At 35.0% G+C, this 68644-nt stretch overlaps 2 protein-coding genes and 1 long non-coding RNA gene across 4 annotated transcripts; all 3 read right to left on the reverse strand.

The window, feature by feature from the left end:
• Positions 1-6559: 6559 nt before the first annotated feature.
• LOC122314443 (PTI1-like tyrosine-protein kinase 1) lies at positions 6560-12760 on the reverse strand. 2 transcript variants are annotated; one of them, XM_043130065.1, is made up of 8 exons: positions 12504-12760; positions 10992-11172; positions 9621-9874; positions 8686-8812; positions 8298-8571; positions 7446-7578; positions 7229-7315; positions 6560-7092 (listed from the first exon to the last, which is right to left on the reverse strand). In XM_043130065.1, exons 2-8 carry the CDS (start codon positions 11086-11088, stop codon positions 6973-6975), a joined length of 1092 nt encoding a protein of 363 aa, XP_042985999.1. In that variant the 5' UTR covers positions 11089-11172; positions 12504-12760; the 3' UTR covers positions 6560-6972. The 2 variants fall into 2 exon arrangements, with proteins under 2 accessions (XP_042985999.1, XP_042985994.1); XM_043130060.1 differs by lacking the exon at positions 12504-12760 and adding an exon at positions 12084-12309.
• Positions 12761-30327: 17567 nt separating this feature from the next.
• Positions 30328-30888, reverse strand: LOC122303948. The gene is made up of 3 exons (XR_006240868.1): positions 30695-30888; positions 30528-30593; positions 30328-30416 (listed from the first exon to the last, which is right to left on the reverse strand). It is a non-coding gene; the product is annotated as an uncharacterized LOC122303948 (long non-coding RNA).
• A 7572-nt stretch (positions 30889-38460) lies between these two features.
• LOC122314457 (2-isopropylmalate synthase 1, chloroplastic-like) lies at positions 38461-57860 on the reverse strand. The gene is made up of 12 exons (XM_043130076.1): positions 57041-57860; positions 56190-56403; positions 56028-56108; positions 49014-49106; positions 48818-48904; positions 44094-44194; positions 43611-43644; positions 43444-43518; positions 39785-39868; positions 39554-39688; positions 39040-39185; positions 38461-38924 (listed from the first exon to the last, which is right to left on the reverse strand). Exons 1-12 carry the CDS (start codon positions 57763-57765, stop codon positions 38792-38794), a joined length of 1908 nt encoding a protein of 635 aa, XP_042986010.1. The 5' UTR covers positions 57766-57860; the 3' UTR covers positions 38461-38791.
• Between the last annotated feature and the right edge of the window lie 10784 nt (positions 57861-68644).

Raw genomic sequence — 68644 nt, forward strand, 5'->3', positions numbered from 1 at the left:
AATGAGATCAGTATTTCAAAAAAAAAAAAAAAGTTTCCTTTGAGTTTGTGTCGTGATTTAGAGGGTATGATGGCAAGATTTTGGTTGGAACAAAGAGAAAATGAGAGGAAAGTACATTGGATGAGTTGGCAAAGGATGTGCTTGTCTAAGTTTAGAGGGATGAGGTTAAGAATTTGCATTTTTTTCAATATGGCTTTGTTGGCCAAGCAAGGGTGGTGTATTTTGCAAAATGATGATTCTTTGCTACGCAAAATTTATAAGGCAAAATATTTTCCAAATACCTTTCTTTCAAACTAAATTAGGAGTTAATCCTTCCTATACATGGAGAGGGATTTTTGAGGAAAGGAAGTGGTTAGTGGAAAGGGGGCTGTTGGTGAGTTGGGAATGGGGAAAGTGTCAAAATTTGGCAAGATATTTGGGTACCAGGTCATAGAGTGCTCCAAGTTGGAATTCATGGAGCTGCTGTTATGAATCTCGCTGTACATGTGAGTGATATTGTGGATAATCTTATTAATCAGGATACAAGAACTTGGGATATTCTCAAATTAAGAAATCTCTTTAATCCAATAGTAGCTGATTATATTATTAAAATAAAGTTGTCCAGTAATGTTTATATGGATAAATGGATTTGGACAGGTGAATCTAATGGAACGTTCAATGTTAAGAATGCTTATCGTATGATCCAAAATTCAAGTGTTAGTTGTGAGGGAGAAAGCTCAACTTGTATGTTGGATAAGAGAGTATGGAAGAGATTATGGCAGATGAAGGTTCCAAAAAAGATGAAGATCTTTGATTGGAAATCATGCAAAGATATGCCTACTTTAAATAACTGAGAAAGAAAAGTGTGGAAGTTGAAAATGTTGATCAAGCTCTGTGGTTTGATCAAGCTGCTTTGTAATGTTTATCTTTAATGAAAGTTTGGTTAAAAAAAGAAAAAGATATAGATTTTATTATTTATTTTATATCTTAATACTCTCCCTCACGTGTGGGCTCAACATATGAAATATTTAATTAAATGAGAAAAGATGTAGAGTCAGAATTCGAATTGAAAACTTCTACTTTAATATCATGTGAAATAATCATTTATTCCAAAATATTAAGATGAAGAAAAGAGATAAATTGTATTATTTGTTTTTTTATCTTAATAGGTCCAACAAAGCTCCTGGATGGGATAACAACCATTTTCTGTACAAAATTTTCAAAGGGAGATTCCCAAAACGCAAAAATTCAATCACTGTATAGAATGGTGTTTTATCCTGACTGCAATGAAAATATTTTGCTATCTGATGGTATATTTGTTACCTTTTTTTTTATGTCTAATAATGGTGGATTTTGAAATTTGTTTAGATTGGGAGTTATAATGGATTAATTGTTGGTTACTTTTTAACTTGTTTTGTTTATATATATATATATATGAAAAGTGACAGAGTTACAACCCATCTTACTACCCATTTACTACTATTTTTGTATTTGATTTTTTTTTTTATTTTTTGTTTTACTTAATGATTAAAGAAGTGATTATTAATAAAATTATATATTTTTTAATTTTTTCTTAGTGATTAAGGATGTTAAAAAAATACTTAAAAGAAAATGATAAGAAAATAAAAAAACTTTCACTCCCCCTTATCCCCATTTTTCAAATGTTTTGTATAAATAAAAAAGAGTTAATCTTAGAACCGATCCAACTATTTTACTCCTAATAGCAGCCCTCCAATGGGTGACCTCCACATAGGCTCCTCACTTTATCATGTGCCCCCACTGTAGGAGATCATGCCCGCTGACCCTCTCCATTCTCTCCCACAGAACCTAGATGAAAAACAAACTCCTCCGTCTCTATGACTTTGTCCTCTCTCCCTCTCCGCCACGACCGATTATGGCCCAGAGATTTTTGGAGTGAGGCTTGAAGACAAAGAGAACCTTTCTCTGGTGCTCTGTATTTCTCAATTCTTCATCATTGTTCTTCGTCTCGGTGCATTGTGGGTATGGTGTTTCTTGATCCCCTTTCTCTTCTCTATGTGGGTTGGTTGTGAATCTAATGGCTACTCTCTCTCTCTCTCTCCTACCAAAAAGGCAAAATCCAAGTAGCCTCGCATTTCTACTGCCGTCTCTCTCTCTTGTTGCCGGCCTTGCATGCCACAGCCACCATGAGCTAATTATCTATTTTATTATTTTTATTTGTTTTATTTAATTACTTGTTTATTTATTATGTTATTTGCTTTATTTATTTATTTTAATTTGCTAGGGACCTTTTGGGGTTTCCAAATTGTAAACTCTATAAATAGGACCCTTAACTATTTCATTAGGATCTTTTGTAATTTGGAACATTGAGTGGCCGGCCATAGGGTTAGATTTATCTTTTGGTGCTTTTGCACTTAGGCTTCTTGGGGTGCAATTCGTGAATCCCCAAAGAGAAGAATCACACCTTGAATTCGTGAATAGGTGTGATTCTATTTATCATTTAATATATTTGAGGTTTCCTTTCAATTCTTTGTACAATTCGTGAATCAAAGTTTGATTGGATCCTTTGTTCTTTTTCATTTTTCTCTTTGTGCTTGTGTTGGAGTTTTGTTGATTGAACTGTTGTGGAGAGGCTGAATCCTTCATTGGGATTCTTGGCTTGTGTGTAGATCTCAAGATCTCTTGTGTTCATGTGATTTTCTCACATGTTCATAAGTTTTCCTTAAGGTTTCTTGAAGAATCCCACTTGCCAAACACAATTTGGCCACCCTAGCCTATTTACCTTTCACGTCACCTTCATTTGCCCATAACCACAAAACCTTAACCCCATCTCAAGCCTACACACCTCACCAAATTCCCACAACCAAACAAGCCACAAAAAAATAAATAAATAAATAAACCCTAGATCTCACCTTGAACCATTTGGCCATAGCCTCCCTGGCTTGGCCGAAACCCTAGATCATAGTTTCTCTCATTTCCATTTTTCATCTATAATTTGATTGGTCAATATTCCTTGATTGATTCAATCAAATTCTATTTCCCACCAAAACAAATCAGCCTCTTATCCATCCCATTCATTTTCAGCCAGCCTTGTCAAATCTAGATCTCAAATCTCAATTCCTACATTTTAGGAATTGCACAATTCCTACCTTTTAGGAGATCTACTTGCCACCTAATCCTAGCCATATTCCTCACTTCCCTTGGCCGAAATCTTCATCTCACCCTAGCCAAGATTGCCCATGTCACAACCCTAGCACACAAGTGGCGCCTAGCAACCCAAAAGGCACATTGTCGTGCACCACATCACCCAACCCGGGATCACCTAGCCCATACACCATCCAAACTTTCCACCATTGAACCCTAGCCTCATTTCACCCAAACTCCCTTTAGGCTACACGTGATCTACAACAAGCAAATGAGTCTTATCGGTCACTTGAGGAGCAACAATGAGAGGATAGAACCCTTAGTGTGTAAGGGCTTGACCGAGGTCTCCAAGGTTCTCCGTAGGCACATGAGTTGGCACTACTAAACAGTACAAGAACGGAAAGGGAGGGGAGGAGGTGGTCGGAGACAAGATTTCGAGCAACCTCCACCCATGTCAATAGCAATTCAAAGTGGCTTTCAGCTGGTTGAGGGAAAAGGGGAGAGAAAATGAGAGAGAAAGGTTTTTCCGTAGAAAATATAGATAGTTATATTTTGAAGGAAATAAGTTAAAAAGAAGTTTTGCTATATCAATTGATTTAAAATTTTGTATACCGCCAATGATTTGAATCTTTTTATATAGAGCGATATTTCATACCACAGTCTAAACTAATTTCATTTGAATTTTAATTTTATTGTAATTTTTATTTTATTATTGCATGTTTCCCAAACAATAACATTCAACATGGTTTAATTGGATTCGTTTGTTTCTCTCAACAACTCAACTGTCCATACTAGTTAATGGTTTCCTTTTGATATGTCCTGATATGATATATCAAATTGCAAAGTTACTCTTATTAAAAAATGTTATAGTTACGGAGAAATTTTACAAAATAAATTTACGAAAATATGACTTTGTGTAATATAGCGATATGGGTCCTCTCATTGAGAGAGCTATTCAAAAAAGAAAAATTGGGTTTGGCACTCACGGTAACTAGATCAAAAAAAGAAGATTTTGAAGAAATACTTACCAAAATCTAGACTAGAAAACAAGGGCTAGAAAGTAAAAAATTTTCCTAGGCATTACATGCTCAGCTCTAATAAGGTAAGTCTTCTTTGCAATCGTACTATATATATATAGTACTTTAAATAATTTCCATACCAAGATACAAGGCTAGCAAGCCAACAATTTGTCTTTGGCAAGACGCTCGACTCTAATAAGGTCAGTCTTCTTTGCTCTACCATCCTACTATACTACTATTTTACTCCAAAAGACAACTATCCAGACCAGCCATGATAATATATGGCTAGCTAGCAAACACTTTTAGCCAGCTTAGGCAGCATTCTCTGCTTTCATAATATCAATCTTCTCTACACTACCATCCTACTGTGTGTCTACCTTCTTACTTCCCAAAAATGTGTTTGAAAGCAATCGTACTTCATCCTTATTAATGTTAGGTGGGGATTTTAACGAAGAATTTACAAAACTAGATTCAATGGTACAAACAAAGCCTATATATTGAATAAATGTCTTTCCAAGAGAGAAGACTTCCGATGCTATGATTTGGTTCTACATTAATGGATCGATGGTCCACTTTTAGGTGCTGATCTTGCTTGTGTGAATTGACTGCCATGCATGATTTGTGCTTTTGTTTTATATAAGCTGGTTTTGCATGAGATAAAGCAGGGCTAGTTTGGGTATTGGATTATTCTGAAAATACTCTATTACTATTTATTATTTTATCATTATTTTTTACCTATTTTTCATTACTTTTGTACTACTATTTAGAGAATATCTTAGATCATCTTACTATCCAAATGCAACCGACGTAATACACCCCCATGAGACGGCGGAGGCTCCGTTGGAGACATCAGACATCAGTCTCAAATAGTCTAGTCTAGAACAACCACGGAAAAGATATAGGCACGGTTAAGATATCATCTAGTTTATCACAAGTGTTCACATGGGATATTGTTAGCAAGCCTTTGTTCAAATGGTCACAGACAAAGTGAAGATCAATAATAATATGTTTCATGTAGAAGTCAAGGGAAGGATCAACATTGAAATGAGTAACACCATTAATATTATTATCACAAATTAAGTTGGAGATGAGGTTTTTTTATGTTGGCACCAAGTTCAAAGGGGGGACTCATTCTAAGAAAGTTCAAATCTAACAGTGAAAACAGTGATAGATATTAGACTCCTATATAGGAATGGCAAGGGATCATTGTTTGTGAGAAGTCCAAGAAATGGGATTCTCACCGAGGAACACAGTATATGCAAAAGTAGAGGATCAGCCATCGAGGCCTAATCAATGTTATAAAAGGTTTGGGCCCTTAGGAAAGAGGCCATGATGGATGGTTTGCTTGAAATATCGAAAAAAGTCTCGTGGCAATGGCCAGGTGATTGGATGTGAATTTATGTATGAACTATGAAAGCTTGTTAATAGAAAAAGCAATATCGGGTCAAGTGAGAGCCAAGTATTAAATGCAAAAGCAATGTCGGTGCAGTAATATTTTATGCACCATCAAGACAACACTTTATCCAAAATATCTACTTTGCATCAATATTTTTATGTAGTTGGGGAGGAACAAGCTACAGTGTTTCTTTGCCAACGAGGGCATTGAACTCCCCTGACACGGCGTTGTGCCTAAGACAAAAGTTTGGCTCAATGGATGAAGTAGATGTTTGGTAAGTAGGTAAATGTGTTTCAGCTTGTAGATATTGTTCATGGATTGTGTGGTCTTGTTGTGGCTTCATGTAAGGGATGATAGTGTCTAGGGATAAGGATTTGATGGACGAGGTGGTTACAGAGGTCGGGAAGAAATACGTTTGTGCAATGCACAGGTAATATATTTGAATGAGAACATTGGACTTAATGGTCTCAGAAAGAAAGGTGGTGGTTGATGGATTTAGTGGTTTGTGGATATCTGAATTTGGGATGAAAAGTTGCGTAATTGGTCTCAAATCGGAAAAACTCACCCCACTTCGTTCTATTGGAAGTTTCTGGTGCTAAAAAATGAAATAAGCTTTCTGGTCAGAAAGAGTGAAGAAAAAAAATGGCAATATGGTAATTAATTAGGAAAAATTATAGTTGTAGTCGTAAGTGTAGACCCATATGAAAAAAAAAATTAATAGTAGATCTCATTTTTTTTCAAAACAACTGCATAACGTTTGTGCTTTACGATTGTATGTAGCATTACTCATTAATTAGATTTGTTTGTCCACATTGTAGTAATGGAATCATGCCGCAGCCTATATTTTAGATCCACCATGTTCTACTACATTAGAAATTGAAAAATAGGCAACAATACACTGAAAATTATTAGATACTCCTGGAGTACAGGTAATATGGTGCTTCTATTGGTCACAGCATTTCATGTAATTAAAATTGCTTACACATGCATGAAATTTAATTGACATCGCATCCTATGATAAAATGAGAATACAACGCGTAGGTACACCAGAAACGCCTAATAATTACATTAAATAATCGAGTTTTGGCAAGAAACAGGACCGAACACAAACATTCCCACTTTGAATCGAGCCTGAACTCAACCAGTGTAATAAACAGGAGAAGACAATACATACAAGGAAAGCCCGTTATACGACAAACAAGAACGGGCAAAAAATACATCCAGAGAAAAACATACCCATGAAACCTGCCCTTTGTCAATTTATGACTCCGCGGACTTGGCACCAACAACACAGAGAAGTTAGCAATGGGAATTATGAGGCCAAACCAGTTTGCCCGTTAGATCTCATTCATTAAAATTTTAAAAATACATTAAAAAAATTGATAAAATCCGCAGACAAATTAAACCAAACTGCACATGCAGAAATTGCAACACAAAAGAACCGAGTTTATTTTCTCAAGTCTCTGGAGCTGGGGCCGGAGGTTTCAGAAGTGGCTGCAGAGCCTTGACAACAATGCTCATATTTGGCCGGAACTCAGCTTCATACTGCACACACAATGCTGCCACAGCTGCCAGCTGCATTGCCCAAGCACAACCACATTGTTAGGTACTATTTCTTAATGGAAACGAGATTAGCTCAGGTGTGTGTGTGTGTGTGTGTGTGTGTGTGTGTGTGTGTGTGTGTGTGTGTGTGAGAGAGAGAGAGAGAGACCTTAGCAATTCCTTTAGGAGGATATTCTCCCTTCAGTTTTGGATCCACACACTGTTTCACCTTGTCTTCGCTCAACCTTGGAGTAGCCTATAAAAAAATGAGTAGTTTCATGGTAAAAGCATTCCAGATTTAAAAAAGAGAGATGCTTGAAAACAGACATACAAGAGAAGGGAACCAAAAATGACAGCACCAAAAGAAACTAAACAGAAAAACTTACCCAAGTCACAAGACTCTGTTGTCCCCGAGGCATGGTATGATCAACAGGTTTCCTCCCAGTAAGAAGCTCTAGAAGAACAACCCCAAAGCTGTAGACATCACTCTTCTGAGTCAACTGTCCCGTCATAGCATACCTGCAATAATGTTTTAATTAACAAGCCTAAACGATATGAACTTGGAAGATCCTAAGAGAAAAAGATGCCACATGCACCTTAGAAGAGTTGGAAAGGTATAGATATGTCCATAAACATAAAATTTCACTAAATTATATTCGCCAACAGTCACATGCATGATGAAACAATTATAGCTATCATATAAACATAGCTCTCCTGTACATGCAACTGCCTTAAAATCCGCCTAGGTGTTGGTCCCCCTGCCCAAAAGAGATCCATATATGGAGCCTAAGGCTCATCGGCAAGTTTGAAGTTTGATCCACTGAAATCAATAATTAAAAGAGTAACTAAATAAGCATTTTTGTTCACAAGAACTTCTATCAATCCTCTATCCTTCAGACAATTCTTTCTTCGGTTTCTATTTTAATGGTACCACTGTAGGACATGTTCCTCATGCTTACATATATATGCTGCCCCTCAACTGTTTTGAGATATTAACTGAACTTATGTTAATTCAGGTTAAGAATAACTAATTCAATTCACATCTTAGAGAATATTTTCCGACCTAATAATCCAACAAAATCAAATGGAAAATTTTGCAAAAGTTTCTCAATTGGAAATGGACACATATGAACATGGAATAACCCATATGAACACTGTACAAAACCATTTAAAAAATCATTCCATAGAAAGAAATTGTAAACAAAGAAAAAAAGATAGAGGAGTTTCAGAAGCACTACTCTGGAGCGTGATAACCGAAGGTTCCCAAAACTCGAGTAGAATGGAGGCGAGCAGCCATGTCCGGAGCCTGATTTGAAAGGTTAAAATCTGCAATCTTGGCTTTGAAGTCTTCAAAGAGCAGCACATTGCTAGATCTGATATCTCTGTGAATTACAGAGGGTTGAACCTTCTCGTGTAAATATTCCAATCCCCTAGCTGCATCAACTGCAATTCTAACACGCTGCATCCAGTCAAGCGTAGGACCTGGTTGTGCCCCTTGAACTCCCTTCCTACCTAAAATTGTTATTGCGGATCACATAAATGTCTCACTTTCAACTATATTTCTAATATTTATTTGCGTTAAGTCTATATTGTAATTATGAAGTAGAATGAGTTGGCTGTGCATACCATGCAATATGTCATGTAAAGATCCCATGGTTGCAAATTCATATGCAAGCACACGGAGGTTTCCCTCTACACAGTAACCAAGCAGCTCAACAAGATTTTCATGCTTCAATCTTGAAACCATAGAAACCTAATATAGAAAATAGCAATGCAATCAGATATGTCAAGAAACTAAAAATAAAACTATGTACCAAATCAAATTGCCAATGGCCCTAAGGCGAGTTGGCACCTTCTCCTACCCCAAGTATGGGACAACCAATATTTGGGAAAGCGCTAGGCACACTTAAGCGCAAACATAAAAATTCAGCCTATTAACTCAATTAATTAGAGTATCATGCAACATAAAAATCAACTAATCACATAAAATCTAAACAAAACATTTTATATAATTCTCTTGTGCTTTACTAAATATAAATCTATGATATTTGGTAGCCATAATCAAATTAAAGTACATGTTTGAATCAAAATATACCAAAAAAGGTGATGACCAAAAATGCTCATAAGTAATCAACTATCAATCCATCTAGAAAGCCAACTTGGGCTATCATATCGGGCTCAGAGTATATACATCACATACCAAATGTGGCACCTATGGTAAGTAAATGATCTTCAATATCAACGAATATTCGTGCTCTCATTTTCTGGGTCTTGAACCGATAGTTTATAACTTTTTTAAAAATAAAAACTCATGCTTTTCTATGCTTTAAGCTTTTAAGCTCACAGAAAAAGTGTGCTTTATGCTTTTTTAAAAGCACTTCCATTTTGGTGAGCAAAGTGCTTTGGCCTTGGCACTTTGCATTCAAGTGTGCTTTTACCAACAATTGGGACAGATGGGAGTCAAATCCCCTAATCTCAGAAGAAAAAAAAAATACGAGATAAAATTACTGTACGAATAAAGACATATTCTGATTCTATATTTACTTGAGATCAATGCATACCTGTGCCAAAAAATCAGTATTTGACTCAGGTTCAGATGAAACATCAAGCTTTTTCACTGCCACAGTTTTCCCATTACTTAAACTTGCAAAATAGACTCTACCATATGATCCTTCACCGATCAAGGCCTTTGATCCGAAATTATCAGTCTTTTCTTTCAGTTCATCTAGAGGCAAAGGAGGCACTTCAATAGGTAGTTCTGGCTTATGAACTTCAGATTTGACAGGAGCTGCCACCTTAGCGCCTTTTTGGTGCTCTAAAAATGCAGAGAAAAGGTGAAATACAAGTAATGATAAAGAACACAAGAATGCAAAATCAGCTGCTGAGTTGCCAAAAGTGGAGGGCAGGTTTGCCATAGACCAGAAGACATCAACAGATGCAATTATACCCAGTAATCCCAAGAAAATTCATAATATAGCATTCTACTAGAAATATAAGTCAGAAGTTTAGATGTTTTCAAAAAGGAAAGAAACATTAAATTTTCACACTGTTACAGAATGTAAGCGCCCTCTTTAACATATTGTCAGTACTTTCAAAAGCAATGTACAGATAGGAAGGTATTTTAATCACCAGACTCCCCAGACTAGGTGATCCTGCCCTGGAAGGAAAGTTAGTTTTCTAATAAGAGTTTCTATTTTATTAAAATAAATTAAAGAATCAAAGTGACACGGGTTGGTATCATTAGGTCATGGCAGCAAGGCCACTTTGCCACTTACAATACTGCTTTGCATATTTAAGTCCTCTACCTAGCAGGGAAGTTAGTACCTGCTCACAATTAATTGCTTGCTAAAAGTTACGGTGACTGTTCGACTAAAGTAGAGCAGTGATTTGGTAAAGGTCACATGGTAAGTATTGCATTCAAAATCCAAATAATGCAGATAGGCTTCCTGAAGCTGAGGATTATGATGGTGACAGATGCTTTGTGGTGACAGTGGTGGTGGAATCCAGAGCAGAGATCCAAGAATTGGTGCAGAACTCATACCACGTGCACCGGATTAACAGAATTCCAATGAGAATTTAAAAAATGATACAAATATTTGTGAACTTATGTCTACAATGTTCTTATTCAAGAATATAAAGAAAACGTTCAAAATTTACAAGGTTCATATAACAATGCCAATAGCTACATCCAATTCAATAGCACACCCCACATTATGAAGTTCATGAACACAAAAGGTTAAGGAACTTTGTTCTATATAGTAAGAAACATAACCACACAAGCTACAGTCATTCAGAATAAATAAAAACCAAGAAACAAAACCCTTATTGATTCTAACCTTCTATCAATACAACCAAATTAGAAGTAATATTCTGTTTTGCTTTTTCCATGGGGCATGTTTGCAGAAGCATAAGTTAGAATTAAGGAAACATACCAACATCTGCATGATTCCTTGGACTCTTCAGGTGCTCATTTTCGTTCGAGGGGTAAGACTCTTCTACTTCACATGTACAGCAGAGCCACCTACGCATCCTGGATTTCTTGCTTGGATGTAGATTGTCTTCTGAATTAGTATTCTCCAGACGGACAAAGTAACCAGGAGGAGGTGCATGTGCCTGCATAGTGCCGCCAGATATTCACTAAATATTCCCCATCTTAACTTAATAATTTGATCCTAGAGCAAAAACAACTGCTATTGAACAATGGATTAATAGTTTCCTAGGATAGTGATAAAGTATCAGTGGCAGTGGTACAGATGGGTGAGGCTTTGGATACAGTGTCTGCAATTAACCGACGAAAAATCACAACCGGGAAATAATGAGGAACATCACACGGAAACATGGCACTCAGATGAAATTGCAAAAAAAAAAAAAAAAAAAAGAAAAGGATAAATAAACAAGCTACCATTAAGATTCCAAAGCCTACAGTCTACCTTCATACCTACATTCAAAATCATTTGATATATCCATGTTGACTGTATAAACATTCATCTTATATCACCTTCTAGTTAATAAACATAATAACTTAACAAATACAAGAAAATCCCAAATCCAACTCACGGCAATCAATATGAAAAAAAGTGATATAATAGACTCCAGAACGGCGTGAAATATTCATTATGCTGTTATTGTCAAAAAGTAGACATTATGAAACAGTTACAACTAAGAATCCAAGGCATCAAAATTAATTAACCAGAACATCAAAACAAACAATGATTTTAATATCAGAAAATACTCTTAAAAGTTAACGTATAACGAGAAAGCAAAGTAATAATTTGCTTAATCTTGAATCCAAAAATGATTAAGTTTTTTTTTTTTTTAAGAGATAAAACCCAGTGACCATCGAACTAACCAGGATTAAATCAAAGAGTCAAATCTACGTAATAATTCAACAAAGTTTCTAGTACATTCGACAATGCAACACAGAACAATACCGAATCAATTAAAACAAATACAAACGTTAAAGATAATTTCAATTTCAACATATCCTACGACGAATGCATAAGAAATGAGGAATTAATCCTTACCACTAAACCACGCAGACGAAAATCCCCGCCCTCCATAAAGAACCCACACAAGATTTTAATATGTCCAATGGCAGCGCAAATTCAAACACAACCCAGAAGCAAACGAATCTCAACTCGATAAATTCCAACGGAAAAGAATCAAAGAATGAAAATTCCAATTCACAAAGAAAACCCCAAACTTGAAACGAAAAACAAAAGGAACAGAGACACAGATGGATTGAATTGTGGGATAGTGGAAATGAAAGAAAAGGGAAAGAGTCAAATAAAACAGAGGAAATAACAGATTGGAAAAGCCAAGATTAGGCCAGAGTTCGGCCTACAGATCGGAACCGAAATTACAGGATTAGGTATAACAGAAAAGAAACTGGATCGGAGAGAAAATTGAAGAATATAAAAATATAATAATAAAAATAATCATACCTTATGTTTATCTCAGCCTCTAACTTCTCCAACTCTCTCGCTCCGTCCAGCAGGTAGGAGATGCGCTGTGTTCCTTTTTTGTAGATACTGAGAGGCTTGGTTTTGCTTTTGGAAGGGGAGGGGGGGTTGAGAAAGAGAAGACAGAGAGGCAACGCGGGGAGAGACTGCCGCAACCTTTTTCTTTTCCTTTTTTGTTAACGTTTGCTTGCTAAAACAGGTTTGAACTTCAAAACAGGATTTTAACATTCTTTGCGATTTTGGAAATCAAACGTTGTAGGCTGTATCTTTATTTTTTTGTTGGGAGAAAATAATGGAAATGGGTGTTTCCAGTCTGTTAATGTGTAACGGTAACTTTGCAGCTGGTTCCATTGCCTAGCCTTTCACTTCTTCATAACCGATATTCCATAATTATAAAAAAATAAATACTTTAACTATAAAAAAATTATATAAAAATAAACTTAAAAATTAACGTAAATTGATGTACAATATGTCAAAATTTAAAGGATTACATTGAAACACGTTAGTTTATGAATTTACTTCTGTATAATTTATTTGTATTTGTAAAAAAATAAATATATAAGGGAATGTGGGTATTTTCATTTCCTCTTCTTTCCAAATTCTAATGCAATTTGATTAAAACTATTATAAAATAAAATACTGTAAATTGACATGATTTAATATAATATATCCTATTATCTTATAATAAAAACAATTTTATAATTTCAAATATTATATGAAATCATGTAATTTTTTTATAATTTTTTCAATGTTGTGGGCATGTAATTGGTTTGAGATCTCTCATGTATGTATGGATTTTTTTTTATTTGGTTAAGTAGTTGGAGATATCCATCATTTTGTTACTTGTCATTCATGTTTAAGATTCTTGATCTCCAATCTCCAACATTATCTACTGGTTTAATAAAGATGTTCAGTTCCTGATGCTAAAGTTTAGATAAATAAACAAAACAGAAAATGCAACAATAAATAAAACAGAAAGAATGAGAACTACTCAAAACAACTAGCTTTACACTCAGAGGTGGAACTCCACAATTGGTTTGGAGTTCATGGCCCCCTCAAAAAATCTTAATAATACAAATATGCCCCTAACCCTTCTTTTTTTTTTCTTATGTAATTCTAGGTGGATAGAAAATGACCCTCTTAAAAAGATTAGAGAAATTATTTGTACAAGCCTCCAATAGACAAGTTCTATGTAAGTCCTTGTAAAAAAGTATATTTTACCTTAAAAAATATATATAAAAAAAATTATTCTTTATTAATGGGACCCACTTTTTAACAAAAAACTCGTATGAAACTTACCTGTTTAGAGTTTGTACCCAGCATTACTTGAAAAAATATAATTCCTTTATGCTCCCAAAATTTTCTTAAATCGATAATTCTGAGAAAATAAAAATAAAAATTAAGTTTATTAGAAATAGTACACTTCTTAATATGGGCCCTAAGTTGTGTTTTCAGAATTTTGCTTTTGCATTTCTATGAAAAACTAAAAAAATAATAAAAAATTGTGCTCCAAATAGCAATTCTTTTTTAAGATGATTTAATAAAAATGCAACTTTTATATAATTATTGTCTATTTTTATTTTCCATAAACGTCACGCATTACATATACAGAGAAACTATACACATATAGATAGATTGGCCACTATTTTCGCCCATATATTATATATTATATATTTGGAAAAAAGTAGTATGGAATATATGTTAACGTGAAGCTTTCTTTTCAAAAGTGGGTATGCCAAATCTCAAAACTAAAGTGTCTCAATGTATGACTTGAGTCCCTCTATTTATTTGACCAAAGAGGATCAATTTCCATACACCATGACCTATGGTGATATGTGCATGTGCTCTTTGAATATCACATCACATTGATCATAGAACATATCACTATCATTTAAAGTTCGTACACTTGTGCGCTGTTTGCTCATTAAACAAATGATAGTAATTTATTCTATGATCAACATAATCAATTAGGAGAGAGATCATGTCACATGGTCAATTAAAAGCACTTTGAACCACAAGTCTCAAGTAGTGTTTGGACCATTTCTCTCCATGCTCAATTGCCTATGTAGTTACACTAAACAAACCCATGTGCCTACCATAATAAATAGAGAGATTCAACTTTTATCAACCAAATGTGTTTATACAATCACAAAGCCTATAACTCATGTTGCAACTCCCATCCTCCATCAAACTCGCATGTAACTCCTAGATTCTAGTCAGCAAGTCTTATTGTGACTGTAAGGCATTCATAAGATGGCCTTAGATATCGGTTAACATATATCACCGTGACTTCAAAGTATTAAAGGAATCTCTTTGTATCTAGCCATGGTATGTGTAATAACCAACCTTCGAATTCATTTAAGATAAATCAATTAATTTTTTTATGTTTGGATGTTGACATACATCTTTTAAGATATATTTTTCTAAGGATAATCCTAACATGAGGATGGTCATGATCTCTAATGACTTGTCCAAGCCACATAAAAAATTCTCTCCACAAAAACGAAAGAAAAATCATATTTACCTTCTAACAGAATCCCAAACTCTAACTCCTATAAGCAAGCAACAATTGAAACACAAAGTTGTTTATTTGCAAATGATTTCATAAGATGAGTATGAGCTTCACAAACCTATGTCTACTATCTCAAGGTAAAGACAACCACTACTTAGGCAAAAATAAAAAATACAAGATAACCAAATTGTCAACAGCATTTCTCAATTGAGAGGTAGTTTTAAAAGGATCCATTTATACGATAAATTGTCGACAAGAACAGCTAGATATATTGGATATCTTTGAATAGATTTTTATTTTTATTGAGATGATCTTATATTGTATCAAGTTTGATGGTCACCCTCTAGTACCATATAATCTCACTCGATGATTCAACTCCACTACATAAAAATTATCCCCGCCTTCCTCGAAAACAAAATTAATTTCTTTAACCAAAAACAAAAAACTTAGATATTTAAATTCTTCGTAATTGGACTCACATGATTTGACAAACTAATAATAAAATTAATAAACAGTACATATGATCTATTTAATTTTTTGAGTTAATCCTTTAATTTAAAAGGTAATATTTCCAGCAATTTATCAGAGAAATACTTGCATGCGCGCATATATTTCTTTCTTTCTTTCTTTCTTTCTTTCTTTTTTTTTTTTTTTTTTCAGAAGGTGTATGTATAGTTTACATGGCATGTTCATACATAGCCACTTCAATAATTACACATGGAGAACTCAAATTTCAGTATGTATAAAATATCAAAAATTTTATATGCAGTCACTTTTACGTACTATTTTACACACTTTATTGATGTGATTGGTTGTATATTAAAAAAATAATGCAGTCAATCACACCAGTAGAGTATATAGGAAATACGCAAAAGTAATTATATGTAACATTACTCATAAATTATATATTGCCATATGTATCTATTGTATAACGAGAGATTAATATTTAAACCCCGATTACTGATTACGTGTCAATTATGAATTGAAAATTTCCTACAATTTTTTGACCGAATTACTTGCTACAATTTGAATAGACGATATTGGAATCAATCCAAATCAAGTCAATCTTTTGGGTTACCAAGTCAAACTCAGGGTAATCAAAACATGAGCTTGAGCCGATTAGTAGATAGGCAGTATAGACCCTAACATTATATGCAATATAGTTCATTTGCTATATCTCTCTCTTTAAATTGTAAAAAATATTTATATTAGAAGAATATTTTTGTTTAAAGGTATTTAACCACACATGACCATCCACGTGATATAATTTGATTTAAAAATCAATTTAAAAATTTAAATCTTACAAATCAAATGAAGATGCAAAGGGCAAAGAGAAAGTCTTTTGAACAACCAACCTGGCATAAGGACCCTAGCTCACCCACTTAGAGCTTATACCACCAATGGTGTGTGGTGTAGAGGCATTCAAATAGCACTATTAGAAAATTATAGAAAAACTTAATAAATTCTAATAGGAAAAGATCATATAGTAAATACAATGTATGAGAACTCCCTAGTAATCATTTGGACTTACAAAAACTTACTTTTCCATGTATCAATTATTGATATGCTGAAAATCATGAAATCTAAAATTCAAATTGAAATTTCAAAAGAAAACTAACAAAATGAATCTTATAAGTAAAAGTATAAGTACATATAACCTTGAAAATATGAACTTTTGGTAGATTAGGTTTTTAAAAACCATCGGTTGTGAAATTGAATTGTCTTTAATATAAACATATTCACACCTACATATATCTTCTATATATAAAACCATCAATACAGAAAGTAACAGTGTTTATTTTTCCAACATTTTGCTTTCCAATTTTATCACTTTGCGAATAGGGGATAAATAGTGAATTTTCAACTATTAATTTTTTTTTCCTACATTTCTCACCATATTCCATTCTCTTCTATTTTTGCTCTTGATTTGTCGACTAAGTTTCTTGTCTTTTTACACTTCTAAAGTTTATCTCTTACACATTTTGTATTTATTTGATCTCTAATTTCCAAAATCACTTTCCTTCCTCTTTCTCTTTTTCTCATCTCTACTATTCCTCACTTTTCCACATAAACTTCTCAGTGGCTTTCGAATTGATTGTCATTCTTCTAAATCTCAGCATCTTGTGAGTATGGTTTTTCTTCTTTCTTCTTTCAATGGAATATTTTTGAATTTGTACAGCATGAGTAAAAAAATCATACGTATATATATTAAATTAAACCAAATTCAAAAACACTATCAAATATATGTTCGTATGTAAAAAAAATTCCCATCTAGAGGATTGGAGATACAAAGAGGGTAGATCTCAGATTATACACATATACATTAAATTAAGAGTAAATCTTATAAATGGTCAAACTGCTTTCCCCCCCGATTAATAGCCCTCCAATGGGTGACTTCTACGTAGGCAACTCACTTTAACAACCATGTGCGCCCACTTCATGGTATTACACACGCTGCCCTTTCCCACAAAACCAAAATCACTCTCCTCACCCACTGCCCAGATCCCTCACCCCTCTCCTCTCTCCCATAAATTGCTTTTGGTCTATTTGTGTTTCCGTCGATGGCTTCAATTTAAGAAACCAACCATTTCTCTTGCTTTCTCTGCTTTTCTCTCTCTTCCATGGAAACAACTAGTTCTATGTTTTTGGTGTTGAGCATTGTGTGAAGGAAGTCCTATGATTTACTCTTATTTTCACAATCTGAATTTTTCCTTTCGTCTAAACCATGCCTTTTCACCAAGTGGGCTTCTTGTTTTGTGTAGAAGCCATTTGCCTTTTGGTTGTTGGAAAAGGTTGCTATGTTTTCCTCTATTCAAGCCCACAAGATTAGGGTTCACAGAAAATAAGGTTCTTTGCTTTTGCATTTCTTGTACTGTTTACTGTAAAAAAGTTTTGAAGACCCTAAAGAAGTGGCTATGAAATTACGGTTTGTTTCATGAGGTGAGTTGTCCAATTTTGACAGAAATGTTGAAGGCAGAGACAGAGATGGAGACCTGAATAGACAGAGATGGAGATGAGGGAAATCAAAGATAGAGATGGGCAACGGCAGAGATGATGGGCAACTGAGATGCTTGGCGATAGCGGCAAGAAAAGATGAAAGGACTGAGAAATATGTGAGGGGTCTAGGGTCTATACAAATGAATAATTTAGTATGATGTAGTCCATTGGCTTAATGTGAAATGAGTGATGTGTCAAATTCTAATTGAGGGCTGTTTATCTATGAAGAGCAGACCGATCGCTCCAAAGCGTTTCTATTAAATTAAACCAAACTCAAAAACAATCTTCAAAAAATATGTTCAAATGTAAAAATAATAATAATTCATTCGTAGGAGTCGACTAACATAGAAGGCAGATTTGAAATTGTTCAGATCTAACGGGAAAAAAAAAAAAGAACTTTCGGTCAAAGAACTTTAGAGACAGAGAGGGTAGATCTGAAATCATACCCATATACATTAAATTAAAGCAAACTGAAAAACAGTTGACAAACTATGTGTTTATATGTTAAAAAAAATCTAGACGAATAGAGAAACAAAGAGAGTAGATTTGACAAATCTTCCTATCTAGACCTTAGGGCTACTGTTTTTCTTTGTCTTCAGACTGCATGCTATTGTATGCAATTTTGTGGAGTGACAGTTGGTGGTGGTGGAAGTCGAATGAAATAAAGAGAGTTTCTAGACCCAGATGCACATCATTGTTGTTTTCATTACTTCTCTTCAGACCAGACTTTGTTAGGAATCCTAAGATTTTGCCTCTTGTGATTTTGTGGAGCGTTGCGGAGACAACAAGTGGAAGCCTGACCAAACAGAGATGAGTGAGGGAGAGAGATGGAAGAGAAGAGTTACCCTAGGTTCTTTGGACATCGTTGGCGATGGAGGAGGCGGCGATGAGCTCTCACAATGAGTAACGATGGGAGATAGAGAGACAAAGGTGACCAAAAAAGGGGAGGGGGGGAGGGAGAGAGAGAGAGAGAGAGAGAGAGAGAGAGAGAGAGAGAGAGGCGATTTTGACAATTAGGAGAGGGTTTCGGTGGAAGAGGGGAAGAAGGGAAAAATGTGTGTGTGTGTGTGTGTGTGTGTGTGTGAGAGAGAGAGAGAGAGAGAGAGAGAGAGAGAGAGAGACGTTTGTGAGAGATTGTTGAGGGTGTTGGCATAAGAGGTGATGAAGGAGAAAGAGAGAGAAGAAGAAAAAAACTTTTAGAGTTTTGGTGGATTGGCTTAATCGGCATCTAGTGGAATAGGGTGAAGGGGGCTAGGCTTGTGTTTTTAAGGATATAAATTATAACTTCTTAATAATTTAAAAATATAATATGTCATTATTACTATGTTACTTACACAAATGTGAATGGGGTGTAGAATCGAGCTAGAATTTTTTTTAGTCTGATCCAAAACCTAGAAATCCAAGTCAATCCGGGTGATTATCTCCCCAGATCCAATTTTTAAACCAGTATCTTTTTAAAAAAATAAAGTAAATGACACAAAATGGCGTTGTTTTGCTGATAGAAAAAGATGTCGTTTTGCACCCCATAGGATTTCATTCGGGGCCTAGGGGCTCTTAAGTTCAATGTTCAATTCATTCTCTCTCTCTCTCTCTCTCTCTCTCTCTCTCTCTAGGAAAACCCTTGCTGAACCATTGCATGCCCACTACCATCCAGAATTGTCGTTGTTTGCCCCATTTCTCCCTTGCTAAGAAACTACATGATATATGGGATCATGGATGCATAAATAAATCTTGATTTGTATAAGGATTTTTGTGTTTGTGTTTAAAACGGGATGCACTTTAAATCTAAAAAAGTAGGTTTCTTCATTTTGTCTAGATCTGAGGAAGTGGATTAAACCGCATGATTACTCTCTCTCTCTCTCTCTCTCTCTCTCTCTCTCTCTCTCTCTCTCTCTCTCTCTCTCTCTCTCTCTCTCTCTCTCTCCAAAAAGTTACATGTTTATATATGGGATCATGGATGCATAAATAAATCTCGGTTTGTATAGAGATTTTTGTGCTTGTGTTTGAAACGGGATGCACTTTGAACCTAAAGTAGTGGGTTTCTTTATTTTGTCTAGATCTGAGGAAGTGGATTAAACCGCATGATTAACAAGGCATTCATTATTTACTTTGTTTTGTTATGTTTTATTAATTTTTTTAGAGAGTTTTGTTCTGTTTTGAATTTTATTACAACACCCTGATTCTCTATCTCGTTAGCTCACTATCTAGCAAAAGATGCTTTAAGTCTATCTAGGCTTAGTGTGCATACAAAAGAGTACCCTTTTATGTATGTTATTCAATCCATTGTTAAACATTAGATGTACTATTGTTAATCGATGAAAGTGATGTGGTAAATTTGCATGCCGTGAAATTTCAAAACTATAAATTTGTCTTAATATCTATCGTTTATCTTGTTGCTTGGGATCATGTCATTTATTTGCTAATTTAGAATAATTCTTAAATAGACCTGCTTCTATGTATTTGGTTTTTTGTTGATTTGATTTTTATTATATTTATTTTTCTATTTTTTATGTTTATCCCATATGGAAGATAGTTTTAGTGGTAGTGTTGGTGGTTCACCTTATATTTCATTGGCCATGAAGGAAAACACTAGTCCTTTAGTGCCTTCCTCGTTCAATACGCCAAACCCCATACCATCCCTCCCTCCAAAGGCAAAAAGAGCCAAGAAAACTACCAACTAATCTATTGTATTGGATCATTTTACAAGGATCGAGCTTGTTGATCCCATTGAATCTAAAGCCCGATGCAAATATTGCTCGAAACTTTATGGATGGCATTATAAAAATAGCACTTCATCAATATCACACCACCTAAGATTTTTTAGTCGACACTCACCCTTTAGAGAGAACAAAAATCTTGGGAATGATAAATCATCATCTCATTTTGGAATTAGGATGGATGACAGCGGCGGAATTAGGATTTGGTGCGTGGGGGGGGGGGGGGGGGGGGGGCGGCAATTAGCAAAGTATGTCATATGTAGGGTTCATGAACAGTACCCAGCATTTAAGGAAGTAAAGTGTGTCACCGACATTAACATTAATCATATATAGGTAGTTATCTAGGGATAACTAAATTATTAAAACTGCCAATCTAAACCTCTCACTTGAGCTACATTGGACTTAAGTGAACGATAAAAATTATGATAGAAACAATTATGTGAGATTTGTAGAAACAAATGATAAAAATTAAGTAAACAAACGATAAAAATTAGTTATGTGGTTTTATATTTGCATTCACTCCTAATTGTTAATTTGATGGTAGTACGTAAATACTTACTAACAAAACTAATCCAAATTAATAAATTGGTTAGTGGAAGGCAAAGATAAAATCAAATAGCTTACTATAAATAAATAGAAAAAATGAGTTTGTAAATTTACCAAATAGATTATAAAAAGAGATCAAGATATTTTCTTGCCTCTTATGAGATGTGAAAAAAATGAGAATGTAAGATTTTATTAATGACAAAAAATAAGTGTGGGCATAAAAAATTGTTGAGAAACTAAGAGAAACCTAAACAACTAAGTACCAAGTAAGATTTTTGAAAATGTTTTGGGGGGCAAATTATCTTTATATTAGGACATCTTTAAAAAACCAAATACTAAAATAAGATTTTAAAAATCTTTTTTGGCCCTTGCGCCGGGGGGGGGGGGCGCCTAGCATCAATGTAGGTCCGCCTCTAATGGACGGTAAAGGATCTAGTCCTCAAGGGTTAGGAAAATATGATCCTAAATAATTGAAGGTGATGCTTGCCCATTTTTTTATCGAGTGTGAATTTCCATTCAAGATTATAGAGAATCCAAGATTTTTTAAAATTTTGGGTTATTTAGAGCCTAGACACATCTTACCATCCCGAACCACATTTTAAAAAGAGTGTATTGGTTTATACAATGAGGAGAAGTAAAAGTTAAACGCATTGTTGAGTGGTCAAAGAGTTTGTTTGACCACCGATATAGACATCGGTGCACATCAAAAATTAAATGTGTATTATTTGTCATTATATTGATCGAAGTTTGGTATTGCACAAAAAAATCATAATGTTTTGCAATATTCCTAATCATAGGGGTTCTTCCATTGCTTGGATGTTAGATTCCTATATGATGGATTGGGAGATTGACTACCTTTGTACGAACACTGTAGATAATGACTCCTCTAATGATGTTGCTATTGATCATGTGAGGAGGAGCATAAGAGATAAGCAGTTCACAATTTTGGGAGGGTGAGTTTATACTTGTGCGATGTGATGCACATATTTTAAACCTCATTGTATGTGATGGTTTAAAGAATATACATAATACAATAAATAATATTAGAGAGGCAATAAGATTTGTTAGGTCTTCACCGGTAAGATTTGATATATTTAAAACATGTGCAAACAAGCTGAACATTGAGTATATGAAAATGGTGTATCAAAATGTTCCTACTAGATAGAGCTTCACATATTTAATGTTGGGTGTTGCTTAAAAATATGAAAAAGGTTTTATACGAATGGGAATGAGGGATGCACAACTTTTGGCACCTCCGTATGCGGATTGGCAAAGGGCTCGGGTTTTTATTAATTTTCTATAAGTTTTTTATGATGCCATCTTGAAAAATATCCAACTCATTGTACGTGACCTCAAATATGATATTTCAACAATTTGTACAAGTGAGCACACTTTGAACAAAATGTGTCTAAGTGAGGATAATGTATTGATGAGCATTGCATCTAATATGAAGCTTAAGTTTATATTAATGGGGGAATACAAATAAGATGAACATGATTTTCTATATAGCTTTTGTCCTTAACCCTCGAAATAAGATTACAACCTTGGCATATTGGTTGAAAAGATGCAAAGGGGATGAATTAGGAGATAGAATTGAGGCCAAAGTGAGATTGATCATGAACCATTTGATTGAGAAATACAAGAAGTCTCATGGGCTAGGTAGTGGAAGATCAAATGTGGCCCATAGAAGTTCCTCAACTATTAGTGGTGATGACCCAAATTGTGAAGATTTTGACATAGCTCTAGAGTAATATTTATTGGAGCAAAACAGTTCGATATTTAGCTCAGAGGTGGATAGGTATTTTTCGGATATGATTGAACCAAAAACACCTGAGTTTGAGATTTTGACCTGGTGGAAGAGCAACTCGTTTAGATATCTTATCCTTGCGGAGATCGCATGTGATGTATTTGCCATCCCTATTTCCACCATTGCATCCGAGTCCACATTCAACCCCGGTGGACGTGTATTGGACCCCTTTCAAAGCTCATTAGCATCAGAGACTATCCAAGCATTAATCTGCATGCAAAATTAGTTGGGTTGTAATCCAGTTAATTCTTGAGAGGTGGAGGAGCATGCAAAAGGCGTTGACATCGAAGGTAAATATTTTTATCTGTTAGTTTCATTTTTTTTATTACTAATTTACCCATTTTAAGTTAATTTATACATTTTTTTCTTCTTAAGGTAATCCTCATTCAACTTCAGCAACTTCAACTTCAACTTATTCATAACTTAAGCAATAAGTTATGATTAATCTATCTATATGTACATATATATGTTTGTAGTTCTATTTATAACTTCGCACCTAATATTCACAAGCTGCTTTTATGTGCAGGAACAATTATTACTAGATTCAAACATAGCTTTGACAAAAAAGGTAAAAATTCTCTAGTTCATTTTCATGGATAGTTGGGTTTGTTCACCAGTTAATTTCAAGCCGTATGTATATTCCAGATCTTCCCTATAAATGTCAAGGGTACTGGTGGAAGCCTTGTGACTTTAGTGAACTAGTCCAGCTCTTGGATTTTTTTATACACATTTAATTTTATGACGGAATTGAGTACAGTAGGTAACTATTTCTATAAACACTTTCACTTCTAGTAAACTACTTTTTTGTTTGTTGTTTCTTGCTTCATCTTCGGCAAATAGACATGCATGTTTTGGCCGTGCTATATCATGAACATTTATCATATTCTTTGGCATAGTAGTTTGAGTGTTTGATTTGATTTGATTTAGGGTAATATCACAAAAAGAAGCTTGATCAAATGAGGCATTTAATTTTGTCGTATTTGTTAAGTCATGATGTTCTATATGATGTTCCACATACACTTGTATCATGATGTTCTATAATTTGGAATCATCATATCTTAAAATATAAGGGATCAAAGGGTTTTCTTTCCATGACACAATATTCAAATGCCAACATCTTTTCATTTTCATTTAGTTAGTCAAATAATCTACCATACTTCATCATTAACATGTCAGATATATGTAGATAATATTATATAACAGTTTCTTGACATTCAGTTTCTTCAATCACATGCCAACATGATATCAGCTTGCAGATTAACAAAAAAAGATCAACCAGTAGTATTCATAGTTGCAATAACTATTTCTACAGACACTTTCACTTATAGTAAACTGCTTCTTTTTCGTTTGATGTTTCTTGCTTCATCCTTTGCAATTATACATGCATGTTTTGGCCATGTTATATCAAGAACATTTATCATATTCTCTAGGATCAGTGGTTTGAGTGTTGTATTCGTGGCAAAACTAGTTCCAGAGACCAAAGTCTTAGACGAACACTTCAAATCTGTTCAAAATGTAACTTTGACATTTCTTGTTCCTCATTTATTTTTTCAAACATGGGAAATGGGATAGAATGAAAATGCTTAGAGATTGCAGATCCAACTTTGGGCAATTCCTATGTAGTATGTTTTTAGCTATTTTCACTTATTTTTTATCACTTCTGCCTCTATATATGTAGAGAATTATAGAAGATGATACAATGAAAATTTTCCTCACTTGTATTGATTTATTTAGAATATTATTTATACAGATTACATACCAAAAGTAAGAAGTTACAGCAATCTAAGTATAGAAAGAATGGAGAGATTTACAAAGGCTAGCAAGAATCAAGCTGTATCATCTATTTACATTAATAATAGAAATCAGTAGCACTAATCTTCGTAAGAATACTCGCATGATCTTAGACTAGGAATCTGGGTGATTGTCTTTACAGGATTTGCCTTGATACACCCCCTCAAAATTGAGCTGCCATCAGCAAGGGCAATTTTGTTTCTGAGAGCTTCTGTTCTCTGTCGGGATAGTGGTTTGGTTAATAAATCAGCAAGTTGGTCTTGAGTGTGGACATGTATGACTTGAACTATGCCTTGTTGAACTAGATCCCGAACAAAGTGAAGGTCAATTTGTATATGTTTCATCCTTGAATGTTGAACAGGATTGAAACTAAGATATGTAGCACCAAGATTATCACAAAGCAGCGAAGGAGTTTAGGTGAGCTTGAAACCAAGTTCTTGAAGAAGAGATTGTATCCAAACAGTTTCAGAGGCAGCATTAGCAAGAGCTCTATGCTCAGCTTCTGTTGTAGATCGTTCGACTGCACGTTGTTTCTTGGAGCTCCAAGAGATGGGATTGGAACCAAGGAATCAAATATACGTTGAAGTAGAAGTGCGATCATCAAAATTTCCTGCCCAATCAGCATCTGAAAAAGTTGTGAGAGTTGCAGCTGCCCTACATGTCAGTTTAACACCATGAAAAATAGTTTGCTTCAAGTAGTGCAAGAGCCTCTTTGTTGCTGTCCAGTGTGTCTGGGTGAGCTTGTGCATGAATTGAGACAATTTATTCATAGTAAACGAGATGTCTAGGCAGGTAAGGGAAAGATATTGTAGACTACCAAGGACCTTTCGATATTCATTGCTATCAAAAGAAGCAGTTCCATCATTGAGTTTGAGAGGTATGCTGGTTGAGAGAGGACTATAGACTTCTTTGGCCCCAAGCATGTTGGTATTTGACAGTAAATCCCGAACATATTAATGTTGGGAGAGAAAAATTCCATCCTGAGTGGGTAAGACTTCCACTCCTAAGAAATAATGTAAGGACCCCATGTCCTTTAAGGAAAATTTACAGCCAAGTTGCTCAATGATGGAAGTCACAAATTTTGAATTATTTCTAGTAATCACTAAATCATCCACATAAACCAGAAAGTAACAGATAATTGAATCATACTTATAAATAAACAATGATGAATCTGCTTTTGAATTTTTGAAACCAAACTGGAGCAGGGCATTTTTCAGGGCCGAGTACCATGCCCGAGGTGCCTGTTTTAGGCCATAAATGGCCTTGCGAAGACGACAGACATGATCAAGTTTGGTTAAGTCTTTGAAGCCCGGGGGTTGCATCATGTAAACAATTTCACCAAGTTCCCCATGTAAAAAGGCATTATTGATGTCCATTTGCCTTAAACCCCAACCATTCATCACAACAATGGATAAAACAGTCCGAATCGTGGCTGGCTTAACCACAGGACTAAAGGTCTCCTGATAGTCCACTCCCAGACGTTGATGATACCCTTTAGTCACAAGACGAGCTTTAAATCTGTCCACAGACCCATCAAGTTTGCGTTTTACTCGAAAGACCCATTTACAGCCTACCAAATTATAGTGAATTGGAGGAGGAACCAAGTCCCATGTCCCATGCCGCATGAGGGCAGTTAATTCATGAGACATGGCCGCATGCCAGTGAGGTTGAGAAATAGCTTTACTCACACAGGTAGGTTCTATGATCTCAGGTAGGGGATGCTTTGTGACATTGTGCAATTGTTTGGGTTTGAATATCTGATTCATGGACCGAGTGGTCATATGATGGGTCCGCGAGATGGGTGGGGGTGGATTTGGTGAGAAAGTTTGGGATTCATGCTCAAGTGGGTAGGGATTTTTGTCTTGGACAAAGGTGGTTGAGGGTTGATGCAAATTCGGCAATGGGTTGGGAAGGTTAGGGTTTATAGTGGCTGAATTTTCAACATTGAAATCAGAATTAAAAGGAACATGGAAATCAAAGGAAGGAGGGACTTAAGGATTACCTGGAGGTGCCGTGACCATGGTGGGAGCATCAACCAGAGACACTGTTGGCGTAGGAGGCATCACGGGTGGCACGGCAATAGGAACCGAACGGAGAACCTACGTAGGATTCGAGTGAGAGTGTGAAGGGGAAGGCTGTTTGGTCAGTGGGTTTTGGGCCTCGTCAAATAAGACGTGGCGTGAGATGTAGAGCCGACGTGTATTTGGATCAAGGCACCGTAAGCATTTTGAGTGAGCGAATAGCCCAAAAAGATGCAGGGGGTGGATTTGGGCTCCATTTTGTGTTTATTGTATGGTTTGGTGAGAGGATAACACAAACAACCAAATTTTCTCAATTTGAGATAATTGGATTGTTGACCAAAAAGAGCCTGGTATGGTGATATATTTTGCAACAAGGGTGTGGGTTGACGATTTATAAGATATGTTGCCGTTTGAAAAGCATGAGGCCAATATATGAGAGGTAATTGGCATCATGAAGCAATGTAAGACCGGTTTCCACAAGATGATGGTGACGTCGTTCCCTGGCACCATTTTGTTGTGGTGTGTGTTGAGCGATGGTTAAATGACTTATGCCATGAAGAGAGAAAAAGGATTTTAAGCGCACATATTCTCCTCCATTATCCGAGTATATGGTTTTAATTTTGTATTGGAACCGGTTTTCAACAAGCTTTTTGAATTGGGGAAAAATTTTTGCAAGCCCAGATTTTGTTTCCATAGGATAAAACCACATATATTTGGTATGATGGTCAACAAAAAGGAGATAATTGCGGGAACCATCTAAACCAACACAATGAGTGGGACCCCAAACATCAGTATATATAAGTTCAAGAGGGGCATTGCTCAATAGACTATTAGAAACAAAGGGTTGTTGATGAGCTTTATTGATGGAGCATGAAGAACACAAAAGAGATTCTTTATTTGTTGTGACTGGAAGTGAAAAATTACGAACAACATTGTGAACGATTTTGGAGGACGGATGACCAAGACGTTTGTGCTACCCGGCAAGAGAGGTTCGTTCATGCACATTTGCAACCTTTGGAGATACCACCAGTGTTTCCCGGAAGATGTAGACACCATTTTCATAGGCACCTCTTAGCAGGGTCACCCCCGAGCTCTTATCCTTCACAAGAAAATGAGAAGGGTGAAATTCTATAAGCACATTATTTTGAGATGTAAAATGATGCACATATATGAGATTTTTGGAAATGCTTGGAACACAAAGTGTATTGTTGAGAATAAAAGTCTTTTGTGGTGATTTTAGTGTAAGGGATCCTATGTGTGAGACAGCCAAACCTAAACCATCACCAAGTACGACTTCATCGGTACCATCATACTCAGAATGGATGGATAAATTGTTGAGATCTCCAATGATATTATGGGATGCAACGGAATCCATGAGCCATTTATTTTCTGTGACATGAGAAGCTGAAGTACAATTGGCAGTCACTGCATTAGAGTTTAGGTGAGGACAAGACTTGGCTGTATGACCAATCTGATCACACATTTGGCATTTGGGCTGATATCTCTTCTGATTAGAGTTGGCCTGGCCCGTGTATTTGGTATTCGGCCGGTTGTCTTTATTTTGACCCTGATTTCGTGAGAAACCAGAGGGCTTGCCGTGATGCTTCTGTGAAGAATTTCTAGAAGTTTGCTTTCGGTTGGTGTAGTTTGCCGACACCATAAGCTGTTGAATGGCTGACTCTAGCCGCCGGAGGTAGCTGTCATGTCCAACCAGAAGGTCATGAAGCTCTTCGAAGGTCAGGAATTTCTCCCTTGCACGGATTGGAGCAGCTATTTCCCTAAAATCAGAACCCAAACCGTTAAGAATGTAAAGGGTGAGATCATCGTCAGATATGGGACGGTCAATTAGAGCTATCTCATCAGCCAGCGCCTTTACGACATGAAGATACTCCGGAATCGATCGATTATCCTTTTGAATCAAGGTAATTTCTTCCTTGAGTTGCATGTCCCCCATTCGGGATCTGCTAGCATACATTTGATTTAATTTCTTCCATGCCTCGCATGACGTTTTAGTGGTAGCAATGAGAGGAGTGATCGTGGTGGAGGTGGAGGCAAGGAGGGCGGAGAGAATTAATTTGTCCTGCCAAACCCAATGGGTTATTTGTAAGGTAGATGGGGGAGTGCCATCAAATTCGGGACATACAGAAGTACCTGTGACATAATCCAAAAGATTATATCCAATTAGAAGAGCTTCAAATTGGGCACGCCATTAGAGAAAGGTCAAGGAAGTTAATTTCTCATTGATTTGGGCTGTAATGTTGACAGCAACTAGTGGGATTTTGGTGGGAGAGAAAGGTTGATTGTTTGGAGAGGAAGACATGTCGGAAGAAGGGATCGTATTCTCGTTTGAGTTTTCATCGTCTGATACCATGTAGAGAATTATAGAAGATGATTAAATGGAAATTTTCCTCACTTGTATTGATGTATTTAGAATATTATTTATACAGATTACATACCAAAAGTAAGAAGTTACAGCAATCTAAGTATAGAAAGAATGGAGAGATTTACAATGGCTAGCAAGAATCAAGTTGTATCATCTATTTACATTAATGCTAGAAATCAATAGCACTAATCTTGGTAAGAACACTTGCATGATCTTAGACTAGGAATCTGGGTGATTGTCTTTGACAAGATCTGCCTTGATAATATATTTACTGGCCATCATGGTAACTAAGGGTGTAACCGCCAACCGGTCTAGTTTGGTCCGATTTTGGAAAAAATCTAGGACCGAACCGGTAGACGCCGGTTTTATATTTTCAAAACCGATTACATACCGATTTTTCTCATAAACTGATATTCCGGTTTTACCAGTTTTCGGTCCGATTTTCCGGTTTTCATAAAATATAAACTTGTCATTAAAAAATTCTGTTTAAAAAAAAAAAACTGATTTAAAAATTCTGTTTTAAAAATCTGCTATGTAAAAAAAATCTGCTATCAAAAATCTGCTTTATAAAAAAAAATCTGCTATGTAAAAAAAACTGTTATAAAAAATCTGCCTTATAAATTGTTAATATACTATCTAAACAAAATTCTGCTATATAAAAAACTGTTACAACACAAAAATTGAAATAAGAAATCTAGTGTAAAAGAAATATGCTCTAAGCTTATAAGCTTTTAAATAAAACTACTACAAAAACATAAAATCTACAATAAATAAATAAAAAAAAGAATTCTGCTATGAAATAAAATAAGTCCAAAAGTCTAAATTACAAGTCCAAAAGTCCAATAAATTACAAATCCAAATTCCAAATGTCTAAATTACAAGTCCAAAAGTCCAAAAGTCTAACAAATTACAAATCCAAATACCAAAAGTCTAAAGTACAAATCAAAAAGTCTAACAAATTACATGTCCAAAAGTCCAACAAATTACAAGTCCAAATTACACATTTAAATTAGAAGTTCAAATTACAAGAACATCCAATAAAAAACTTTACAACTAGAACAAGTAACTAATAATAATAGCTATGCACGTAGCCACCAACTCCAATAGTCCATTCAACAAACCTTGCAATTGTATTAAAATAAATCAAGCAGTTAATTTCAATAAAAAGTTAGTAATTACATTAAATAAATAAATAAATAACTTTAATAAAGATGTTGTACAAGTTGGACTACCTTAAATTTAATCATCTCCAATCAAAGAAGTAGGTCTTGAAGAACTCCCTAAGTCTTCCATGAGCTCTACACAAAAAGGAAAAAATAAAGCATAATAATTAAAACAAATTACTAATATAATATACATTTTAAAGACACTTAAAGAAAAGGTGAATGATGCTACATACCTGTATCAAATTTCTCAAACTACTCAACATCATCCATTAAAGTGCGAATGTTTAACGGGGCAGAAGATGAGTGAAGCCAATTTTGTGTACGGATAAGGGCTTCAACCATAAGTGGAGATAGGCTACTGCGGAAAGGATCAAGTACTCGACATGCTGTGCTAAAAGCCGACTCAGAGGCAACTATAGATATTGGAACTGCAAGAACATCCCGCATAACTTTTGAAAGCACGGGGTATCTAATGCTGTTAACCTTTCACCAATTCAACAAGTCAAATTTTGGATCACCCTTTTCACATTTTTCAATTAAATACCTCTCCAATTCAGATTTACAATCCAAAGAGTTCTCCGACTCCAACCGCATCTGAACTTTTAAACAGATCTATGATCCCATTGATCCAAAATCACCTACACCTACCCCAGGATTTGAACTTGTAGTAGTAGCCCATCCCTCACTTGATTGGCTCATAGTTTGATCTTGTGCCCCAACATCACTTCCCTCATTTGCACAATAACTATCATATAAACAAGTCAAAGTATCTTTAACCAAATCCAACAACATAAGAACTTTTGAAGTGTTATCTTCATAGAATCCTTCAAAAAGAATATTTAAACATCGCATTTTATATTGAGGATCAATAATCAATGCAATATATAACAAAAAATTCATTTTTTCAATATTTCCCCAATACTTCTCAAATTTAGATTTCATATTAAATGCCATTATCCTCAATTTATGAGGCCCTTCCATACACTCCAAATTAATTGCAGCATGAATTGTCACAAGCTCAAATGTAAACAGTTACAAGTAACATAATTTGCTCCAGAGAAATGCAAGGTTGCATCATAAAAAAGTTTTAGAAATTTTACAAACAACCTACTCTTATCCCAATCATCCATGGTTGGAAACCCTAACTTGGATGCCCCCCTCCTTTACCCAACTCACTAACACCATCATCATCCTCACTGTCATCCTCCCCAAGGCTCTTAACATATCCTGAATCTTCATCCTCTAACCGTTGAAATGCTTTTTGAAACTTTTCAGCCCTACCCAACATCATAAAAGTGGAGTTCTAACGAGTTGGTACATCTAAGCATACACTACTTTTACAAGTAATATCATCACTGTCACAATATTGCTTAAATGTGTTCTACCTTTGTGGAGATAATTTCACATACTTCACAGCCGCTCGAATTCGTGCAATTGATTGATCATATTCTTTCAACCCATCCTGAACAATTAAGTTCAAGATATGAGCACAACATCTCATATGCAAGAACTCATGTTCCAAAATCGTATCTTTTCTATTCTTTGTCTTTCTTTTGATATACGAAACTATCCCATTATTTGAACTTGCATTATCAAGTGTAATTGTATATATTTTGGGCATCCCCCATTCAAGCAAACACATTTCAATTTTTTTTCCTAGTATCTCACCCTTATGGTTTTCCACCTTACAAAAGCTGATAATTCTTTTGTTCATTTTCCAATCTTTATCAATAAAATGTGCGGTGAGACACATGTAGTTAAAATTTTACACGGATGTCCATGTATCCGTGGTTACAAATGTGCTGCCCCTTAAGAGCACTTTTCAACTTGTCTTTCTCTCTCAAATAAAGTTTAAAAATATCTTTTGCAACCGTTACACGTGATGGAATCTCATTCCATCTAGGTTGCACAACAAGCATAAATTTCTTAAATCATTCCCCTTCCACAAATTTAAAAAGAAGCTCATCAATAACCAACATTTCTGCTAAGGCTGCTCTACAAGCCTCAACACTAAAAGCAATAGATACAAGCCCCTCACTACTTTCTCTAAACTGGAAACCTAATACAGATTGGTTTCTATCCACTTTCCTAAGTGGAGACTTCTTACAGGTTTTTTTCAAGTGCTATAACATTGATTTTGTGCCATTTATATTAGGATCACAAGCATAAGTAGTCCCGCAAAAATTACATGCAACTCTAGGTCTTAAATTATCTTCAGTTTTAATCTTTTTAAAATAGTCCCAAACTACAGATCTATTCCTACCACTCCCAGGACCAATAGATGGCTTACTTACATTGGAGGGTAGAGAAAGTGGATCATTAGTCGCCGTTGATTCCACGGTCTTTTGACTCATTTCCTTTAAAGGTCTTACATTACCGGGTGTTTCATTTGATTGATCCATCTATAGTAACAACAATAAATAGCATTAATATTAGATTACAATCACACACTTTATAAAATAATAGACCAAGCAATTTAAAAAACATATTAATATTATTTAAGCTGCACACACGTACAAGTAGTAGTTTAGCAAACTTTGTAGTAATTAAATTAGCAGTTAAATTTCACTCCCAAAACGTTATTAAAAAAAAAAAAAAGATCACACTGTCGGATCGTGTTAAACTCCAATAGATTTGTTTTCTCACTAACCAAGAACATACTACGGTTACTACCAAAATAATGTTCATCAAATAAATAAACTAAAAAATATATATATTACACTGCTGAATCGTGTTAAACTCCAATAGATTTATTTTCTCACTAACTAAGAATATACTACGATTACTACCAAAATAATGTTCATCAAATAAATAAACTAAAAAAAAATGATAAATGTTCATCAAATAAATATCAAACGGCCATAAATGATAAATGTACAAATAATAGATTATATAAATGATAAACGTACCAAGATGTAGGCTTGTAGCAGGTCCAGCCACTAGCGTCCAGGAGAGTTATATTCGAAGCAAAAAAGAAGAAGAAGAAGAAGAAGAGGGGGAAGTCTTAATCGGCGCAGCAGGAAACTGGAAAAGGCACGGAGTATGGAAGCAGAAAATAAAAGTCTAGTTTAGTTTAACTTGATTTGAAAACGCACCATATAGTATATTATTACTGCATATTTTCGGACTGGGCTGGGCTACTGGCTGGGCCGGGCCGCTGGGCTATGGTGGCAATGCAATCACTACAATGGGCTGGGTTTAAAACATAGAAAAAATACACTTAAATGGCTAAAATAAGCCCAGTCCGAAAATAAATGGTCCAATAAAATAAAAATAGTACAATAAAATAAATATAAGACAATTAAAAACACTATAACAATTATATTATTAAATACAAAACAATGACTAAGACTATTATAGTATTAGTGTTACTACTACATATAATGATATTAATACTATAAGTCTATATATAGGCTATATAGTTATACATTAAATAATATAATTATTAATAACTATTAGTATTAATATATATAATAAAATATTAGTATTAATACTATAAGTCTATATTAGACTATTAGTATTAGTTATAATTATATAATATATTAGACAATATAATAGTATTATTGGTAAACTATTAGTATAGTTATATCTTAGTATTGATTTAGTATAACTATATCAGTATGAGTATAACTATAATCTATATTAGACTATTAGTATTATTATAAATATTAGTATTCATTATAGTGATTATAATTACCATATAATGATATTAATATTTGTTAATTGTTATAGTGAGTTTGTTTTATTATAACTATATTATTGATAGATTTAGTATTAGTGTTACTATATCATTATTTTATATATGATTATTTAGTATAATGATTTATATACTAATTTATAGTATTATACATAGACTTAAAGTATAATACTAATAGTAATATAGTATTAGATTATTAGTATTTAGTATTAGGTCATAAAATTTAAATTGTATTAATATAATAGACCATATATAAATAATAGACTACATAGTTATACATAATAAATTAAAGAATATAACAATGCAATATAGTATTAATACTATAAGTCTATAAGTCTATATTAGACTATTAGTATTAGTATATATATTAGTATTAGTTATAGCTATATAACTAATATTAGACTATATAATATTAGACTATATTAGACTATATAATAGTAATAGACTATATAATAGTAATAGTATTAATATTAGACTATTAGTATAGCTATATATTAGTATTAGTTTTGGTGATTTAGTATAACTATATTAGTATAACTATAGCCTATATTAGAATATTAGTATTAGACTATTAGTATATATGTGATTATTTTTTATGTAATTAATGATTATATAGACTTAAAGTATATTATCAACAGTAATATTTTATTAGACTATCAGTATTATTATAAATATTAGTATTAATTATAGTGATTATAAATATTAATGATTATATTAACTATATTATTAATAGATTGTAGTGATTATTTTATATGTGATTATTTAGTGTAGTGATTTAGTTACTAAAATTAGTATAGTAGTTTAAACTTTGTATTAGTTTATTATAGTTTATACATAGACTGAAAGTATAAAATTAATAGTAAATTAGTAATATAATATTAGACTATTAGTATTTAGTAGTAGGTCATAATATTTGACTATTTAGTATTAGTGATTATTTCAAAATTTAGTAGTAATATTTGACTATTTGAGTAATTGTTTTTTCTTCTTAGTTCTTACTTCTTATAATAAAATGTTATTAATAATATATATTTATAATATTATATATTAAAAGCATATGATGAATTAAATTTTTATTTTCAAGATTAAACATTTATTTTATAAATTATAATAACATTATCTTATATATAATTATAATTTATATTATTTTATATAAAAATTATATATAATATAAAACATATTATATATAATATTAATAAATAAATATATATATATATATAAATTGTACCGGTCCGGTCTGGTCCAGTTTGATTAGAAAACATTATTATGAAAGTTGGAAAAAAAAAAAATCAAATATTTGGTTAATATGGGTATCCAAGTCCAAATTTGGATATCCACCGGCCCTGTTTTTAAAATTTGGATGCATAGTCCTAAGTGTAAAAATGTTAAATTAAATAATTTTTTTCATTGTTATTATTTATCATAGCATTTTTGAGAAATTAAATTGATTAATAAAACCTTTTTTCGTCCTTACAGATATTATATATCTTTTAATTTTGATTATTTTACATGTGAATTGTTAGAAATTGGGAATAAAAAAGTGCTTTGTTTTTGTAATGTTAAAAAAAAGTTATGAAAACTTTTAGAGTAAATTAACATTATCTGGTTTGGATTGTTAAACAAAGAGTTTTTATTATTATTATCATTATATATACAAGGGGGTGGGGCTTTCAGATCCAAGTTTTTCATTTAGAGAACCGAATCATATATCATCAGGTCATCAGACTCTTGACAGAGAGTTAAACTACCTTTGTAGTACTAAATAATATGGTCTAGAATATGTTAATATATTCTAGAACATTTCTAATATTTTCCTTTTCTAAAAATTTATATAATATTCGATTTTTTTTTTTTACATATTTATGAATAAATGTTTAATAATTATTAACAAATTATGCTTTCATAAAGAAGATAAGATTAAAACAAAAAATCTGTTCAATAATCTTTCAGAGTAACTTCAAGACAAGTTCTCTCGTAACCATATGAATTCACCCATCCTTCTATATATATATATATATATATAGAAATATAACAAATTTATAATTAACATTAATTTTAATTACCAAAGTTCAATAAACATCTTTTATAATTTTTTTTTTATTTAAATATGTTTTTCATACTTTAGATATATACGTAGACACAATATGAATATAGGTTGATAGAGCATCTTAAGTTTCTATTTCGATTATATTTCACCGTTTTATGCTTCGTAATGAAATTTTAGTATTAATATTTGTATTATTAGTTTAAGCTTCCATTAAATTTTATATTTACGTATTTTTTTAATAAAAAATTTAAATAGATCTATATATATTTAGTCAATCTCTTATGGTTTGAAGAATCTAAAAATACAATTATTATATGGCCTTTTTTTAATGCGTGTTTTCTGTCAAGTCGATTGATTCTGCTATGGTTTGTTCTTTTCATTGTGCTTTTTTTTAGTTTCTTTGACTTCCACCGTTCTTTTGCTTGTCATCTATTCTCTTGTATATTCTTTATGAAAAATAATAGTTAAAGTTATGAGTCTGTAAATGTAATGCAATCACTTTGAAAAAAAAATAAATATGAGATTCATATAAAAAAATAATTTTTTAATAATAGACCTCACTTTTTTTTTTAAACAACTCCACGATACTTATATATTTCACGACTCTATATAGTATTATTCGTTAATAGTTTTATTATATGTTGTGATTGTCGTGATGCTACCTTTATAATATCATTTTGTTCAAGAAAATAGAAATCACTTTATAGGATTTTTTTTTATTTATTTAATTTTTAATTCTTTTAGGTAGGATATACAATCAAGAAATTTCTCCGTAATAATTTAAGAAAAAGTATTAGCATCAACCACTATTTGGCATCAGCCAAAACACACTTTACATGACTAAGCAGATTGACCAATTTCTTCCTAAGCAAATTGTCCAATTTCTCCCTAAGGCCCCAACACCCTGAAGCCGTCCACTCCCAAAAATAGCAAACTACTGGGGCTATGTGTGCTGCGATGGAGAGGGAGGAGAAGGTTGTCGTGACTTAAGTTCGACAGTGAGGGTTGTTGGGAGGTTGTGGGGCTCGGTGGTGGTGACTGAGCTAGCGTACGGCGGCTGCATGGTGGCGAGAAAGGGGGAGACCCATTTCAGGTTGTGAGATGTGATGGAGAGGGAGGAGAGGGTTGCCGTGACTTGGGTTCGACGGTGGGGGTTGCTAGGAGGTCATGGGGCTCGGTGGTGGTGGCTGAGCTAGCGTACGGTGGCGGCGACATGGTGGTGAGAAAGGAAGAGACTCATTTCGGGTTGTGAGATGCAAAGGAGAGGGTTACCGTGACTTGAGTTCGACGGTGGGGATTACTGGGAGGTCGTGGGGCTCGGCGATGGTGGTGGTTGGGTTGGCGTACGACGGCGACATGGTGGCTAAATTCATGTAAGACCCATTTCAGGAGAGGAGAAGAGGCGGCACGTGGGGGCTGCCATGGACAGTCAAAGGTGACTGGAGGGTTGCTAGTGTGAATGAGAGCCGGTGAAGTGGTCGGTGGCGTTGCAGGTGGCGCACGATGGCATTGGGTGAGTTGAGAGAGGGAATCGGGTAGGAGAATCGGCTTTGTGTTAAAAAATAATAATAATAAATAAATAAATAAATAAATTTACACATAAGGTGTGCTACGAATAAGTCGTAAACAATGGCTGATCCGTAGCAAATCTCATCATTTGAATTGTTAAAAAAATAAGTATAGTGCATGATATTAATGAATCAAACAGAATTTGAAAATTAAAAAAAAAAAAAAAAAAATGAAGCCTCAAATAGCATAACATTAAGAAATTGTTAAACTACAAAACAATACACTTAAAATATCCTATTCTGTATAAATTATTCTATATTATTTGAATTAAAAATAGAAGCCTAGCATCATTCTGTATAAATTGTATCATGTTATCCATATCTATTCTTGATCCTTTTAATAATAACAAATCGATAATGCATGTATCTCATAATTATTTCTAAATATTTCTTAACAATATGTTCATAAAATTTTTTGCAATTAATCTTTTATATTTTTGTTAAAAAAGGGCTAATAAAACTGTTCACAGTTAAAATAAGGGCATTGAAGGAAGACCATTTCTCCCACATCGGTCAAATTCTACATATATTTAAGAAATATGCTTTCAATTTTGGAGTTTTATTCTCACTCTCATTTTATCATTTGCTATCAATTTTACTTTTTATATTTTTGCAACTGGGCACACGTGCATTGCACGTTGCCCCTTACTAGTGTGTGTGTGTGTACACATTCACACACAATCATCATCATATCAATCCAGATACAGCAATATCAAATTTCTTGCAACGTCAGTAACCAAAAAAAGAAGATATCTGCGTATAATATACATCAGATTTCATCCCCATCAACATAAAAGAAGAAAACACTATAATCTTAAACCAAACCCTTTTTTATGAATTCAACCAAAAAATTGCAGATACCACAAATTACAAATTTAAGAAGGAAAATCCAGCAACCAAATAAAATACCAAAAATTCTTTGCACCACGGTACGAACATCGAGAATCACACTGATTAATGATCCTAACCGGTTTTGTGTAGGTATCACATGCAAAATGTGGTGAATTTGCACAGCTCCTCAAGAAGAGATGGCCGTTCTCTCTGCTGCAGTGTTAACACGGGACTTCTCCTTGAAACCTAACATCTTATTTAACGCACCAACATAGGCCTTGACACTAGAAACAACAATATCCATTCCTGCGCCAATCCCACTGGCACCAAAAAGAAAACCCATTTAAGTGCTATGACTCTGGAGTTTGAAGGCCTATCTGCCAAAATAAGGCAAAAAAAGAGGGGAGGGAACAAATCATTGTTTACATGCCATACCTAAATGTCCGATGAACTGCTTCTCCAGTATGGGCATGAGTGGTTGTGCGACTGTTATCCCCACGAATTAGAACACGGGTGGTAGCTATTGCATCAATTCCTTCTGTGACTGCAGTCATAGAGTACTCAAGAAGGGTTACGGGCTCCTGCATAAAAATGTAAAGAAGAGCCTTAATCGATCATGACAAGTTGTTCTACAAGAAACTCAGCTACAATATCATCACAATTGAAATTACTTCCAAATCACAATAAACTCAAATCTAAACTGTACCCCAGAAACGCTCTCATAAAAGAAGATTTTTCAAGGTTTTGTGACTTAAATCTAAACTGTATCATACATTACATGTTCTTCAGGATCATCTTTGGATTTTCTTAATTAATAACCCTAATGCTTTCCAACGCCATACCAAAGGCAAAGGCAAATATGAGTGTTTTCTGAGAATGCTAGGATAACTTTCAAGGTTAAAAAAAAGCTCTAGCAAAATACAAAAACTTCTTAACATTGGTCCTAAACCTTCACGATAAGATCAACAGCTTTGTAAGCTGAATCTACTGGCCCTGTTCCAACTGAGCAAGCAACATGCTCTCTTCCATTAGCATCAATAAGTTTAACAGTTGCCGTAGAAAGACCAAGAGTCCCACAAGTAACCTGTGTATTAGGTTCAAGTGAATCAGAGAAAATGCCATTGAAGTCTAGCCAAATTGGACAATACATTCGACATTCAAAAGAAAATTATAAATTTACCTGCAGATCTTGAAGTTTCCAAACAAGTTCTGGCTGAAAAACTTCATCAGAAACCAATGCTCTCAAATCAGCATCAGTAACTCTCTGGAATATTGGTAAATAATATATAAGAGTGCAGATCTCTACATAAGAAACAGATAAGGCCACAAGCGCATGGCAGGTATACAATTTTACAGATAATCCCCCCCCCCCCCCCCGGCGGCCCGTGGCGGGGGCATGGTAACATGTGTAAACAGGCATACACCAAGAACTACTCAAATAAAATATCAACAGCCAACTATCCGAATGCTTGCCAATTTTTTCCATCCATAAAGATACATAAGGACATGGTAACCATTAAATACCATAACCACACCGAGGGACATTCAAGATCCTAAACATAATCCACAAGAAGTTAAACAAGGATCATGCTTCGGGTCCAAAGAAATAAACAAATGTGATCTGATTCCCATAATATTGTACGAGGTCCACTTGGTATCTAGTGTCATCCAAATTTACTTTTAAGGAATCTTTGGGGAATGAGAAGAGATGAGAAATCTATGAATAGTAGTGTAGTGGTTTGAGAATTAGTAGTGAAATAGTTTGAGTTAAGGTGTTTTATTGGGTTTTGGAAAATGAGAGGAAAAAAAAAAGTTGAATAAAAATATTATAAAGTGAAAATATTGTTAGAATATAATTTTTAATATTATTTTTGTTTTGGAATTTGAAAAGGTTGTATTGGTTTTTATGTTTTGTTTGAAGGTTTGGGAAAGTTGTAATGATTAGGTAATGTTTAGATGAAAAAGTTTAATATTTGAAATTGAAAATTGTTTGTTTTGAGTGATGTTTTGGATAAAAATTATGAGAAATTTTGAGATAAGATGAGATTGTTTGTTTTCCCAAGCAAGCCCTAAGCCATGTCTTAGATCCTTTCACTTCAGTATGCTGCTGGTTTTGCTATGGTTGCAAGACTTCTAAAATATCTGGCATAACATAGAGCCTTGTAAAAGCATAGAAAAAAGGGTAGTTTATGCAGACATTGTGATACCCCCATATGATAAAAGGATAAGGTATGTGGTGTATGGGATCCCACATTGCTTGGGAAGGAGAAGTTTTTGCTCTTTATAATGTTCTAATGAGGTTCCAATTGTATCACTGACTAGTCCTTTTAAAGTTTAGGCTATGTGGTTTGGGCCTTCCAATAGGGTGTTACAAATGGTATCAAAGCCTATCCCAAACAGAAATGTAGGAATTGAGCTGTGCCACCTACTGTAGCTAGGCCAAACGAGGACGTCGGAATTTAAGGAGGGGAGATTGCGATATCTCATATGATAAGAGGATAAGGGTTTATTGGATCTCACATTACTTGGGAAGGATAAGTTCTTACTCTTTATAAAGTTCAATGGGGTTCCAATTGTATCATTGCTAGTTCTTTTGAAGTATAGGTCATATGGTTTGGGCCTTCCATTAGGGCATCACAAACATGGACCATACTACTGATTATAGGTCTTCTCTTTATGGTTTCATGCTAAGTTATCTATTTGGCTTTTACCGCATTGTCCTTTGTCATTACATATGATGTCGCACTTGACACCTAGTGCAAATAGAAGCATAGACGAGTCTAATCCATCAGGGTACAATCTTGTAGACAAAGAGAGGGTTTGGGATAACTTGTAGACTCAAACATCTTGGGATTGATTCTATACTGGAACCCCTTGGATTACTTGGTAAACGGTTCTAGCGGGTGGGGCTGCCCATCTTTTCAGGATGGCCTAAGCTTAATGCAACCACCAAAAGCTGTAAAATAGTTGCTGTCCAAAATTTTAAAAAACATAATACAATTCGGCAACTTTTTCACCTAGAACATCAAGAAGATATCAGAACCTACTTCATCCAAAAATCCTTGTAATCCTTTCCAACCTCATTGAACTTTAAATTACGGGATACTCGGCCTCAACAACTGACAATGAGTTGACTGTTCAGTAAAATCACAATATTAATGAGACATTCAATGATCTAACTTTCAGCACAAATAACTATTACAGGATTGTATCATTGTGCAAGGAAACCCAAAATACACCTTTTCCCCTGTTAGGCTTCAATAATGACACAATAAACCCATTGAAAGTTCCATACAATTCCCATAATAGAGTGGATGAAACTGCACAGTGTGGTGCTAAACTCTTTATCAGTTCCTATAATTTCTAGAACTGACTCGAACGTGCTCCTAAATCTCGGACTAACAAACTCTTAGAGAGAGAAACTCTCCCTTCTCTCTAGAAAGCAAAACAGAAAACAGTCCCAGTGGCTCCACCCTCCCTCCCTCCCTCTTTAATTTCATGTTTGTTTCCCCCTTTTCCAGTCGTAGTTTTTAGTTTGTTTGTTTTGGTCCTTGTAAATAAGCCATCGGTGTTTGTGGTTATGGTGGCTTAAAGGGTGACAGGGTTTTGCTCTCTAGCTACGGCGCCGTCTCAAGGCAAGGAAACATCTGGAGCAAAAAAGCAAACGCCTCCCGAGTGCAACCCAGAGGCACATGGCGGAGGAGATGAGAACAGAGGCATGGTGGTTCTCGCCGAGAATGGTGATTCTGGGCAGGGGCAAGAGGCTTGTCACTCTGTTTAGATGGCGCAAGGCTGACAGCGATGGAGCAGTGAGGAGATGTGGACTAAGGCAAGGCAAGGCGAGGCCACAGCAGGGCTGCTCGTCGGTGGGAGGTGTGCTGCTCTGTTTTGAGCAAGAACAGAGCCTGGAGTTCCACGTTGTGGTACGAGCAATGGGTTTTTGGGTCACGGCGGAATGGTTGTTGTCCTTCCTTCTCATTGATTGTGGCAATCTGGGTTGCCGTGCATCAACCTGTGCTTCATGGTGCTTCCGTGCCTCGTGGTGGAGTGGTCAGCACAGCATATTGATCAAGTGCTGCACAGCAATAGAATAGAAAGAAGAAAGGGGGGCGGTGTGATGTTTAGAGATGAAACCCTAGGCTAGGCCACGTGTTCCTTCAGTCCATGTGTCCCTTTTATTTGTAGTAATTTTATTGTGCTCTTTTAGTTTTAATGTTTTAATGTTTAATGCTGTAATGTTGTTTTAGGTAAAATAAGTAGAAATAGGCTATTGGACTTTGGTCCATAGCAAGCTTGTCCCTCTCCTCTCTCCTCCTTCGGAGGAGGGTTTTCCCCCCCTTTCCTTCTTTGGAGGAGGAGGTTTTTCTTCCGCTCCTTTGGAGGGTGGGATTTTGGATGTATTTCTCTCAGACAAGTCGAGATGGACACCTCTGTTGTTTATAGAGGCTCGCATCTCAGAAATTCTTGTCATCAAAGAGTTTATTTGAAGTTTCAAACAATGTCCGCCACAAAGAAATTTGTGTGCGGGAAGCCCCAAAAAGATGAGTAGTTTGGCTTGTAATCAGAGTTTTCTCCCTGTATTTATCATTCAAGGCTGTGACTTCCGTTATGAATGAATTGAAGTCTATTTCTCAAAAAAAAAAAAAAAATAGAACTAACTCTAAAATTCAAATTCTTTTTGGTTATTTTAGTAGGAGAAATTTTTTTTTTTTTTTTTTTGGTAAGTTATTTTAGTAGGAGAAATTATTAAAGGAAATGCATAGAAGTCAAAGCTCAACACACTCAATATTTTATAGAATCATTAAAACAATAAAAAGTTTATCACTTGCTCCTACTCACCTTTTTCTGATCAGCTACTGCTTTGAAGCGCCAAAATATACCCTCAAGTTGCTCATTGTCAAGCTCATAACCAAGCTAAAACAATAGGATAAACCAAGTGGTAAAACTTACTAACAGAGAGAAGGTGATTTAATAAACCAAGCACAATGGGGCAAGCAGCAGAGTACCTCTTCAAGTCGCTTTTTCAAAGCATGGCGTCCACTGTAACAGTGACAGACGGTGAAGGGAAAAAAAATGAAGAGTTCCATATCATATGAGAAGACAAATTTCACATTGAAAACAGCTCTAATAGATATACCCCATGAACATAGCTATACCAACCAAAATGAAAAAAGAATGTAAGCAGAATAATACCATGAACTGATTTCAAATAAATGGTTGGCACTTAGGGATCATTATATTTGTAATTTAGACAGGGTAAATCAAATAGTCCAAAAGCAGAACAGCATTCAGACACATTTGCCTGCTCGATGAAAAGCTAATTTATGCTTTCATTAAATTTTAGAGAAACTTCATTCAGTCTTGGGATGATTATGAAAATTCATGGCATGACAATCTTCACTTTTTTAAGGGGAAACTAAAGAAGTTGAACGCAATGAACTACTACAGCCAGCAAGAATAGAAGCTTTGCACAGTGAAATGCATCCTACCTAAGTTTTCCAAGGACAATTCCAGCTTCATTGGATCGTTCGAAGCCAATATCTTCAGGAGCTATTATCTCGTATGTGCCTTTGTGTTTAAGCATTCCATCCTACAAAATAAAAGGCTTTGTCACGGCAATGCAGACATTGTAGGACAATATTCTGTTAATAGATGAAACATTGTTTTGGCGTTTAAAAGAAATCCAGATTGAGAGGAAAACATATTTCTAAAAAGTTTTTCTTTCCAAACAAAGCCTAAACCTATGTCTTCCTCCTCAAACTGAAGTATATATGTCATGCCCAAATTGTTACATAAAATGTAATCGGTAATCCAACTCTCAAAGTTTTCAATTTAAAAATATCCAAACTGCTTCAAAAACTACGAATATGGATTATGGAGTGCCAATTTCGAAGCTCAGAGCAATGAAGCTAATAGTTCAACATGCTAAAATTGTTGTTATAATCAAATCAGTAATCAAAGGCAAAAGGCATCCTTGGGGAACTAACCACCATATTGCCTGAGACAGGAGTTGCTAAGAAGGCACTCGGCTGAGAGAAGTAACATAGTGACTTCTAATAGCAACTGATTATATGATTTTTTTACAAGTACAAAATCTTTATTAATAAGCATAAAATACAAAACCCAAATATACAGGTACTATGCAAGAGAGACATCTATCCAAAAGACCAAAAAAAGATACTATGGTAAGCATGGTAGAACCAGTCCATAGAAGAACACTGATAAAAAGACTCTTAGGGCAGGTTTGGATGGTGAGATGAGAATTTTTTGTTTTAGATGAAAGTTGAAAGTTGAATAAAATATTATTTTTTAATATTATTATTGTTTTGGGATTTGAAAAAGTTGAATTGAGATTTGTGTTTCATCCTAACTGCCAAACCTACCCTTAAATTCCTCCATTGTCCATTCACAGTCTTCAAAGATTCTATCATTTCTTTTATTCCAAATACACCAAATGAGGCATATAGGGATGAATCACTTTCCACACTACTACAATTTGAGGGCAGCCACCTAGCCTTCTCAACATAGTTTCAAATTCCATTCCGTTCCGGCCATTCTGGCATAGTATCCGGTATACTAGACCACCTCGTTTCGTTTAGCTCCAAATTTCAGTCCCATTCAGTCCGTTTTGGCCATTCCTGCCAAATTTTGGGCATTCCGGGCCCTATTCCATTTCAAACTGTTTTTGTAATTTTCTTGTACTTAAATGGCATTTTTAGCAATTTTAAATCTAGATGGTATTTAATTAATTCTAGAATATAAAATATATTTATATACTTTTAATTTTTTTGTAACTTTATACATGTCCCCTCATTCTCTCTTTTTTTAAATATCATTATTTTTAATAATTTCTTTATTCTTTTATTTTTTTTCTTCGCTTTTGTATCTCAACTCAAGTTTGTAATTTTTTTCAACGTATATTCATTTTATAAATCTTTAACTCTTCCACATATATATATACACATATACATGATACACACTTACATATACATATAAATATTTATATATAATATTTAATTAATTCCAAAACGGTATACAAAATGTACCGATACCAAAATATTTCGTTTCAATACTAAAATCAAAATGATCACCGGAATGGAATTAAAAACATTGCTTCTCAATCCATAATTCTTCAGGCATGACCCAGCCCATTCTAACCCGACTTAAGAAGTCACTCCACAATGCATTTGCAATCTCACAATGATGTAGAAAATGATCAATGGACTCCCTGCTCCTCTAGTACATCAACTCCAATCTATTATGACTATATATATCTTCCTTAAATTATCCATTCTGAGAAGTTTCCCAAATGATGCTGTCCAACAAAAAAATGCTACTCACTAAGGTACCTTACTCCACCAAATGCTTTTTTCCATGGGAAGAGTTGTTAACATGAAGACAGAGAATGTTATATAAAGAATGAACTTTTCCAACCCTCTCTCTGAGGGGCCCCAACAAACTTAACAAATCTTCTCTTCAATTCCTCTTCTCATTTAGTAGAATATTTTTGTTTCTGATCGAGAAACAAAAATTTTATTGATCATGAAAACATTTAGTGGAATATAACAGAGTAAAGAACTCGCTAAAAGCATCCTTCTCCCAATCTTGCGCTGTTCTAATGAAGTTGACATCCCATTGAGTAGTATTACCCGAAATCTCCAAATTGTCCACCATAGAAGAATTCCTTAGCACAAGCAACACAATATCATGCTAGAGTCTGATTTTAATCCACCTCCCTCAAATCTCTATGAGCAGAAAAATTTCCACAACGTTTCCTTATGGTCTACCATCAACCTACCTCATACAGCCCTTGTACCTCATTCATACCATCCTCCCCACAAGCATCCATATTGGGAGTTCACTATCTCCGCACCATGGAGCATGGTTGAATAGAAGCAGACTATGAACCCCCATCCCACCTTCCAAAATTGGAGAAAAGATCCTGGCCCAAGTTACCAAATGGTATTTTTCTCCTGCCCCTAATCAACCCCATTGGGAATCTAATTGTATCTTCTCAATGAGCATAGCTAAACTAGTAGAAAGTGGAAAAGAAAACATGAAATATGTGGGCAAGTTAGAAAGGCTGCTTTCGACCAAAGTGAACCACCTTTGGACAAATACATCAACTTCTAACCGGCCAATCAAAGCTCTATCTCTAAATAATCGCAACCCAAATTGCCCTTGCCTTAAAAGTGGCCGCCAATGGAAGACCCATATACTTATTGGTGAGGAAGACACCTTCCAATTCAGAATACCCACCAAAGCTGCACGCATTGGCCACCTGACCCACTGGAACCTGAGTTAATCCAGTGATGTATCTTCTTTAAGATTGGGTTTCACCTACGGCTGTGGATTGGCACTGTGACTTTAAATCGCCAACCCTTGCACACAGAATGTAATCGCATGTGGTGAGGAATTGCATGTGATGTTTATGCATGATGTTAAGATTTATGCATGTTGTTTTAGAGTAAGTCTAATTTATTATAATGTGTGATATATTTGCTTGCTGAGTCGTCAAATCATGGTTTGTTTATATATATATATATATATAAATGTGTATATATATACACGTTTACTAATCAAAATATATATATATACATTATCAGTGGTTTATTATTATATTTTAAACGTCCAGGTATTGAGTTCAATGATGGGTCTGCAAAACCAAGCTCAGCTCTTTGGAAATCGAGAATTAGTTATGCTATGATTAGAGAGTTTCATTTATGTTGCATTTTCTAGTATTAAGAATTTTATGAAAACTGAGAAGCTTATGGGTTTTGCAATATCTGATAACATTAAGCTTCTTTTTTTTTTTAATCTTTTGATAGGTAAGAAAGACACTTTTATTCATCGAATGAAATAGGTGAAGCCCATGTACACAGGAAGTATACAAAAAAAAACCTAATTACATTCTAGAAGCAGAAAACGAAAACAATAGTGGAAAACCATTGAAGTAAAGAGAACACAAAATCTTCCAGATTTCCTCCACAGTATGCAACTTATTGTTAAAGTACCCCGCAGCAGCCACTTGAGGACAACTATGAAACCCATTCCAACACAAAAGTAAACCCACTACTTTCATAGGGCATTACCCAAGCCAGCCGAGCTCTACAAAAAAAACCATCCCATAAAGCCTTAGCCACCTCACAATGTAGAAGTAAATGATCCACTGATTCACCATGTTTCTTACACATGAAACACTACTCCATAACAACCAAGCCACGCTTCCTCAAATTACTAATCATCAAAATGTTCCCAAGCGATGCCGTCCAAATAAAAAAATAAGCAACTTTGGACAGCACGTGAGATCTCCAAATACACTTCCACAGAAAAGAAAAGCAATGCTGAACAGTCAACACCTTATAATATGACCGAACCGAAAACCTTTTACTTCCCATATGCTTTCATAACATTCTGTACCTCTCATTACCTCTGATACCCAGAGAATACAAAAAAATGAAAAAGTCCGCAGCCTCATCAAGCTCCCAATCCTGGACAGGTCTAATAAAACAAGCATCCCACTGCAAGGCTCCATTAGAACAGATCAACAAATCTGAAACGGATGCATGCTGATTAGCTACCATTCGAAAAATAGCCGAAAACATTCTAAAAAGAGCAAGCTCACCACACCAAACATCAAACCAAAATCGAATCCTTGAACCCCCTCCAACATAATTAACATGTTGAACAAAGTCCTCCCACCCCTTTCTAATGAATCAAATTTCAAACCCGCAAACCTCCATTTACAATTTACAATAGGACAACAAACTCTATTCCAGCTCACAAGATGAAATTTCTTCTCCTCTCCCACTCCAACTCCTACAGAAATGCACGAGATAACTTCTCAACCCGGTTTGCCACTCCTACAGGCAATGGGAATTAAAGGAAGAAAATAAGTTGGAAGGTTGGAAAAGGTACTTTTGAAAAGATTTCTACCCCTTTTGACAAGTATAGCCGCTTCCATCCCGCCAATCTTTCTGTAATTAAAACCAACCTTTAAGGCCCTATTTTCAAAAGAAAGGGAGACACGAGAGGCCTCAAATTTTATTTCAGCTCAAATCGACAAAAAAAACTCAGAACTTCAGATGTTATTGCAGAAAAGACCCTTTCTTGAGCAAGCCTTTACAGATTGCTTGCTAGAACTTCCTACTAACTTTCAAGAAAATGTACAACAGAGAAGGTACATTCATAGAGATAATAGGTTGATATGTACCTGGTGGATACCACTTTCATGAGCAAATGCATTGGCACCAACAATAGCTTTGTGTGGCTGCACATGCATCCCGGTGTATTCTTCTACCTAAACAATTATGCTATGAAGTATCATAAGGGAATTACTTATCAAAAAGAACTATCATAAGGGAATAAAATCAACCAGAAAAATAGGTGTAATGTGTTTGAGACATTACCATCTTGCTTGTTATATAGATATGTCGGGGATTAATCCCAGTATAGAGACCTCCAAACAGAACCTCCCCATGGCATTTTAAGGTCATCACAACCTAAATGGTTGTAAAGCATGTTAAAGCAACTTAAACAACGAAAGTGTAGCAAATGCAGAAGAAAAAGTGGTTAAAACAATGTGAAAGGATATAAGGATACATAACCAATGCAATTTACAAATGCATTCAGAGGATCTTAAACCCACAACCATGCCCACCACGCAAATCTTAAGGGGAACAAAGTGCCATTTGCATTAGAGCCCATAGGCTGGTATTGCACTTCAAAAGGATGTATGAGGCGACGAAAACATTGTAAAAAATTTATCTCACTCTGCACAGTTTTATATGACTCAGTTCAATTTGCTAATAAAGAATGCAAGAATGTATAAAAGGATACACGATACAGATCAAATTCCATTCAATGATAAGATCTGAGAATTGAGTGCTAAAAGTTTGAAAGGTTTCCAAAATTTAGACTCTACCATGGGCCCAGAAGAAATTCTCAGTTTCAGATGGAAGGTCCTTCAAAATGAAGAGAAGAAACATAAAAAATATATATATATACAAAAAAGATCAAATTCCATTTACCACTAAGATCTGAGAAGTGAGTGCTAAAACTGGAAAGGTATCCAAAATCAAGACTACCATGGGCCAATGGGGAGTTTTCAGTATCAAATGGCAGATCCCTCACAATGAATAATTTGCAGACTTTACAAGCCTGCAAGGGCAATTTAAGAGCTTGAGTACTTATTAATGTAATTGTTGGTCCTATCATCCTTCCACACAGGAATATTCTGCAGACCAAAACGATTACCATTGGTCTCAATATGCCATACGAGAAAAGAAAAAATATGTCAGAGGAGAGCCGGTTTCATAGGGACTCCCCAAGGCTATCTCCTAAGAAAGCCTAACACCCCCTCAAGTTGGAGCATATTAACCAAACTTGGAAAAGATTGGCTCCAACCAACAACACTTTTTTTTTTTTTTAATTATTGGTAAACAAAATTTTATTGATCACAAGAATAGGGCAAAAGCCCAGGTATATGGAACATATACAAGAGTGTCACTTAGCATGCTAGTTCAGTGATACAAGAAATTCATGGAAACTCATTCCATTGAACTCAATTACAACCGCCAACTCTATAATGACTTTGCAAAGATATCAGCAAGTTGGTCTCCATACTTTACAGTAGATATGTTTCCATTTACCATCTCGTCTCGTACCAAATGTCAGTCTACTTCAACATGCTTGGTCCTCTCATAGAACACATGATTGAAGGAAATGCGTATAGCAGCTTGGTTAACACAAGCTAGCAGAATGTTAGTAGTTGCTAGTAAGCCAACTTTAAGGAAGTATTTTAACATAGTCAGCACACTAGCAATATAAGCCCTTGATCTGCACTCTACTTCTGCACTCAACTAGCAACTACACTTAGTTTCTTGCTTTCCCATGTTGTGAGGTTTCCTCCTAAAAAGGTGACCCTGCCACCCTTCCCAGTCCACATCATTGAAGCCTTCTACCCTAAGATGTAGTGGCCCAATGAAAGGCCCAAACCACATGGTCTATACTCCAAAATGACTAATCAATGATACAATTGGAGCCCCATTAGAACATTATAAAAAACAAGAAATTCTCATTCTCAAGCAACGTGGGATCTCAGACACCATCTACTCTTATCCTTCTCATATGGGGTATCACAATCTTCCCCCCTTAAATTCTCGACATCCTCATCAGGCCCGTCCTTCATAGGTGGCACGGCTCAAATCCCACATTTCTGGTTGAGATAGGCTCTGGTACCATTTGTAACACCCTAATAGAAAACCCAAACCATATAGCCTATACTCCAAAAGGACTAGTCAATGATACAATAGGAGCCCCATTGGAACCTTAAAAAGAACAAAAACTTCTCCTTCCCAACCAATGTAGGATCTCATACACCACCTACCCTTATCCTCTCGTCATATGACTCCCAGCCAACTTGAAGTTCAAGAGAAGTTATTTACTTTTATGTTTGATGCTTATTGCCATGTTCTTGACTAACTGTATGATTGATGAAGTATTTGTGTTATTATTTGCACAAACCATATTATGTGATGTTAGTTTAGAATGGCACCGACTACTAGAAGCAATGCGCACCCTAAGGATCCGCCGAAACACAACCAAGTGAGCCTGAGATCTTTGTTGCTGCTGCTACCAAACTTCTCCAGCATTTTGCCGACGGTCAAAGCATAGGAGCCAGGCCTCCCAAGGTCTGTTGCACTCTAAATTAAGTTACACAGCAACATCCTCCAACCTTTGTTGGCAAGTTGGAAGCACTCAATGCTGAAAGATGGATTAAAAGGATGAAGAAGATCTCCAGGGCTCTCTTCTGTACTAGCGAGCAAAAAGTGAAGTATGCTACCTATGTACTAGTAGATGAAGCAGATTAGTGGTGATCTTCTACACAGGAATTACTACAGCTCGAACTCGACAAAGGAGTACCTATCACATGGGATCGCTTCAAGCTAACATTTTTAGACCGATCATTTCTCCAGCACTTCGGGAAGCAAAAGCTAGACAGTTTCTTGATCTAGTACGAGAAACTATGATTGTAGAGTGCTATGCTGCAACATTTGTAGCACTGTCACATTTCGCAAATTACCTAATTCCGGATGAAACAAGGAAAGCAAGGAATTTTGAGCAGGGACTACATCTGAGGATTCGAAATCGTCATATACCACTCAAGATCCGTAATTTCACTGACTTGGTTAGTCGAGCCACTCTGGTGGAAGAAGACATGAGGATGAACACGGAGCTATTCAATCAAAAGAAACGCCAACAAACACTGCAAGAGCCTAACTGCAACAAAAAGCCTACTCCGAACGATCGTCCAAGGCCATCTTACAATAGTCAATACTACGTAGTTTGCAAGACATACGGAAGGATGCATCCGAGAAACTATTTGCGGGGCAGAATGCTTGCTTCAAATGTGGGGGAGCCCAACCATATGGCTCAAGATTGCCTGAAAAAGAATGCATTAGTTTTGGCGGAAGAAAGTGGCCAAAGGGCTATAGCACCAGCTAGAGTGTTTGCTCATCCTACTGATGATGTGGTAGCAAGTGATAATCTTTGTGAGGATGGAGCTGCAGGACAGGATTTGAACCAGAGAGAATAGGCAGAGGCCTAGGTTGTTTTTGACATGCTTGTTTTATGACTTATTTTATTTTTATAAGCCATTTATTAAACATGTGAGACTTGGTTGATTTTAATAAGTGCTTTCATAGGCTCTCGTTTGGATTTTCTTAGTAGTTTTAATAAAGATTGGTTTTAATTATGGAATCTTTTGTATCTAGTGTTTCCTTTGAGAAGAAATTTTGTTAAGGTTAGTAGCACATCAGTTTCCCTAGAATTGCTAAAGTATTCATGAAGGTGGCATCGATGAAGAGAATCAGGAAGTTGGAAAGAAAGGCGGGTAGAGTCTGAGATATTTAGGACCTTCAAACAAAGGAATTTGAGTACACATTACATCTTGAGGACGAAATTTCTTTTAAGGGGGAAGATTGTGATACCCCATATGATAAGGATAAGAGTAAGTGATGTATGGGATCCCCCACAGATCCCATACATCACTTGGGAATGAGAAGTTATTGCTCTTTATAAAATTCCAATAGGGCTCCAATTGTATCATTGACTGGTCCTTTTGGAGTATAAGCTATGTGATTTGGGACTTCCATTGGGGCGTTACAAATGGTATCAAAGCCTATCCCAACCAGAAATGCAGGACTTGAGCCATGCCACCTACAAAGAACAGACCAAACGAGGACATTGGAAATTTAAAAAGATGAGATTGTGATACCCCCATATGATAAGAGGATAAGAGTAGGTGGTGTGTGAGAGATCCCACATTGCTTGGGAATGAAAAGTCTTGGTCTTTAGACGGTTCCAATAAGGCTCCAATTGTATCATTGCTAGTCCTTTTGGAATATAAGTCATGTGATTTAGGCCTTCCATTAGGACATTACATGAGATGACCCTTCTTTTTTTTTTTATTGGCACCACGTATCTAAGAACAAGATCCTAACTAGTTTCGGGGATGCATACGCCATCGGCAAAGAGTTTCCCGCAAGTGCACCTTGAATAATTTAGGGGTAAATTCCCCCAGTCTCATGGCCTAATTGTTTGCACCCAAGAGGATTCAAACCTTAGACTAAGAGGGAGAGCATACTACCAAGACCAAGGCCCTTAACACTTGAGTCAACCCTTTGGGATTAGATGGACATTCTTTCTAAATAGTATGCCTCAGTTTGAGCTCTAGTCAGGTCTCAAATGTTATGATTAAAAGTGTTCCAATGTGTACGGAGATGTCTGGACAGTGGTAGTTTTCGTAAATAGCATACAAATGTCTATGAATTGTAGTGAAACTTTTGATAAGGCATTTTAATAGAGTTTTATAAAAGTGGTGAGACCATTGCGAATATGTCAAATGTTAAAATAGATCTTTATATGAACGGTACAAGAAGTAATTTTAAAAAATATTTTTTTGCCAAAAACAAAGTCACCTCATGATGGCTGCCAGCCAAATGATGGAAAACAAGAAATGTGTTAAAGAAAAGCTGGTTTCATATGCCCAGCCCCTACTCCATTCATTTCAATATATAGAAGGAGAATTTAAAATGTGGCAGAATATTATAGAAAGAGAGCTGGTGGAAACGGCAGTGGGGACACCTAACTAGAGACACCTCATCAAGGACATCTTATAAGAGTAAATATAGTATAGCATTCTCTATCACCCACTGTAAAAACCCAGGGAAAGCGCTAAAAAGAAGAATCAGTCTGAAGCTTCCCAAGAATCGTTTATAAAGCTTATCAATCTGAAGCTTCCCGAGAATCGTTTATAAAGCTTAGTTTCACCTAATAAGTAGCCAATGTGGGACTTAGCACCCAACTAAACTAGTGTCCTTTTTTTCTTTGTTCTCTTTATTAATATGTTATAGATAGAACCAATTAACTTCATTAATTCGTGGGATACTCTTTTATGTATAATTAATTTTAAAAATTCTCACTCACACTATGCCAGTTATCTTGTGTATTATTTAGTGAGATTCCATTCACTTAAGAGAAATGTTTGGTTCACAAAGATAAATCACAAAAGTATAGCTCACAAACTGATGTGATTTGCAGTACATCACATTTAGCCACATCAATTTGTGAACTATACTTATATCAAAACTCCTTGTGAACCTAACACTTCTCTTAACTAAAATTTCTGCTTTGAAGAATTTGAAAATATGAAACGGTTCTTTAAAATGGACTTCTGGTTTTCAATGGCATTGAAAATGTAGCATTAAAAAATAATCCTGCCTTGGACAACATGAGAAAGCAGGCCATTGTAATGATTACATTGATATTGCATGCTAAAAAAGAGTGGGGAATTGGTGGGTAATCTTCATTTACATTGTGAGGTTATTAGAATTCTACGAATATGATTTGTGGCCTCTTTGGGATAGATTGAGATGTGGACCTCCTAACATATTAGAAAGGATAGTTTGGTAACCATCAATGCACACCTTCCAGAGGATGAGCCCATCATGCTTATTAAGGCACCTTTGTAAGGAGAAATTAGCATAGCTTCAATGATTGCAAAAAGCCGGTGACATATCTATCTCAAGTCTTTTTTTCTTAATACCTTGAATCGTTGGAATATATCCCAATATGGTGTTGCTCATTCTTTTTACTATTTGCAAGAACTTCTACCATCGTTTCCTTTTGCTAGTTATGTAAATCACTTGTGTACTTCCTAACCCCCTTTTTCGTCTTCAACAAAATACTTATTTTGCATTATTTATAAAGACTTCTTATTTATCAGAAAATTCAATTATCTTGCTTATCAATACAATAAGTACATATATGGGTGAATGTCAAACCATTTTACAGACTCTGAAAATACTCATGACAATCAAAAATATTTTTTTGAAACAGATATATGACTGGGCTCTTGCCTTACAACTTGACTGCCCAATCATCTTGTGCACTACGTGTGATCTCATACCATACTACCTGGTTAAAAGCTAAATAGCCATGCCCTTAAGCTTGAGGAATATCACTGCACAAGTTATCACTTCATGCTCCCCAAGTTTCTAGGATTTCTCACTTTTTTTGTAGAATTTCTAGACCAAAATAGTCTTGCAAGTTTTGAGACTAACAAAATAAATTGCAAGGAAGTATATAAGAATTAAGTCAAAGGGATAGAGGGTAGATTTATAACGTTTAGGGCATATAAGGTCAAACAAAAAGAATCCAATTTTGTTAGGAATCAATTAAAGAATCAAAAGTAAAAGAAATCCCAACAATTACTGAATAAAGAGAAAGAGAAAAGCTATTTTTTTTTGGGGGGGGGGAGAGAGAGAGAGAGAGAGAGAGAGAGCCGGAGAAGCTTGTAAACAAGGATATATGGAAATTGGGATTGGAAAATGATTTCATTGAAAACCGCAAGGGGTTGGCCTAAATGGTGAAGGCCTTGGTCTTGGGGTATTACTCCCCTCAAAGTCCAAGATTCAACACCTCATGGGTGCAAACAATCCTTTGGGGCCACACCCCCTGGTGAAAAGCCCGCGATTTAACCAGTTCTATGTAGGAAAACTTTCGAGGGTGCGGTGCATGGAACCGGGGTCTACTCTGCATGGGACCAGGGTTTACTCCACAGGGGTGGGTCCAAAGGGCCCTACCTTGAAGAGGTTCCCCGACATAAAATAAATAAATAAATAAATAAAATGATGTCATTGAATTTTAATTTTATTTTAAGACAATGATTCACTATAAGCAATGTGTCTCTTAAACAATTACCGTGTTTTCACTTGATACATTATAATCCATATTCAAATATGTCATAATTTCAATCCATGCATGCCAAGTAGTATCAAATAAGTTGATATGGCTCCCTATTAGACGTATCATTCACATGATTACACAGGCCTATATCATTACACAAAGTAGGCACTAACCTCCTCAAGTGAAGCATTCCCTGCCCTTTCACCAATGCCATTTATTGTTACTTCCAGCTGCCTTGCACCCGCACATGCCCCCTAAACAAAGATGAAATGAGGTCTTAGTACAATCGGATCATCTTGCCGGGTCAATCGAGTAAAAGAAACCGATTGACTTACCGCTACAGTGTTAGCAGTAGAAAGTCCAAGATCATTTTGGCAGTGAGTTGATATGATAACATTTTCTATTCCAGGGGTATTGGATTTTATATCAGCAATCAGTTTTCCAAATTCGCTTGGTACAGTAATACCCACAGTATCAGGTATGTTTAGAGTTGTGGCTCCAGCCCTGATAACTTCACCCAATATTTCATACAGAAACTCCCTGTCCGATCTGATAGATTGAAAGAAACAGAAGATTTTTATATTTTCTTTTAAGAAGATGAAATGGCAAATGGCCAACAATAGAGACACATCATCACCCATAATAGGGTTTTTTCCTCTCTCCTGGTAGGCCATTTTTGGCAAGAAAGTAAAGACTTGTCATTCCTCTCTATGCAACTTTAAATAGTTGAACCAGCACCACATTAGCAACATCACAATAACCGTAAACTCCTACCCATGAATGAAAACCGTGCACAATAAACTTACAGGAGGAGAAAATGTGGAAAAAAATCAAGTTAAGCTTTTTCAAAATGAGTTGAGTTAAAACCGCAAGCATTGTTTCGAGCAAGTTATAAGTTCTTCGGCAGAATGGCTTTTTTAATTTCTGCCCCGCTTCCGAAATAAAAAAGAAGCGAGTTCTTGACGGAAAATTTCAAACGCACTATTTTCATTCCACAATCCGATTTTGAAACTACCTCCGGACTTGGATTGCATCTCAGCAAGTACGGAGTATACCAAGGATTACTCAAAAGAGCGATTAGTGATAATTTTACAACTCCAATAAAGACCATAGCCTATGGCACAAAATGTCTTCACAGAATTTAGTCACAGACACTAGAAGTGGGCAAGAACCAAAGCATGCAAACCTCCCAGCATCTTCAGGACTAAACTCGACATCCTCGCAGCCCAAACTCCGGGCAAACTTCACCATACTCCTGGCAATCTCAACAACCTCCGCTTTCGTCTTCCTCAATTTGTATTCCATGTGAATAGCACTCGTTGCTATAAAGGTATGAATCCTTGGCCGCTTCGCGTACTTCACCGCCTCCCACGCTGTCCGTATATCCTTCTCATTGCAACGGGAGAGACCGCAGATGACCGGAACGTAGCCGTCCTTATCGACTGCATTACCGACTTCCTTGGCAATGGCCTTGACAGCCTCGAAGTCGTCCTTGGAAGAGGCAGGGAAGCCGGCCTCGATGATGTCAACCCCGAGTTTGGAGAGCTGACGGGCGATGTCTAGTTTCTCCTTGGAGGTGAGGGAGGCACCGGGAGACTGCTCGCCATCGCGGAGGGTGGTGTCGAAGATGCGGACATAGGAGGGGTCGGAGATGTTGTTAGGGATGTATTCGGGGCGTCGCTTTGGCGTGGGGTATGTAGCCGTTATCGGCGGGGTTTGGGGTTGCTGGGAACAGGAGAGGGTGGCTTTTCTAGTGGAGGCATAGGGGAAAGGAGGAGGGTGTGAGGAGAGTTTGGGGGAGAAATGAAGCAGAGAGCGGTGTGGGATGGTTGGGTTGGAGGGACCGGAAGCGGAAATGGAGGTTGCAGGAGTTGTGGCGTAGAATTTGGGGTCTGTGCAAATGGTGGCCATGGAGACCGGAGAGGGATGCAATGGGTAACAGCCGCCGCCCTAGTTAGTAAAGATGCTTAGAATATGAATCCTCATACAAGGCAGAAAAGTCGAGATTTATGACCCTATATGCAGTCTATGTGTGCAGTTGGCACACAGAGTACAGACGCCTGACACTTTGGTACCACTTTTTTTATTTTTAACTCTCATTTTCTCTTTTTTTTTTTTTTTTTTTTTTCTCACAGATGACGTAGTTATTATTTAATTATTAAAATTTTTTATCTCGAATATAAAATTTTCATCCCATTATTATAATTTTTTTAAATTTTCATATAAAATATAATAAATAATTTAACTTTTTCTTAATTTTTTTAAATTTTAAAATAATAATAATATTAAAATATAATATTTTAACATTTAATGTTAAAATTCAAAATTCTCATATCAGAATTCTTAATAGGAAAACAGAGCCTTATTTTTTTTTTCACCCATCTCTTTATCTGTGTTATGCACTTTGTCGGTGGATCTTAATCCAAAACTTCCGCATATTTAAAAGAAGCAAAGTCACTCTCAAAAAGTTTCCTATGCTTCTCGCCAAACACCGTTTTCTCAGTAAATTTAACATACCCAAATTCTGAAACTGCTAGAGAGTTGAAGGAAATTACCTGGGATATTATGATTGAAGCAGGGAAATCAAACTTGGCAAATTATTTTCTTATGCTCAAGAAGATCAACCACAAAGGCATCAGGTAGCGTTTGACAATTCATTTAGAAAAGCTAATAGAACTCTTTGACCGCATGATCAGCCAACGATTGCAGTTGAAAAAAATGTCTTTTATTTTTATTTTTTTAAAATAAGAAAAATGCCTGTAACTATTTTAGCCTATGTTCTTCTTGGGAGAGTGAGGTGTCGGTCTTTAAACTTGATCATGGCCGACTCAAAAGATGACTTTCGACCGCATGTTCTTCTTTGGAGGCTCCCATGGCCAACTCAAACTTAAGAGAAAAAAAGCTATGTGTGTGTGTTTGAGAGAGAGAGATGAGTTAAAAAGAAAAAGAAAAAAAAATAAACGAGAAACGAGTTACACATGAAGCCAAACTTTGTTTCTCTCATACAAAGTTCATTTTTATATTTTTTTTATTCCTCTCGTACATCCGTTTACATCCCGCTTGCATATGCCGACTGCACCTAACAGTTTTGATTGCTAAGAGAGTAAAATTTTTATAAATATTTATGTATTATTTTATAAAATAATTTACAAAATAACAGTATTTTCAATCAATATTCTCAATCTAAATATTATAATATTTTCTTATAATATTTTTGTATAATATTATAATAGTGAATTTATTAAATGTTTCCAAATTTCAGTCTAGTTCAACCCATTGCACTCCCGTTTAATTCCTTGTTTTTGAAAGATTAATTGTGAAATTCTCATTATAAATACATTTTTGTTATGAAACTAAAAAGAAAATAATATTGTGAGAGAAAATCTTTAAGGCATTGTTATTCACTACAGAAGACTTGATACTCATACAATGGAACTGATGAAGTATTAGAAATGCATAATTAAGTTGTTTTAGTGAGTGATTTATTACATCAAAGAAGGGTTGAATACTTAATTATGCATCAAATTTTAATATTTAATGAAAAATTTATTGATGCTAATATTTTGCACATCAAAGTCTCATATTTGCCCTTGAAATAATTAAATTATAATATCATGTTTATATGTTGTAGGGTATTTATGGAAGGAAAGAAAGAGTGGGGCGGCAGTTTTCTATGCATATGGGACCTATGAGGAAATAGATGAATTGATTATGAGCTTGATGGAAACCAATCTAATGGGAACCAATCAGGAGATAAGAACAAAAAGGGGCAGCATGAACGTGGCCTTCAACTTTGGACCGCTGCACCAACTCATGCACAGTAGCTGGTCTCCCAAAGAGCAGAGCACATTTCAGTAGAGCAATGTGTTCGGAACCAAAACCAGCAAAGGTTGGGCAAAAAATTCACGCACGCACAGCAGATCGTGGGACCACAGCAGGTCACGCAGGAGATGGCTAGTGGAAGGCTCATGCAATACTGGGATATTTTTATTTTACTAGTTTTTAGTTTTGTTCGAACGAGCTTGAAGTCGTTTTTTTTCTTCTTCTTTATTGCGTTTTCATTTTTTCTTTCCATGTTTTGCTTAGTTTCGGTTCTTAGGGCTTTTCGGTTCCAGACCTGGGGGTCGCAGCTTGTTATTATTTTCTCTTGAGTTTACTTTTTCGTGAGAGGAGAACGAGGGAGTAGACGAAGTACTTGCTCTCTCCCTAAATTTTGACTTTTTTTCTTTTATTTTTCTACTTCTTCGTTCATAGTGGTTCCAAACCATAGGTTTCTTTGGCTGGATTTATTTTATCTTGCTTTTACGTTTCACAATTTCATTTTTCCAGTTTAGTTTCATTCAGCTTGTTTTATTTATTCTTCTATATTTATTTTCAAACAACAATTTGAAATGTTAGGATTCATCATTTTTGAGCATTTTACTAATTTAGAGATGATACGGCTAGATTTTGAGCTTGGGATTCAATGAGTAATCTATGACTGTTTTAGGGTGGATTTTCTTCAATGTTATGTGATTTCAATAATTAACTTGTTGGATGATATTTCAGTTTATATCTAGAAATGATTGAAGTTCTTCATTCTTGGTTTAGATTAGTTGTAGACATAAAAGCACAATTGATACTTGAACAAGTAACAAGACTTTGATGGCTTTCTTACACTATTTTACAATTGTTATATAATCTGTCAAGTGGTTTTATTAGGCTAAGAATTGTGGTTCATTGCTATTTTATCCGACCATGACTTCTAGGAATGGGAGCATGGTTGAGAGAAGATGAAAAGAAAAATAAATCCATCGCCAAATCAATGGGTGAAAATTGCATCCCAAATGTTTGTTTTATTGTTTCTTACAAGTTTAATTCATTTGTTACACACTTTCTCTAAGTCTCTTAGTTTTGGTAATTTTAGAATCATAGATTTACCTTTATTTTCAGTTTAATTCAAGCTTGAAATTCCAAAATAGTCACTAATCATACTCTTAATTCAGTCCACACTTCCTTAGTAAATAGTCTCCATTTCGGTTCAAGACTTTTTTCTTTTCGAAATTTCTTGTCACCATAAATGTCAATATTTTTATCTTGTGATTATAAAATGCTTGCTTAATTTCCATTGTCCCTGTGAATTCGATCTTGGGATGTACCCTTGTATTATTTTGACAACTTCTACGCTTGGAAGACAAAATTATAAGCTAATAAGGAACGATGCACGTATATATAAGGTGACTAAGTCGGTTTATGGGCAGATGACTTAAATTAGTAGCTTTATAGGAATCATACATAATATAAGTTGATTTACAACACTTCTTCTTGGATGACCACCTATAAAAAATATGTCTTGTTAAAATCTTGTCAATGAAAAACCAGTGGGAAAAAAACCAATGGCAAAGAAAAAAGAGTACAATATTTATGTGTACCGTCAAATGTTTTAGGAATACCTCATTAAAACCTTGTAGAGGAAAATCCAATTAGACTAAACTTTAGTGAAAGAAAAATAGTACAATCAGTATTAGGCTTCATGATATTTACTCTCTTGAAAAGTATATGATAATAGGTCTTTAAGTTTTCGAATTTCAATGTTTTGTACAATCTTCTTAAATGTTGTAGTTGGTAATGCCTTAATGAATAAATCTACCAGATTATCACTTGACTATATCTGTTTAACATCAATTTCACATTTCTCCTGAAATTTGTGGATATTAAAGAACTTAAGTGAAATATGTTTGGTTCTATCACCTTTAATGTATCCTCATATGATTTGAGTAATAAAAGTAGCATTATCTTCCTATAAAATTATTGGGTTATCATTAATCATTGGAAGACAACACTTTTTCTTGAATTTGTTGAATCAATGATCTAGTCAAATATATTCTCAACTTACTTCATGAATTACAATGATCTCTAAGTGATTTGAAGAGGTGACAGATAGTGTTTACTTGACAGATCTCCCTGATATAGTAGAATTTCTATAAGTAAACACGTATCCAGCTTGAGATCTACATCTATGTGAATCTGAAAGATAACCTGCATCCACATACTCAACTAATTGTGGACTTGATCTACGTTGATAAAATAATCACATATCAACCATATCTTGGAAGTAACGAAGGACATGTTTAATACCATTTTAATGTTTTTGAGTTAATGCGAAGGATACCGGATCCAATTGCATTTCAGTGTAATATCAGGCCGAGTGCAATTCGCAAAATACATAAAGGCTCCAATTGCACTGAGAGAAGGTATTTCAGGATTAATGATTTTTTCATTGTCTTCAAAAAGGACGAGATTGATCTTTCTGCATAACGAGTGATCGAACAATCATTGGAGTATTCAAAAGATGAGTTTTGTCCATATAAAAGTGGTTCAAGACTTTTTCTGTATACGTTGACTGATAAAGGAGAATTCTATTTTGCAAATGCTTAAACTGCTAACCGAGACAAAATTTCACTTTGCCCAGATCTTTTATTTCAAATTCATTCTTTAAATATGTAGCGGTTCTTATAATCTCTTTAGGAGTTCTAACAAGATTTAGATTATCGACATAAATTCAATAATGGAAAATCCGAATTCTGATTTCTTAATAGAAACACATGTGCATATTAGACTATTCTCAAATTGTTCTTTCAATAGATATTCGCTGAGTCGATTATACCACATGCGTCTGGATTGTTTTAACCCATATAAAGATTTTGAAATTTGATAGAATACATATTTCTGGATGTACTTAGATTGGATGCTTCTGGCATTTTATATCATTTAGAGATTTTCATATATATATGTCATGATCTAATGATCCATATAAATATGCAGTGATCATATCCATCAACTGCATATCTAATCTTTTTGTAACTACCAAACTAATCAAAAATTTGAATGTGATTGCATCCATAATATGAGAGTATATTTCCTTATAATCAATCCCTGGTTTCTGTAGAAAACCTTATGTGGAAAGTCGTGCTTTGTACTACACAATTTCATTTTTCTCATTACGCTTCCATATAAATATTCACTTATATCTAACAGCTATTACACCATTTGGTATTTGTACAATAGGTCCAAAAGCCTCTTGTTTTACTAGCGAGTTTAATTCAACTTCAATAACTACTTTTCATTTTGTCCAATCACTTTTACGTCGATATTCTTTGACCTTTTTTGGCTCACTTTTTTCATTACTTCTGGTAATGTTAAGGGTCATCTTCTATGAAAATATGTTATTGACAACAGTTTTATTTCTATATAGAATTTCTCCAGTATTCATGTAATGTATCGAGATCTCGTTATTTTCATGTATCTGTCTTTTTTCAAGTGAAGACATTTCATGAAATACCTCTTCAGAATATTCTTTTTCAGAAGACCTTAGAATAAGAGATTTAGTCTCTTCAGGAGCATCAGTTGCTCTTGTGGCCTATGTTGTGGGTACGTGCTCTTCAGGAACACCAAATTCATTTTGTATTTTTCTTTTCTAAGATTTTTTTTTTTTTTTTTTTTTTTTTTGCATCAATAGGCTATCCACGCTTCAGGCATGTCTTAAACTCACATATTACTTTTTTGACAACTTGTCATTCAAGGACTACAATTCTTGCTGGAACATTAACAACAGGAATATGTGATTTTATCATACCTTTAATGTTAGCAAATATATCCAGTAATTGATTTGCAACACTTTGCAAATGGATAATCTTCTACCTCTAGTTTACACTCATTTATATAAGGATTAAATTGGGAAAGGGTTTTATTTTTTCAAATAACTTCCTGCTGTGCTCCAGTCATTAACTTCTCGTTACCCAATATGAGAAAAATAGATTGGTCAAAATGACAACACTCAAAACGTATCTTAAATATATCCATTGTAAGAAGTTCAAGGTATCTAATAATAGATAGAAAATCAAACCCAACATATATCCTGAGTCTAAGTTGTAAACCCATTATTGTACGTTGTGGAGATGCATTAATTAGAACATGTACAATACATTCAAAAATACAAAGCTGAGAAATATTTGGTTGTTGACCAAATATAAGTTGTAATAGAGAATATTTATGATATGCTGATGATCTAACTCGAATTAAGGATAACACATGAAGTATAACATGTCTCCAGGCAAAAATAGGTAGTTTTGGTTTCATAAGTAAAAGTCTAGTGATTAGTTAAAGTCTTTTGATTAATGATTCAACTAAACCATTTTGAGTGTGTGTGGACAAAACTGGATGGTCAACATCAATTTCTATTGACATGCAATAATTATAAAAAGTTTGATATGTAAATTCACATACATTATCTAATCGAATAATTTTAATTGGATAGTCAGAGAATTGTACTCGTAGTCTAATTATTTGGGCAAGAAGTCTAGCAAATGCAACATTTCTAGTGAAAAGTAGACAGATATGTGACAATCGACTTGATATATCAATTAAAATCATAAAATATCTAAATGGTCCACTTAATGGTTAAATAGGCCCACATATATCTCATGAATCATTTGTAAAAATGATGGAGATTCAACAACAATCTTTGAAGGAGATGATTTGATAATCAATTTACCTTAAGAACAAGCCGAATACGGATATTTATTTGGTAAAATAATCTTGTGATTCTTTAGGAGATTTCTATACGAATTATCAATGACTCACCTCATCATTATTGATCCCGAATGTCCAAGGTGATCATGCCAAGTCATAAATATTTTAGAGTCAATGCACTTCTGGTGCATCACTATATATGATTCAATTGTTTTCATTTATATATAATACAATCCAGAAGAGAGAGTATGTAGTTTTTCTAATACGAGCTTCTGGCTCGAAATCATTTTAGTAATAAAAATATGCTCTTTATTGCATTCATTAGTGGTTTTAATATGACAACTATTACAACGTATATCCTTAAAACTCAATAAATTTCTTTTAAATTATGAAGAAAATAAAATATGATCAATACATAATTTTGTACCCAACATAATATAAGCTCTTACGGAGCCTTCAATCAAATTCGATTTACCTGATATGGTGTGGATGTAAGCTTAGCTAAGTGTTAGATTTTGAAAATATTTCTTATCCTTAAGAATTGTGTGAGTTGTAATACTGTTAGCCAAACATCTCTATCATTATCTCAGAGATAAAAAAAATTTACCAGTAAGACCTGACCGGTGCAAAACTGCAAGTGCACAGTATCGTAGTTTTATAGTAAAGTAATAAGAAGAGTATCGTCCTCAGGGATTGGTACCTTACGTTTGCCAAATACCAAAATTATACTAAACTTGATTTTATCTAGAGGAATCACTAAAGTTTTTCTGTAGTTGCAAATTAAACTAAGATCAATTCAAAGGAAAATATGCAAGAGAAACAAAACTGACGTTTGAAGATCAACTTGATGGGGAAGAAAACTTCTAGGAAATTGATTTTACCTAATTCTTTACTATACTTTTCTCATCCAGCTAACTTAATTTAATTCTCTTTTATCTATTAGCAAATCTCTAAATCATCCAAAAGTCTCTTTCGATAGTCAATTGGAAATGACTCTTGTTTATCAATTCACACAAGAATATGCAAATTTAATAAAGTAAGAAAGCAATAAAACCAATGATTTAATTACTACATAGGTTCATACAAGTCTTTCGATCTCTATACTTACCTATGCTGAAATATTCAAGATCTACCCTATGATTCCCTCTTTCGATAGCAAATCACAAGATTAAAAAATCATCTAATCAATGGCCAGTTAATTAGAAGCAATAAATTCAGAATAAATCAGATAAATAAAGAGAGAATTGCATTAAATTAGCGTAGACAATCAAGCATAGTTCGGAAATAGGTTACATCATTTTCCTAGAATGAAAAAAAATTAGCTCATGCTAGAAATTAAATTCAACATAAACGAATTCACCATAATTGTTCTGAGAAGATTGGAAGAAAATAAACACTAAAAAATCCTCCTTGCAGCCGCAACTCGTCTTCAAAAGCTCAAAGGAACGATTCAACGCTTTTCTCCTGTCCGTTCTCGTGTATGATTCCAACGTACGTGCAATAATTGGAATTCCCTCTCTAAAACAGATGATTTGAATCCCTCTAGCTATGTTTTTCTCTCCCAAAAAGTGTTCTCCAGTCCAAAGTTGCGGCCCTAGAGTGAAATATTCCTTTTATATGGTGTGACGGCGGAAAACCTTAAATTTGTCAAAATACGATGTTCGCTCGAGTGGGGTGTCGAGCGCACATCGAGCGTTCGACTCTGCCTGATTTCGCTCGAGCATCCTGTCGAGCGCACGTCGAGCGTTCGACTCTGCCTGATTTCGCTCGAGCGATCTTTGTTTTTCAGCAACCCGCTCGAGCTCCCTGTCGAGTGGCAGTCGAGCTTTTGAATCTGCCTGAATTCGCTCGAGCGGCCAAAAGCCTCCGCTCGAGCGAGCTTGTAAAATCTGCAATATGAAATTTTACAAGTCATCAAATACCCCCAAACTTACAACTTTGTTTGTCCTCAAATAAAAAGAAAAGCAAATGATAGTTTAGGCAATATCGACTCAACCCGAAAGAGAAGTATCATCACTCACCAAGCTTTTATGAATTTTGATTTCACCTCTAGTATCTTACTCTTTTAACATCAAAGATGGTAGGAAAATCAATCAAAAATTTTGCAATTTGTCAAGTAAGAGTTAGGCGTTTACTTCAACCTAAAGTTAAGATCTTGAGTGTGTGTGTGATATAGTCAATTTAACCTCAAACCACCTGCAAACTCAGATAAAAGTAGAACAACCAAAATCAGAAGAATTCTCTTAAAACTTAACCCCATAAGTCTAATTTTCAGAAATCATCTCCACTAATGTAGTCAACACCAAAATTAGAGATCAAAAGGTCTTTAATAAGGTTGTAATGATAGGCCACAGGATGAGGGTTAAGAAAGAACTGGATATGAGAAATCAAATCAAACTGGAAAAATACTCAGTGAAAAGAACATTAAAAGAGAAACCCACATGATTCTCTTCATAGCTCTTTCTTGGCAATATGCTCATACTTGTGATATTATTATTGCTGTAATCACTGATGTAATAACAACAATTCTCTTAATAAAATCTGAGGTAATTCACATTCCGCTTAGCGACTTCTTTTTCTTTTTTCTTTCTCTTTTCTTCTTCTTCTTCTTCTTCTTCTTCTTCTCTTTTTTTTTTTTTTTTTTTTTCTTCAAATACTTCCTTTCTTCTTCTTTTTCTTCTTCTTCTTTGATCAATCAAAGCAAACATAATACGGTTCATCATGAAACCAATTTTTCTCTTTTAAATGTAACTCTCCACCAAAGTATTTTCTCAAACTATCAAAGGTAGATTCATTGTTTTTCAGGCTTAGAGCTGGCATGGTTTATGTAGTTCAAAGAATAAATAAAACTTATGAAGGCTCAATGGGGTTGACTATGGAAACACACCATGTAATGATGGCATGACATTTAAGACGGCTGGGAAAGTTTTTTGGTTATGCCAAAGAAATGCCTAGATCATTTCTCTAATATTTGGTCTTAACTAGGATTTTGCCTCAAGGACCCATCAACGGATTCTAGAGCAAAGCAAAATCGAACCTCCCTCTTTCAATTAATTCAACTTCTTCTCTTCATAAGCAAAATGGAATAAGAGAAAAATGACTATGTGCTCAATTGTGTTCAAGGTCAAAGATTTAAACCAAAGTACCCACAAAATTTCACTTGACATAAAATAAATTTTTGAAAATTTTTCTCAAAACCATCTTCAATCACAAATTTCAGAGTCATAGAGAATTCAATCTTACTCCAATGCATGCTTAATAAGAGAATCAGACAACCCATCAACATCCCAAGACTTAGAAAACAAGAGGATCAAATGATTATAAGAGTTTACACCCCCAAACTTAAACTAAACAGTGTCCTCATTGTAATGCAAAAGTAAAAAGGATTGAAGAAATAAAGGAACTTCCCTGGTTTCATGGTGAATCTTCTGTGGATTAGAATTTTTCAGCTCTTTATTCATGCTAAATAAACCTGCATCAAAAACCAATTTATTAAAACTTAAATAAATAAAGATAATAAAATAAATGAAAGAATGAAAGATAGATCTATGGGTTGCCTCCCATAAGCGCTTGTTTTAAAGTCTACAGCCAGACTTTTCAATCATCATCAATTAGGATCTCCAAGAGGAATAAATGCATAGTTCCTCTCCATTTGCTCTCCATAGTAGTGCTTCAATCTCTGACCATTAACTCTGAAAATATTCCCAGTCTTGTCATTCAAATCTACTGCTCCAAACGAGAAAACTTCATGAATTGTATAAGGACCCGTCCATCTTGATTTCAACTTTCCTGGAAAGAGTTTGAGTCGTGAATTGAAGAGTAAAACTTGTTGTCCTGGAGCAAACTCTCGCCTAAGAATCTGTTTGTCATGCCACTTCTTCGTCTTTTCTTTATAGATCTTTGCATTTTCATATGCATCATTCCGGATCTCTTCCATCTCATTCAATTGAAGAAGTCGTTTTTCACCTGCTGCCTTCAAATCAAAATTAAACTTTTTTACAGCCTAATAAGCTCTATGCTCCAACTCTACATGAAGATGACATGCCTTTCCAAACACTAATCGGTATGGAGACATCCCGATAGGTGTTTTAAAGGCTGTACGGTATGCCCACAAAGCATCATCAAGTTTTTTCGCCCAATCCTTTCTATTGATTTTGACCGTCTTCTCAAGGATGTTCTTGATCTCTCTCTATTTGAAATTTCAGCTTGACCATTAGTTTGAGGATGATAAGCAAGTGCTATCTTGTGCTTCACACCATATTTAGACAGAAGATTCTCA

This window comes from Carya illinoinensis, chromosome 1 (genome assembly GCF_018687715.1).
Source record: "Carya illinoinensis cultivar Pawnee chromosome 1, C.illinoinensisPawnee_v1, whole genome shotgun sequence".
Lineage (NCBI taxonomy): Eukaryota > Viridiplantae > Streptophyta > Magnoliopsida > Fagales > Juglandaceae > Carya > Carya illinoinensis.

Excerpts from the sequence above, each read along its gene's own strand:
- LOC122314443 (XM_043130060.1), bottom strand. The coding sequence starts at position 12,119 with ATGGAGGGCGGGGATTTTCGTCTGCGTGGTTTAGTG. Across the intron at positions 9,875-10,991 it reads AAGGAATCATGCAGATGTTG|AGCACCAAAAAGGCGCTAAG; the intron begins GTATGTTTCCTT and ends CTGCATTTTTAG. Across the intron at positions 8,572-8,685 it reads TTTACATGACATATTGCATG|GTAGGAAGGGAGTTCAAGGG; the intron begins GTATGCACAGCC and ends TAACAATTTTAG.
- LOC122314457 (XM_043130076.1), bottom strand. The coding sequence starts at position 57,765 with ATGGCCACCATTTGCACAGACCCCAAATTCTACGCCACAACTCCTGCA. Across the intron at positions 43,519-43,610 it reads TGAAAAAGCGACTTGAAGAG|CTTGGTTATGAGCTTGACAA; the intron begins GTACTCTGCTGC and ends CTATTGTTTTAG. Across the intron at positions 39,186-39,553 it reads CTGTTGATCTTATCGTGAAG|GAGCCCGTAACCCTTCTTGA; the intron begins GTTTAGGACCAA and ends ATTTTTATGCAG.